This window comes from Perca fluviatilis, chromosome 12, assembly GCF_010015445.1.
Source record: "Perca fluviatilis chromosome 12, GENO_Pfluv_1.0, whole genome shotgun sequence".
NCBI classification, from domain to species: Eukaryota; Metazoa; Chordata; class Actinopteri; order Perciformes; family Percidae; genus Perca; species Perca fluviatilis.
In genome coordinates this window covers 12961644-13023660 of record NC_053123.1, presented here as the reverse complement: position 1 = coordinate 13023660, position 62017 = coordinate 12961644, and the positions used below count along the sequence as shown (strand labels likewise).

At 39.3% G+C, this 62017-nt stretch overlaps 1 protein-coding gene across 4 annotated transcripts; it reads left to right on the top strand.

Moving 5' to 3' along the window:
• Positions 1 to 30366: 30366 nt before the first annotated feature.
• On the top strand, positions 30367 to 60934 carry htr1fa (5-hydroxytryptamine (serotonin) receptor 1Fa). 4 transcript variants are annotated; one of them, XM_039817070.1, is made up of 4 exons: positions 30367 to 30467; positions 56966 to 57087; positions 57820 to 57922; positions 58357 to 60934. In XM_039817070.1, the coding sequence occupies exon 4, from the start codon at positions 58358 to 58360 to the stop codon at positions 59576 to 59578; it is 1221 nt and encodes a 406-aa protein (XP_039673004.1). In that variant the 5' UTR covers positions 30367 to 30467; positions 56966 to 57087; positions 57820 to 57922; position 58357; the 3' UTR covers positions 59579 to 60934. The 4 variants fall into 4 exon arrangements, with proteins under 4 accessions (XP_039673004.1, XP_039673007.1, XP_039673006.1 ...); XM_039817072.1 differs by lacking the exon at positions 30367 to 30467 and adding an exon at positions 31373 to 31425; XM_039817073.1 differs by lacking the exon at positions 56966 to 57087.
• The last annotated feature ends 1083 nt before the right edge of the window (positions 60935 to 62017 follow it).

The following is a 62017-nucleotide window of genomic DNA, read 5'->3' as shown; positions in this document are numbered from 1 at the left end:
ACATACAAATGGTTGCAGAAATTGTAGAAGAGTTTATTAACTTTTATGACACAACAACCAACAGCAAACACAAGGGAGCTCCTCTTACATACACATTTGGGAAACCACATAAAATACACAATTACCAAGGCAATAAGTGGAGAAAACACAGAGAAAAAGAAACAATTGAAAAGGTTGCATATTTTATTGTAATACAAATTCACATTTATACCCTAGGCATTTTTCATTTATAGTAATTATTTTTCAAACCAAAAACTAATGCAAGTTTATTGATATTTAAGCCTATTTTCAAGATTGTGATTTTGCTGCTATAGCTGTCATGTGATGTAATTCAGGGGCCACTGCACTTTTCAACCAACAACAATCCTAGAATAAATGTTTTCTAAACTACAGGACTGAATATTTTTATATTAACAATGGATTAAATGATTAAATGTGTGTAATATGAAAGATGTCGCTGATAGTGGTGGACCCAAAGTAAACTGTTGCCCACTCTGCAGTTCCCAGACATGGGGGACTCGCGTCATATGACTTGACTTGAGTTAGACTCAAGTCACAGATTTTAGGACTTGAGACTTGCTCGATAAACATTCATAAAAGACTCGACTTGACTTTGACTTGGTGTTCATGACTTGAGACTTGACTTAGAGTTGAGTCAAATGACTTGAAATGACTTGACTTTCTGTTTATTTCCGATATTGAGGAGGAGTTCACTTTGCGATTTTAGAAAAAACATATACATATGAGAAAATCTGATTAGGTGATCTGATTGGGTGCTGTTGCATGCGCGGCCGGGAACCCGTTGGTAATATTACCAAGTGCGGTAAACAAGACTGGCCGTTACGGCTAGTAACTTAACGTCATCCCTCTGCACCGAAAATAATACAATTTGGCTATAAGGATTACACATCTGACCAGGCGAAGAAGAAACAAACGGCAGTTTGCAAGGTCTGCAGTACAAACATTTTCGTCACAACCACCACCACGTTGAGTTTCATCAGACACTTCAAATCCCACAAGGAAAGGTAAATTATGAAGTCAGCCTAATCTTTTTAGCTAACGCTACCATAGCATACTTCTGATTGGACTAAAATATGTTAAATGGCAACGTGAAACATGTTCTGGTCTAAGTATTATCCTGATTTGTGTGCTAGCAAAAACTTTGACAATGGCAACGGCAAAGTAAAGTAAGCCGCTCTCTCTCTTTCCCTCCTTCCCTCTGAAACACATCCCTATACCATAAGTTACAGTAGTAGTAACAGCGGTCAGTAAGTAAACTGTCAGCCATCCAGACAGGACATTTTTAGCTTCATATATTAGACTAACGTATAAATATATAATATAAATACAAAATAGCATCAGCTGATTGGCTTTGAATTGCAGCTCCTGTTTTGCTATCACACCTCTGTGCAGGCACTTCCCTGATGTCTCATTGGATTTGACAAATTGACTAATAAAATGCTTTACCGTGGTGAAATAAGACTATGCCAACATGTAACTGAGTCTCCATTGCAACAACAGATAGCACAGCAGCAGATCACTTGTCAATTAAAACATCTCATGGAGATAGGCTTGTGGATCTGAAGGAGAGTCTCTATATGCTAAACACCTGCTGGACACCTGGATGTAAAACAAGGGGAAACTAACACAGTGCAGTACAATGCAGCCAAGACACAAACCAGTACCCTGAGGCTGTTTTCACATGTTTCACAATGGTCTGAGCTGCACTTTCCTCTGGCTTAGTAAGATCATAATTGATAAAAATGAAAATTAAAAAACTTTTAAATTCATAGTAAAGAATCAATATATTAATATTAAAATTGCCTACATCACATCATGTGTAGGTAGCCTTAAGCCGCCTACACATGATCAAGTTGAAAAAGTTTGACTTTTGAACTCTTCATTATTCAGTCTGACATCATGTTCATGTTGGGGCTAATATGAGCACACCAATTTTAAGTCAACGAAGAAGCTGCATTCGTGGTTGCTAGAAGGAGTTGTCCATATGTAGACTGGGTAAACCCAGCCCGATCTGCCGGCGGTTTGATTTCGCCCTGCAGCTCAGGCTGGAAACCTGTACGTTTATCTATCGGAATCAATCACAAACTGGGTTATCCACCTGGCGCTCTATTGGTGGGTTTAACACGATGACGATAGAGAAGCGAAGGCAAGCAGCTTCTTGTTTACATTCAACATGGCAGCCACCAAAGCGCAGCAACCCGTTGATGCCGCTGACACTGCTGTTTTAAAAGATTTCAAAGGCAAGTTTTCTCTGAAAACGGAACAGAAACTTGCCCTGGAACAATTCTTACAAAAGAATTATGTATTTGCCTTACTACCGACCGGCTTTTTTTTGTCACCCAGTTTGTTGGTCTGATTGGTTGAAGGACTATCCAATTGCGTACAGAGTCATTTGAACTATGCCCGTTGATCACGCCTCTTGTGCAGAGAAAATACAGAGCATATTCCGCAGACTAATGTTCAATTAATGTGGTATTACTATAAGCTAGCACCTCCACTTTTGATAAATCATTTCAAACAAGCATCTGGTTGTCAGTCAATTTGAAAGTTGTTACAGGTTCAAAGCCTGTGTTTTGTTTACATTTAGATGACTAATTTGTGATTGTGCATTTTAAATTACCTTTAAAACATTCACATATTTCCTGCAACAAATTATGAGACTGGTGTCAATACTTGCTAGAAAAATTATATCACGTAAGAGGCAATTCCACTAACAAAAGTATGGTCCTGCTGCAAATTGCATGAAAATAATCTAACATTTTAAGCACGTCAATAAATATATGTATCCACTCAAATGAACTGACTAAGGATTGTGGTATTGTTTCTAGCTTATCTGTGGCCCCGACAAGGAGCAGAAACACTTTGAGAGCACTTGATTTACAAAATGAGAATAATCTCATGGCTAGGAGCGCTGGAGACTTTGAAGTGTAAATGAGGACTGAGAGAGGAAGAGGAAAGTCAGACAAAATTGGAAGAGCTAAGGAGCAAGGATAGCTGATGTAACGTTGAGTGGAAGCTAGTCATCAAAAGGTAGGAATAGGAGAAAATAATGAGAGCGATGAACTGCTGAAAGTGGAAGAAGGAATGTCATAAGCAGATTGTAGAAAATACATTCTATTATCTTCTACCATTTTCATGGCAAAAAGAGAATATCACCAGAACTTTACTTATGTTTCCTCAGAAACTATTTAAAAGTAGCAATAATATCACGTTTAATTATCCTCTCCAATCAGTGACGTTCACAGGTACAGGTTAATGTTGCCCGGGTAACAGCCCGTTTGCCCTTATTGGCTGAGCTACCCCTCTAGAGAAAAAAACCTAAATAAACGTCTTTACTTTTTTTGCTGTTGTGGCAGTCCATCATTAGTAAAGTTGAGTTTTCTGACAGAAACAATATGTGGTGCAGGCACGAAATATAGGCTACTTCTAATTAAAATACATTAGATTGAAATTTGTGCTGAGCGTCACGAAAAAAACTGTTTTAAAATAATGTTGATTTTATAAGTAATTATAGCTGCTCCGCAGCGATGGTCGGGGCCAAGCATTTTAAGATGGAAAAAGAAAAAGCTATGAATGGAGAAGAGGAAGAGGAGAACAATTGCAAATAGATAAGCATTCTTTCAGCAGAAGTGCCAAACATTCCTCCTCATCACGTTAATTATGCCCAAGGAACAGGCCTACTGTTTAAGTGAAGGTTGATGAGTGGTGTGTAGGGGATTGAAACTCTGAACACCAGTATCAACCTTGTTGAGCTAGAGCTCCTTTAAGAAACCTGTGTCTCTAATCCCCACAGCATAAAGCCAGAGTACAGTGGCATGTTAACCTAGGACACAAACTAATGAGCTTAGTTTATTTTATGAGCTTATTTCAATGATGCTCAGAAACATCAAAAACATGCAGGGAAGGTGTACAAAGCACAATGGCTGAAAAGGTATAAGATAATCACATTGTAGCTCCTGGAGCTTGAACTCACAACTCTCAGGTATAAAGGAAAATGCTCATCTCAGCGCAGTATTGGCCAAATGATGACACTTTTAGCTTCTATGGGTAAGTCGGTCAGAAATGTATTCATCTTGAGAAAAATTCTGAGAATGTGTGTACTTTGTCTAGTAAGGTCTGTAATTTATTTTAAATCAATCCAGGTCAATAGAATTTCAATGCAAATGCAGGTTTTAAAATGCTGTCAAAAATGAATGAATCACTAGTAAATTCTTAGAATTTGTTCTTTGTCTAGACAACATAAAGATGCGGGTTTCTGAATGTATTCTGCCTTCAGTCTCCGGGTGAGCTGGTTAAAATTGGCAGGGCTGTCTACGTCATTGGACGGAACATTTGGTTTGTGCTAACCACTTTAGCTAATACCACATCAGCTAGCTGTTTCTCCAACTTCGGTCAGTACAAGGCAGGATTAGCCGGGAGACTTCTTCTAAACAAGAGCGCATTTCCAACTTTGCGTGGAATACCCGTAGACGAGGGACATGTAAGTAGTCCTATACAATTTATTTTGTAGATTAGGGTGAACTCGTGTGTGTTGTAGCAGTGTTTTGCCATTGAGAACGAGGTGGCTAACCGCTAGCAGCACTAGCTTCTAGCTAGTAGTCCTTACCTAGCTACTGCGCATGTGCAACTTCCAACAAAGATGGCATAGAAGTGTGATGCCTCACTCTGTAGCTTAAACAGAGAGCTCAACACACAGGGTGAAAAGAGGAGCTGCGGCAATGTGCAGTACAACAAAAATATGGTGTTTTTGGAAAATTAAACCATGTAAACCTATTCTGGTACAACTTCAAAATACAATTATGAACCTGAAAATTAGCATAATATGGGCACTTTAAAGTAATTAAAAGTGTTAAACCCCTTAACATATACAGAATAACATCACATGTAGCTACACTTTGTGTCATGTGACCTTTAACACAGAAAGAGAGATGATTAATATTAAAGAGACTGTCCTTCCCCGAGAAACTTTCCCAGAGGTCATTTGTGCAATTATGACTTATATTTATGTTTATATAGACAAACTGGCTGCACTAGTGGGTGATGAGAGATGTGGTTCTTAATTTCCGACAGCAACCTCTACAGGGTGTCCAGTCAGAACACAAACACCAGGCTTGTCAAGGTCGTTCAAAGATTTATTACACATTAAGTCTTTACACCCACAACACAGAACAGAGATGATCAGGTGAATGAAAGCTTGGGAGCTTGGGTGTGGTTCTGAAATTAACAAAAAGACAATTCAATGTCTTATCTTATACATGCAATTAGCATAGGTAACATTACATCCTGACCTGCTAAGCTAATACACTGCCTGAGGCTAAGCAGCATGGCTAACAATGGAACAATGAGAAAGCTACCATAGTAACAATTAGCATGTCCGAGCATTAGCATAGCAACATTAGCACAAACAATTTAGCACACGTTTGTCAATGAGCCCCATAAACTTAAAGTGGTGCCTCTAGTAAACAAGTGTAACGTTACAGCTAGAAACATACATTGAGTAACTGGTATCAACTCACCATTAGATGCACGCACACCAAATAACTATACAAGGGGGTAAGCTTCGCTTCAGAACTCGAACCTCCTATTGCGCCATTTTGATGCTAAAAAGAGATCACCTCCTGTTAGCATCCCACTGACTAGCATTCATTTTGACGTCACTTGACAGTTAATAACTTTACATCTGAAGCGTTTAAAGACTCTATTTGTCCATTGTTTATTTCTAAAGAAACACGACAATGTATAAAAGGCTCCATTACCTTGTACCTCACGTTATGGCTCCATAGCAGACGTTTTTATAAAAATCGATTGTGTCACATACACAGTAGAGGAATTACCGTATAGTACAGGAGAAGCTCGCAGGCAGTTTCGACTTACATGAGCTGTTTAGGTTTAATTACTAATGTTAACTAGCATTTTAGTTAGCAATAATTAGCCTGTGCCCATGTTATCTCCTAACATATACCTACGCTCTCCATCTCTGCAAGATTGGGAATGATTGAGATTTCTCTTGGCACAGCTACCAGAAGACTTACAACTTTCAGACAGGTTGCTCACGTCACATTTACGTCGTCTCTCTCAGTTGGAGGCTGCGCAGTAACTCTCAGCGCTCACCGGAAAAGTGCTTCTAATATCCTTCACTGGTCTCCGTCCAGAGCAACGGGATCTGTTGGTCCAGTTTATATACTGTCTATGACCTATTCACAGAAATGGAATAACATTGCCTGACTAAAATACAAGAACAAGAAACAAAATAAACAGAACTGGCTAAACACACAGCACAGTACATGTTCAGTTGTCTTAGTGTGTTTTTTGCAGCGCAAAATACAGTATACTGTAAAAGTTACGTCATTCTAATTCTAATCATTCTATTTAAGATGAGGCCCTACCACAAGGCTCCCGACAAGAGAGTGAGGAAGAGCATGCCAAGCATCATTCAACAAATCAGACAGCTACATAATGACAGCTACACCACTAAAACATTAGAGAGTTACTATAAAAGTGGAAACTGCTCCATCTTCTACACTATAAAGGTATGTGCTGAGCTTACACATACCTTTATAGTGTGATGAAGGAGAAAGATATATCTTGCACACAGCAATAACAAGGCTTTTATTATTTAAACACTCAACAAAATGAGAAAAAAATAATTTTAAGACATTCTATCAATTGTATTTGCTAGATGGTGTTAGAATATTCAACCTCTTCACAATATTTTGTGAAGAGGTTTTTAGAGTTCATGAAGCCGACCTTGTTGCCTCCATTTCCGACCTGGATTATGAGAGGCCATCTGGTTTTAAAGTGATTAGACATTATAGAGGGAGTGTGAGATATTGCCTGAAAAAAGGTCTTCTCTGATCGGGGATGCAAGGCAACAATGGTCAACTTTTTTTGCAAGCGCGGGATTTGTGACACAGAGTATCCTGTCTCTCTTAGTTACCTGTTATAGTTACGCTGTTATAGTCCTAGACTGCCGGGGGACTTCCTTCCTTTGACACACTGAGCTGCTCTCTCCTCTCCCTTTCTATTACTGTTTCTATTACTGTTACTATTACTATTACTATTTGTGTGCAGCCCGTCCCAGAAATGCTTGTTACTAATCCTAGCTTCTGGGGAGTTTACTCCCCGGAGTCCTTATGCTTTTTTTTCCCCCAGCGTATTTCCTTGGAGAACGTTGGCACCAAGATCCTGGTTGCAGCTGTCGCCGTGGTCCTGCTGCACTCCCTGCTGAGCTCAGCGATGCCCTGCAATGTCATGCTGCGTCCTGCTGAACCCTGCAGCTTCCCGCTACCACCAGTCACTGTTCCATTATTAATGTGACTACTATCGCCACTGTTCATCACACCCCCAACCGGCTCGCGCACACCCACCTACCAAGAGCCTGGGTCTGTCCGAGGTTTCTTCCCAAGAGGGAGTTTTTCCTCGCCACTGTCGCCACTGCTTGCTCTTGGGGAGTTTGGAATTTAACTGATATTGTATTGGCGTTGTAAATTATAGAGTGTGGTCTAGACCTACTCTATCTGTAAAGTGTCTCGAGATAACTTATGTTATGATTTGATACTATAAATAAAATTGAATTGAATTGAATAGTATGTATTTAAGTTTGCAGAAGATTAAAAACACAGGTGTTCAAATCCAACAATAGCGACTTGTCTCTGTTGACCTGAGAATGGGGAAAAAGCCGAGGTAACGTTTTTTCATGCAGTGTGTTACAAATCGTTAGGAGCCGGCTGGAGCCAGAAGATCTGGACCGGATCCAAACTGATGACAGCACCACCAGGGACGGGCAGAATTGAATAAATAAGATAGAATTTTAACTTAGTGGGACCAGATGCTGATGAAATCTTTGTAGGTGAAGGATAGGACCTGTATTTGATCCGTACGCTCTTGTATTTTGCAATATCATTCTTCACTAAAGCTTGTTATTAACTTTAACTGGACGAATCCTGAGTCTTATTTCGGATCCTGAGTCTTATTTCTCTGATCTACCAGTAAAGCAACACTATTCAGAGTGTAGTGACCATAGAATTGGAGTCAGATTAAGTCTGGCCTTTTTAGGGCCAGACCGGTCATCGGTCACATTTTTAGTTAAAAATCCTACAATGGTGAGCCAAATAACTATGCCCAGAGCAGTGCAGAGTCAGAGTATGCTGAAGAACACAGACCGAATCAGGAATTGAGGAGAAAGAGACCATATCATTGTTATTGATAGCCCCTCTAAATGTCTGTGCCCGTCCCTGTCTCCAATAAGTATTGAGTTGAAAGCAAACAACACAATAGCTGAACATCGAAGACACTGCTAAAAGCTACGTTACTATAAGACTATATTTGGTACTCTAATTGCTTAATTGACATGTCTCTTTTGTGATCCCACCTCCATATCCTCCACCACCTATTTATTACCTCAGTAAACATTTGAGAACATATGAGTGTATGCTCTCAATGGCTAGTTTCAAGTCTTCAACACCGCATGATGTTAATTTTGTAAATTATGGTCCCATTTATTTTCAAATAGAGGAGAAAGCAGGAGATGCTTTAGGGCGTGGCTACACGCCGACCTGTCAATCAGGCTTAGCAATGCTTATCCATGGCACCGTGTAGCCTACCATAAAATAGCGGTTAACTTGTTTTGGGGTGTTGTCCAGGTTTTCGTCATAAACTTTGACTCTTTATCAGGATGTTTTCCCTTCATCAAAGTTAATTGGAACATTTTGGTTGCCTAAAAATGTCTTGTTCCGTGGTTTATGGAAACTAGCTAGCATAAGCTGGTAACTTAAGGGAACATTTGCTGATTTTCGGTGTACTGCCATACATGCAGATGAATGGCAGCAGCACCCAGAGGTCCACGTTAACCCACCGGTAAAACTCCGCCAGGTGACTCGCTTCAGCCAGTTAAAAATCCTTCCCAGCTGCATCCTGTCGTCCAAAAATCGTCATGTCCGGTTTCAAAAAAACAAAATGGCGAAACTAAAGGCTTCACAATTGTAGTCCAAAAAACCAACGGGTGACGTCACTGATGCTACGTCCATTGTTTTTACTTTCCACCACTGGATGTAACCCATGTGATGTAATTCTGCCTGGGCTATCACGTCCCCTGTAGCAACCACTAGTATGTGGATGAAAACTATTGTATTTCCACAGGTCTTGCTGGTACAATGCTGAAATGTGTCAGCAAGGAAAGGAAATGACCAAACTAGCTGTCAAGGTCAGCAACAGTTGCACATTCTCCATCAGATCTGCTAGATGTGGTTGGTCTGCTGTCATGCTGTGACAGTGTCAATCATTCACCTTGTCATCATCTTTAAAGTAAATAGATGCAGACAGGGATCAAGATGAATTAAGACTTTCTTTATTTGGTGCTGCTGTAAAATGCCTCGAGCTATCTTGTGCTAAAAAAATGTAATACTGCCTAACAGTTTTCTTTACAAAACATTTAGTTCAGCTTGATTCACACTGACACTGAAAATACAGTGTTTCCTGCAATGTGTTCCTGCTGAGATCTGCTGAGCACTTGAGAGCAAATCACAAATTGTAATCTCTTTGGTGCATTACCTCTTTCTGAATTCAGTCAACGGAAAAAAAATCCCTGGCTATTTATTTGGTCTAACATTATTGGTACCCCTCAGCCCGGGGGGCTGTAAGCTGCAGACAAAGGTTTGGCATGTCAAGGGTAAGTATTTAACTGAGTTTTTTAAATACTTTCAAATTACATATTGATATGTTTGACTACTATGTACTTACCATGAAATAGTATTATCATTAGTACAATTAGCATCTAGTAGATAGAGAATGGTAGAAATGGAAGTCGGTCATAAGAAGTAGAGTCATTCAGTATCTCCTGAGAATTAATCACACATGTAAATTCACTTACCGTTTCATTTATGTTTTCAGTCTTTAAATGGGTTATATATTGCAGTAACTTTTGAGATTTCTTTTCATTTCCTTTTTAGCCATGCTGGCAGCATTACTCTAGGGATGGCATGTCAGTCAGTCCACCGCTTTGGTCCTGAGTCAGACCCAAATATCTCGACAATTAAAAATAAAAAAATATTGGATGGATTGACATGAATGACTTTTTTTTTTTTTTTTTACAAACATTCACTGTCACAAAAGGATGAATCCTTATAACTTTGGTGATCCTCTGACTTTTCATCCAGCGCTATCATCAGGTCAAAAATTCACTTAGTCAAATATTTTGGTTTATAACCAAATACCTGCTAAACTCACGGCATTACCATCAGACAAAGCAGTTGTGTTTAGTGCTAATTAGCAAATGCTAATATGCTGATATATCATGATCATGGCAATCAATACACCTGCTTAAAATTAGCATGTTGGTAGCCTATCGTAATTATGTGCATGTTAGCATGCTAATATTTGCATTGATCTCAAAGCAATGCTGTGCCAAGTACAGCCTCACAGAGCTGCTGGCATGACTGAAGACAGTCTTGTAACAGCCATTTGAATTATATCAAATTCTTTTGATCTATTTGAACTCAGCAGTTTTTATTGTTAAACTTAACGCTGCTTTTTGTATATTTTTTTTTAATTTAAATTAAATGTGCCTGATTCTGTTATTAATTGCTGCAACTTCTCAAATTTTCCATGTTGGCCAAGACAGTTTCATATTCTCTTAATACTGTATATGATCAACACATTTATTTTTACATTCAGGCCTAACAGATGTGTTAAATGCATTTATTTCCTCATAAAACATTCATGGAGCAAATGTTTTTGAATAGCCTATTTTGAAACCTGTATTATTTACATCTGTGTTTCCTACAATAGCTGCCAGTGTTCTTCTCAACTGCTGCTGCGTTGGCACATTTGCCACCTATTACCACCGGGAACTGTCAATCAGCAGAACAGTGTTAAATGGCAGCAGGAATGTGCATGTGTGTCCTTGTGCATGCACATGATGCAAACCTGGTACCTTAAATCTCACAATTACCAAAGCAAATGTGGTACAACTAAAGAAAAACAAACTCTTACTCCTACTGTTTTGACCTCTTGCTGGTGTCATAAAACTGAAAATGATCACAGTTGGTGTTAGAAATAGAGTCAGTTGGTGTTGAGCTCCAGCAGTGCAGATACAGTACACAGGAACCTGCATCTATTCCCGGCCCAGCTTGATGATGAACACAGACGTTCACACAACAACACACATTGACAGTGGTGTCTGTTGCAGTTACTGAAACACAACGTGAGAATGAAGAAAATAAACACGCTTTTCCACTATGGTGGACACATTTCAAGTGCATCAGCGCCTCCTCCTTTTGGCATCTGTCTACGCACGATCAACAGCTTCCACTATCTGCGTGAGTCCATCTGTAAGAATCCTGGATCACTAGAACATCTCATTCACATTTGGGACAGAAAATCCACAGACAATCCTGATTATCCCACAGAGAAACCTACATCTTTCCACACTGTCTGACTATCTCACAGACAACTGCATCTTGTTGTTTTAACACTTCATTTAGGCTGTTTCTGTATTACTTAGCCACATTGTGATTTTTGACTTCATCTTTAAATGTTTATAGATATTCTTCAATATATTTGGTAGCGTATCTTTGGAAACTTTATCTTTAAACAGAAGTGAGATGCCTCACTCGGTAGCTAAAACAGAAAGCTCAACACACAAGGGGAAAAGAGGAGCTGCAGCAACGTGCAGTACAACAAAAATATGGTGTTTTTTGAAAATTAAACCATGTAAACCTATTCAGGTACAACCTGTATACACAATTATGAACCTACAAATGACCATAATATGAGAACTGTAAGTTAATCTTGTGTTACCATCTGTCTGATGATTACTTTATCAGGTGGGTGCCTTCCTTCACTGCTGTTACAGGAAAACAGGCCAAGAATAAGTTCTGGTACCCCACAAAGCCCAACCCTTCACACATGCTACATTATATTATATAAGTATACCTGCACAATTCACACACACACACACACACACACACACACACACACACACACACACACACACACACACACACACACACACAAATCTTTTCTACAAGTTATGATGTTAAGATATTGTCAATAGTGTGTTGTTGTGGTTGTAGAAGGCCAATAGAGAAATAAAGATATGTAAGTCATATTGGTGTCATTATGTAGATATAACACGATCAGTATTTATTTTATGTCTGGTATTTTAAATACTTAAATTAAAAATGGTATCTGGTATATTTATTAAAACATGATATTGTAAAATATGGTCTGGAGAACACATATTGCAGCAGGTCTAAGGTTCTCTCTCTCTCTCATATGCCAACCATATATTCACGTTTCTCAAGACAAGTCAATTTATATTTGATTACGAACCAATTCTACGGCTGATATTATGATGACTGATGTATGCTCATTACAGAATGAATTAACCAGGTTTGAAATGTATCTGTACAACCAACCATACTTTGAATTCACATGACAACTCTCTGATTGCTGGGGAAATGAGAATTTTGAGGCCTAAAAATTAGGTCATGAGCCGGAAAAGATGGAAACGATTCAAGTGTTAATACGTAGTCTTGAAGCCAGTGTCTTCTGGGAGATTCTGATGTGTATGTGACACTGAAGTGTGAATAGCACAGTTTTCCATACATAATCAATATGAAATAGTGTGTACTGTAACTTCTGTTTCATAATGCATAACTTCAGTTTTGTTGTCATGAAGTATATTTGCATAACTTCAGTTTTATTGTCATGAAGTATATTTGCATATTCTGGATTTCACGTGTCTTTTCTTTAAAGCTAGAGCTAGCGATTGTTTTTGTTGGCTGCTTCAGAAGTTTTAATCTCGACCATGAATCCCCAAACTCCCTGAGTAAACTGGTGGTGCATGAGGCTACAAATCCATGACAGCAAGCTTCCAAAGGATTTACACAAGCATCATAGCCTCAGCCCCAACTGCTCGTTCTTTGCATCTTTAGTCCTCTTAGTCCATATGTCTCATCTGCTCCATCATACAGTGTCACAGTTAGTTAGAAATAGTAATCATCCATAGAGTATTGGATCAAAATACCACATCAGGTCAGGGTGGTGCTGACTTTCTCTGACAGGAAGCTGCTCCGTGCCTGATTAAATTTGTTTTCAAGCAGTAGATTCAACAACTCATCCAATGTGGGAAAACAAAATAAAGGGTGGTGTTGAATATCAGTGCAACATAGACCAGACTGTACAAGACCCACTAAGACCTCCACCAAATACACTCTGTAATTGTATTAAAACAGATGTCTTAGATGACACAGGCCATTTACTGTACTTCATAAAACAGTGAGGTAATACAAAAGTCTTCACTTGACCTCATTCCCAAAGGTGCAGTCACAATAAGCAACACGAGTCAACAAGTCAACCGCTTGTCTGCCATAGAGCTGAAGAACCTTGTTTCTTAACAAGATTGCTTTGGTGACAAGTGTTAACAGCTACAATGTCATGCTTCTTCTTTTTTGCTCATGTGCATTGAGTTTTTGACTTCAGCTTCTCATGTGCAAAATGGACAAAAGGTCTGATATACTGTAGCCATTTAAAGCGTCTCAGGTCTCTAGAACATTTATTTGAAAGGCTAAAAGCAAATGTCTCAGAAACTTGTACAGTATGCATTCAAATGCAACGCCATGTGGTGATTTTTTAGAACTTCATAAATGGGGTTTCCAAGGTTACTTTTGAGAAAGCAGAGAGAGGGTATACGCATAGTTTTGATCGCTGACTGTGTCTGTCTGCCTTTTGGTGCTGAGCAGGTGTGTACAGTGGGGTTTTAGAGCTTTTTTCACTGAAAACAGCTTTTTGCTGCAGCTGGAAAAGACAACGTCACATTATGAGAACAGGAAAGTTGCAGGCCGGAGGGCCAAACAATGAGCAGAAACTCATGAAGCTCCACAAAGCAGAGGGGAGCTGCAGATTGGGATGATAATTCTCAATAGGTTCATCACTGTAACTGCTCCAAATTACACAAAGTCAAGGAAATCATTATTTGAGCCAATATTGCTAAATCTATCAAAACACCCATAAACATTTTGATCAAAGACAAGTTTTGGGTGACTTAGCCTGACACTTGAAAATGTTCAGCTTGAGGCAACTGTTGGTATTTGATTTAGTTTGCCTGGAATATTTCTCTCTCATTTCTAATGAGCTCAGCAGAGTGTTGGAGCTATCAACGAGCCACCGCAGCTATTATCCATGCTCACTGCTGCAACACACAGCGTGTTTGGCCAATTAGAGGAAGTGCTTTCTGTGTAGAAATGAACACCATTCTGTTTTTGTTTTTTTGTCTCCAACTGCCTCTCTTGGAAAAACAGACAAATAACACACACACACACGTACACCTTTACCTGCCCTATTATGGTGCAATGATGATACGTAAAGAAATGTATTCTAATTTTAAAATGCTACAGTATCTTTAGTGTTTTCTTTGTGTGCAAGAGTGGGATGCCATGTGTAAAAAGCTCAATTAACTCTTCCACTGATGGAAATTTGTATGTGAAGCTTTTTTTCCCCTCAGCATCACCCTGACACCATGAAATACCACCCTGCATCTCCACCTCTAACTTGACATTTAGAGCAACCGCAGACTCAAGAGTGTATATGTGTATTTGTTAATGAACGACTGATAAGATCTGATAAAAAAGAGCTTGAATCAAACAACTTCCCCTCCGCATGCACGCACGCACGCACGCACTCACACACACACACACACACACACACACACACACACACACACACACACACACACACACACACACACACACACACACACACACACACAAACTACTTACAACTACAACTACTACTACTGCAACTAGGAAACGTTTGACCTGGGGAGGTGCCCAACTTGACCATGGATGCATTTAAGATAGATAGCCATTTTTTGATTAAAAAGAGTAATGATGCTCAGTTGATTTTCCCTGCATAAATTAAAAGTAAAAGAAAAATTCCATTTCTCGGAGAAAGTTACTCCTTTAGGATTTGAAGCTTTTTTTCCCCTGTAATTGCTAGTTGTTTCATTCCCTTTCTGGGTAATAGGCACTGTGGAAATGAATACAGGTCCTATTGGGATGGGACTGGAGCACGAAGTCGCTCAGGCAGAGATAATCCTGCACCAGCGTGAATAAAGAAATAGACACTCTCAGTTTTGGGCACACGCAGATAATAAGAGCTCAGTATATCCCCAGACATCTTACAGTGTTGCAATGATTTTTTTCATCGCCTGTCCCTTCTGGGTTCTTAACCCTCCAACTATGAACAGGTATTAAAGACAGTATTCAAGGTGCAGTAGCAAGTGTATAAAGCAGCATTCACTTGTGTGTGAATGCTGCTTTTTTACATTGTATGCACTTCCTCAGAAGCATTTGTTTGCTCTCCCATGAAAAGGCTGTCATGTCTGTTTCTTGTGAGGAGGTAACTGGCAACATGTGGTTCTCCCTCACAGGACACACAGTCTGACAGGGATTGAAGAGTATTCTCCCACTAAAGCAAGATAGATAACATCCTGCATGAGCATAAATTCTGACTAGTCTGGATCAACAGAAGTACATTTCTAGTATAATTGCCTGATATCCCACACCTGGCTCACGCTCACAATTTTAACTGGACCCTTAATCTGTTTTCTTTTCTTAACATATTGTGCACAACCTCAAATGACATTTTCACTTGTTACTGCAGTCAAATTGTGTCATTTTCAGTTGGACAAAGTAGGACATTTTATTCACATCTTCAGGTATTCTTTCACATCCTCGGCTGTTTTAACATGAGGTTCTCACTCACTCGGCAAGACACGTACTTCATTTCCAGGTGCTTCCTCAAAACTCCAGTGGATAACAGTGGTTAACAGCAGATATCTGCTACAATATATAATGCTGACACAAACCTAGACCTTAGACCATCACTGAAGACAAGGTAAAACTCCTCCAAAGCCTCCATTTGAAGGCAAAAGGGAAGAAACCTTGGTAGGGCATACTCAAAGCGAGATCCGCCTCAAGGACGATCTGTTGATGGGTTCCGAGAGTGGGCTGGTGGCTGATTGTCTCTGCTGTTGTATAATGGAGGACAACACTGGATGAGGGATTCAGTTGACTGCCTACAGAGTAGGAAGTGACTTGGTGTACAGGGAAGGTGTGATTTGTCAGAGTTGCTGTCAACACCTCATGGATGTGATGCACCCATGAGGTGTTAGATGGCTCTGTGAAGAAGATATGTTAACTGTATGTAAACATCACTTCATCACCCATCATAAGTGTAATCACTTTCAGCATCTCTTTCAACATCACCTAGAGGGAGATCATTCCATTACCATTTGAACCTTACGCTGTCCTCCTTATCGTTGTTGTCTTCGCGTGCCCTCTTCCTGGATCCTCCAGGCAGAGGGTCATCCACGACATCTGCAGCGGACTGGTTGACCCTCACGTCAACCTCAGCAACAACTTCCGACTGGTTCTGTGTGCTGTAATATTATCTAAACAAACAAAGTCCTGTCACAAGCATCTGGAGCTTCTTTCTTCCTCACCATCATCATCATCATCATCATCATCGTCATCATCCTCCTCAAAGGAACAGTTGACAGCACCGATGATTGGCTCACAGAGGTAATGTCATGTAAATAAATAAGTAAGCATGAAGATACTCTTCCTGATTGAACTTACGCTATGCTTAATTTCATTACAACATCTGTGTAAATACCTAGCTTATAGTGTAAAAGGAATGCCTGCATGCTTCCACAATCAAATTACATAGATATTTTTTTTTATTGCAGAACATTGCTTGGAAACAGTGAGTGGCTGATAATAATAATATATAATTCATTATTAGAGCATTGGCTACTTGCCAGCTGGTTGCAACAAGGTTTTAAAATTTGTGCATTCAGAACTTGATTAATTCTCTTCCTTGGCCTTAGGCTATACTTGCAAGTAACATGAGTTCTTCAAAAAAACAAATATTTCACAAACCTAGCAGCAATCCATCAATAATTTTGCATGTGATAAAAGCCTAGTGCAGCTGCTACTTCTGATTTGGCCGATCAGGGGAACTGGAGCAGTGCTTCTGGATGTCCACTAAATGACCATAGAACAGCTGAATGGCTGGCTCATTATAAAGAAGGGTTCCTCCAGGGTCTTGGCTAGCGTAAGGCATCCAAATTGAACTTAAAATAATCTTGAGCTATAATTAAAAAAACTGTAAATAAAGATGACATTGACATTAAACTTGAGCAAACAAATATAACTCCAAGAAATCCTACAAATAAATCCTATATGTGGTTAATGATGTGTCATTTCCATGCTTAATGGCATTGTGAAAGGTTATGCCAGAAGTGCAAAGAACCATTTTAGTAAAGAGTGTACATCAGAGAGGAAGGCTACTTCAAACAAAGCAAACAGATGATGTGTCAGCCCCAGTCTGCTCCTCAAAAGGCATTATCTGTGCCTCCATTATTTGATAGCATATCATCTAAATGAAAGTGGACAGCGAAAATGATTTTGGTACAATTTTGCCATGATCCAGCCTCTGTTTACAGATCAGTGCGGGCAGGTGAAGGTACAAGATGTGCAGAGGCCTCTTTAGAGAATCAAAACCATGCTGGGTTAATGTCATTTGATCCCATCAGTAAACAGAGCACTGATTGACACAAGACTGATGTGATGAAGGGCAAACCATTTATATTTTCTTCAAGCATTCATTTGTTTAATCACACCTGAAGTTGAATTGTTTGGAAAATACACAAATTTGCTCTTGGCAAAAGTTAAATGGAGTTGCCTAGCAACCTTAGGACAATGACAAAATTTCTGGAAGACACTGCGCCTGGCCAAGAAATATTCTGGCACACAACTCCATGTAAACACTACAAATTGTTGTTTTTACACTTTATTTTTGTACTGGTTAAACAACGTAATTGTTAACTAATGGTGGTTAATTAGAGGTGCTAGAAGGCTGATTTTTTACCTTTGGAGAGCTGGCTAGCTGTTTTTCCCCTGTTACCAGGGTTAGCTTAGCCGGCTAATGGCTATAACACCATATTTAATAGACGGAGTTGAGAGTGGTATCATTTTTCTCATCTAACTCTCAGCAAGACAGCAAATAAGTATATTTCCCAAGATGTCTAACAATCCCCCTACTAGCACATCCTGACAGTGCATTCAGTTCAACAGCTGCTTTCTCATCATTTCTGTTATGCATTAAAGCAGAGTATCCCCTCCATCCATCAGCATGCAGTCACTTTACTGCCCTTCCCAATCACACACCTTTTGAAGCAGGTTGCTTCTTTATGTTAGCAACAAAGAAACATGTTTTTTGAAAAAAATTATGTTGGAAAAATTGTCCCATAGCAAGTTTTCCTAACATTGACGGATCAGTAATGGTAAAGCCAAATTTGTCAGTACCTAGTTGTTTTGGAATCATCATTTAACTACATTTTTAAATTGTGTTGTTCTGAATTGCATGAATGAACAGACATGGGGGCAGAAAGAAGAGTTTCTGGAGGAAAATAAAAGAAACTGGTGTTCCTGGTCATGTTTGAAAATCCGTCTGTTTGAGCGGTCACACAAAGCTGCTACCTGTTGCCAAATGCCAGTTAGGGAAAGCTATTGACTGCTTTTGGCCAGAAGATACAGAATGAAAGCTGCAAATTCACTTCATACATTTGTGTGATATATCTGCTACAGAGAGAGACTTTGCCCAAAAGCCAATTGAAGTTTGGTCAAGACCACAAGGACATGGAGCTGGTGGTAATAAAAACCACTCGAGCCAGATTTAGAAACGCAGATTGCCAGGTGGTGCTATATGGTTTTAAGTCTTGAAAAATAATTATTTCTCCTGCAGACGAATACAGCCATCTTTCTCAGGGACTATTGTCTCCAATCAATGCTGTGTGTCCCTGTGCCCATAATACAATGGCAATGATGGAAGATGCCCTTGTTCCTCCATTCAGTAAGTATGTGAGTGTCTGTTGGCATTGATGGCAGTTCATTAGAATGGACTAGTATTATCTGTATCTGTCTCTGGTTTTTAGCACACTAGTGAAAGTGACAGCTATTCAAAGAATGACTCATCTCCTCACAACTGAACTGGACGCGTATTTGTGGTTGTGTACAAGTGGGCTTTTGTGTGTATGTGTTTGCATGTGAGTGGTCTTTTTAGTGTGTGGCAGCAACCTCTATTATCCTTTTTGTGAACCCACACGTGGCACTTTCCGTCACTGCCTTCCTGTTGTTTGGCTGGACTGAGGGAGCACTGAGTGAAAGCCAGAGCCACTGCAATCTGTGGTAATGTGTCGACTGGCATGGACTTTTATAGGGTCTGACTGAAGTGCTTTTAGACACCTGACACCCATGTCAAATTTTAAACTGATGCTGCCAGGATTTTTGTGCTGACACACAATATATTTTGACTATTTCTATTTTAAAAACTCTGAAACACAAGGATGTATGAGCAGTGTTAAAAAAAGGCCTCGTAAACAGCTTTTGGACCATCAAAGGACACTTAAACATGCCAGGGAAAGCCAGACTAATGAAGGCAGACGCTTCCATGGGTTTTGCAGCTCCATAAGGCATAGTGACACAGGTTTCATTTAAACCTCCCACACAGTTAGTTAGTAAGAACAAAATGCAAACAGTTACTTAGATATACATTATTTGAAGTTATCAGGATGTATTTGAGAAGTACCGTATCTGTTCAGACAAAGGCTGGACAGACCGCCAACATGTGTGATGAATGCAAAGTGAGTCTTGGCAGTGTCACTGAACAAAATAGCTTTGCTTACCTTCAGACCACTTGGAGAGTGGGATGTTGGCTTACCTTGGAGCTTTTCCCAGCTAAGTATTACGTATAAAAAAGGTTTTAAGCCATGCTAGTAACATCTATTAGATGATTTGCCATGAAATTTGGAACAGACATTCATGTTCCCCTCAGGATGAATTGAACTTCAGCGATCCCTTTACCTAGCGCCCTTATCATCCAGCGCCATCATCAGGTCCAAATTTTCATTTTCCCAATACGGTTGACAAACTACCTGCTATAATTAATTGCGTTATCATCAACCTCAACTGTACTTGTGCATGCCAACAGCATAATATGGTAAACATGGAAAACATTATATCTGCTTAACATTAGCATGTCAGCATGCTCAAAGCACCACTGTGCCCAAGTACAGCCTCACAGTGGCTGTAGACTACAGCATTAGTCTTGTTACAATGTTTAAATAAATGCAGAACATCCATGCCCTCCATGTCTATGACAATGCTTACACTCAGCAAACTATAATTACAAGTCTGAGCAAAAGAGAGAAAATAAGGGATGTTTTTACCCAAACTATAAAAAACTATAAAAAAAACACTCTCTTTATCAAGCTACAACACTGTAGAAAATGTGGCATGTGTCAATGCCTGCACAGTATAATGCGATCAAAATGCAATTGACCTGCACTATAAAGCTAATAATATTCGATTTTTGTTGAGGCTGAGCCAGTTGGTGTGATTCAGCTTGTTGGTAATTTTTGAAGCTGTGGTTTGTGGTGGTGGTGGTGTTGTATAAGGAGATCTTGAGAATGAAAGCTGTTCATGCAAATATTTAATATCAGAGCAGCAAAGCAAACAGCAAGAGTTGCAATACAACATCATCTCTGAATTAGATTTAAAGATGTTCACCAGTGAACAGTGATCAAAACAAGTGCTTTTTATGTTTGCAAAATCATGATTTATTTGTGTGTGAATCTGCCTCTACATCTTCCCCACCAATTCTTTCAAAGCCTGAGGCAGAAATGTGGGGAACTGGCTTCATTTCAAATGTGAAAAAATCATTTCAGAAGACATTTCTTTGTGGTTTTCTGTGCGTTTCTGTGTACACCCCTGTGTGTGTGTGTGTGTGTGTGTGTCTGGGAATATTTCAATTTGTGTGTGTGTGTGTGTGTGTGTGTGTGTGTGTGTGTGTGTGTGTGTGTGTGTGTGTGTGTGTGTGTGTGTGTGTGTGTATATGTGTGTGTATGTGTGTGTGTGTGTGTGTGTGTCTGAATGTCTCTGAATCCTATCCAAAATTATTTATTTACCATGCTGTAAAGGGCTTTTTTTCTCTTACCATTTCAGGGACATGCTGCTGTCATGTAAAACCTTGCCACACCAATTTTTAAGTAATTTCAACTACTTACATAACTTATCAATACTGTTATAATTGTTTGGGTTAGCTAAAAAAGAATGCAGCTTTATCTTTAGATGGCCCATTTGTAAAACTACAGCAGCAATCACTTTACTTGCCTGTAGATGCCACACATCTTCATTTTTGCCCAGTTTATTTTGGGTAAATCCCCAAAACAACGTCTACAAAATGTCTGTTGACCTGCAGTTAAAAAGTCCCCAATGAATGCACTATTTCCAAAAGACTTTCACACAGGAGACTTTGTGTCCCGTCACCTTCTCTGTCACGTGTCATGTGCGTACTCACAGAAGTGAAGTATGTCACAAATGTACTGATATTAATCCAAACCACAATCTTTTATTAAACTTAATTAAGTCATTTTGTTGCCTAAACCTAACCAAACTGCGACCGTTTTTGATAGCTTTAAAACCGTGATCGTTGCGTTTAGGTATGAAGTTGGAATTTCCTGCCACCGCGAGGGCACTCTAATTTAAAAAACACACATGTGGGTCGTATTAAAGGGTAGGAACAAATGACCCATGTGGTCGTATGGTTTGGAGTACTTGTGGCTAAATCCCGTTAACTTTAGTATAGGTAGCGCTAGGGTTGGGCGATATGGAGAAAATCAGATAGCATGATATTCTTGACCAAATACCTCGATATCGATATTACGGCGATATTCTAGGGTTGACAATTGGTGCTCTAACAAAATATCTTCACACTTAGATTTTAGATAAATAATCATCAGTAATGTGGACATAATGTCTAATGCAATTAAATTAAATTAAATTAAATTCAATTCAATTCAATTCAATTCAATTCAATTCAATTCAATTCAATTCAATTTTATTTATAGTATTGAATCATAACACGAGTTATCTCAAGACACTTTACAGATAGAGTAGGTCTAGACCACACTCTATAATTTACAAAGCCCCAACAATTACAGTAATTCCCTCAAGAGCAAGCAGTGCGACAGTGGCAAGGAAAAACTCCCTCTTGGGAATAAACCTCGGACAGACCCAGGCTCTTGGTAGGCAGTGTCTGACGGTGCCGGTTGGGGATGCGATGAACAGTGGCAGTAATAGTCACATTAATAATGGAACAGGAACTTCAAATGGTAGTCGTAGTAGTTCATGTCATATCAGTGCGCTGCAGGGCGTTACAGGATGTAGAGTGGCCCAGCAGAGCATGGATGGACGTAGCAGGAAGCAGCAGGGTTCAGCAGGACGCAGCATGACATTGCAGGGCACCGCAGAGCTTAGTAGGGAGTGCAGCAGGACCACAGTGACAGCTGCAACCAGGATCTTGGTTCCAATGTTCTCCAAGGAAATACGCTGGGTGAAAAGGACTCCGGGGAGTAAACTCCCCAGAAGCTAGGATTAATAACGAGCATTTCTGGGACGGGATGCACACAAATGGTAATAGAAAGGGAGAGGAGAGAGCAGCTCAGTGTGTCAAAGGAAGGAAGTCCCCCGGCAGTCTAGAACTATAACAGCGTAACTAAGAGAGACAGGTCATAAGGAGAGGTGGCCTGTTCGGGCTTGAAACTCTCCCCTGCCAGATCGGGCTGTGCTGGCCTGCCTCCCTCTACTTTTGTTATATTATTAATCTAAAGACTATAAAGAGAAGCATGTGGGCCTGGTTAGGCGGAGGCTGCAACTCCTCACTCCCTAACTATAAGCTTTATCAAATAGGAGAGTTTTAAGTTCATTCTTAAATGCGGTGCCAGTTTCTGCCCCCCGAACCCAGATTGGGAGCTGGTTCCATAGGAGAGGAGCCTGATATCTGAAGGCTCTGGCTCCCATTCTACTTCTAGAGACTCTAGGTACCACAAGTAACTCTGCATTCTGGGAGCGCAGTGCTCTAGTGGGACAATAAAGTATTAGCAGCTCTTCTTGATATGGTGGTGCTTGACCATTTAGAGCTTTGTAGGTCAGGAGAAGGATTTTAAATCCAATCCTGGATTTTACAGGAAGCCAATGCAGAGAAGCTAATACAGGTGAAATGTGATCTCTTTTTTTAGTTCTTGTGAGAACACGCGCTGCAGCATTCTGGATCAGCTGGAGAGTCTTAAGGGACTTATTTGAGCAACCTCTCAGTAGGGAATTACAATAGTCCAGCCTGGAAGTAACGAATGCATGGATTAGTTTTTCAGCATCGTTTTGAGACAGGATATTCCTAATTTTGGCAATGTTACGAAGATGAAAAAAGGCTGTTCTTGAGGTTTGTTTTAGATGGGCGTTAAAGGATATATCCTGATCAAAAATAACCCCTAGATTTCTGACAGTAGTGCTGGAGGCCAGGGCTATACCATCCAGAGTAGCTATGTCTTTAGATAATGAGGTTCGGAGGTGTTTAGGGCCCAGCACAATAACTTCCGTTTTGTTAGAGTTTAACATCAGAAAATTATAGGTCATCCAGGATTTTATATCTTTAATGCATGCTTGAAGTTTAGCTAGCTGACTGGTTTCGTCTGGTTTGATTGACAAGTATAATTGGGTGTCATCCACTCAATTAACAGTGAAAGTTAATTGAGTGTTTCCTAATAATATTACCAAGAGGAAGCATATATAAGGAGAATAGAATTGGTCCAAGCACTGAGCCTTGTGGAACACCATGGCTAACTTTAGCATACTTGGAGGATTTATCATTAACATTAACAAATTGAGATTGATCAGAGAAATAGGACTTAAACCAGCTTAGAGCGATTCCTTTAACGTCAACTAAATGTTCCAATCTCTGTAACAGGATTGTATGGTCAATAGTGTCAAACGCAGCACTAAGATCTAGTAAAACAAGTATGGAGACAAGTCCTTTGTCTGCAGCAGTAAGAAGGTCGTTAGTAATTTTCACCAGTGCCGTCTCTGTGCTATGATTCTTTCTAAATCCTTATTGAAAGTCATCAAATAAACTATTGCTATGTGGAAAATCACATAACTGATTAGCAACTACCTTCTCAAGGATCTTGGATAGAAAGGGAAGGTTAGATGTAGGTCTATAGTTTGCTAAGACCTCAGGATCGAGAGTGTGTTTTTTCAGAAGAGGTTTTATCACAGCTATTTTAAATGACTGCGGTACATAACCTGTTAATAAGGACATATTGATCATATCTAGTAATGAGCACTGAAACACACAGGTAATGCTTCTTTGAGTAGTCTCGTTGGGATGGGGTCTAAAAGACAGGTAGATGGCTTAGCTGAGGATATCTTTAACATTAATTGTTGAAGGTCTATAGGATAAAAGCAGTCTAAGTATATGTCGGGAATAGTCGTTCTTTCTAGCGGTCCTGCGTTTAAAGGTAAACCGTTAGAAGTTGAGGGCAAAAGGTGATAGATTTTATCTCTAATTGTTATAATTTTATCATTAAGTGGGGAAAAGGCAAATAATAGAACAGTTTGAAAGTCTGGTAAGTTCAGAAAAGTACATCACTTTACTGTAATGCAGCCTTTAAAACCAGTACACTTGTGTCATATATCTCATATCACGATATTGATATAATATCGATATATTGCCCAGCCCTAGGTAGGGCATCAATGATTGCCAGGGAACAACATAATGGTGGTGCAAGTTGTTCTGTTTTGAAAGCCCCAACAAAAGAAGATAGTGCAGAGCATTGTGTCTTTTGTCGCAGCCTTCAGAATGCATCATGTGTCGTTGTTGCCTTGGCCAGCTCTACCACTGCCTGCTTTACCGCAAACCAGAGGGCTGGAATTCATTGAGGAATGATTATGTCGTGATAGCATTGAAAAATCCGTGCCACCCATCTGTTTCTCTTAATGACTAATAGCTGATAATGGAGAGCACAGTTCTCTCATGTTCTACAAGTGTGGCCCAACGTTGCCTTGCACAGTCTACCTTCACTACTGTTCCCACACTCTGGATAGAACATTTGGTTCAAATTATTTGTGTTGCGCTTGATTTGCAATTGTGTAGGTGGTAAAATAGCTGGTTTGTTTTGGAACTAATGGATTGAAGTTCAGAAAAATGATATCTGAATGCTCTTTTACCAAGTGATCCTTCATCCCCTAAAAACTCCAATTTATTGCTCTTGTGGAGGAATCTCAGGTGAAGTCACTGAAGCCACACAGTAGTAGTTTACAATTAGTGTGTCTACAAAAGAAAGAATTGAAATAATGCTAAATTCAGATCATCATTTTCTTTTAAATCTACATGTGGATCAGATCTGACACAAGGCACACGCTCGCAGAAACACTCCAATGATTCATATGAGCCCTAGAGCTGTGTTGTGACACAGAGGCTGGCATCACTGCAGGGGTGTCATCACAACTTCAGCATCTTTTACTGATCTGATACTATGCATCCACCTGACTCCAACTTTGCATCAAAAACCTACAAAGCCAGAGGAATGAAAAAGATATCAATACCGACATAAATTGAGTGTTGCCAAACACCTATAGAGTGTCTTCCCTTAATTCTCTCAAGCTTTTGTTAGAGGTTGTTTAAAATCTACACATGTGAGAAGTCTGACATTGTGACTAAGTGATTACAATTCACAGTAACAAGTTCCTGAGTTCAAATGTTCACCCTGATTCCTTGTGTGTGCAGATGTACTGTATGTTCTCTGTGCAAGTTTGTTCTCCTGTTGTCTAAAGATATGCAAGTCATAGTTGTGAAACATGAGCATAAGTCATGCTAGCATTCATTTCAGGAATATATCCCAGGATGCGGAATGGAGAATTTGTGTACTATATAAAATTATTAGATGCTTATGTTTTAAGATTGTGGGTTTCCAAACTCCACAGTGTGATTAATGCAAAGTGCTGGTCTCTCCATTGGAAAGGTGAGTAGATACGGATGTGTTTTACTTACATACAGTACAGAAAGGCTTTTTGCTATCTATTATAAAAGTGGGTCGTTTCTCATTCCAGCTTAATTACCTAAAATCTTCTTAATAATTTCTATTGTGCTACATAGCTTTGCAGCTTGAGACAATTCCTCTGTTTTTTGTCTCCCCGTTTCAACAAGACAAGACAAACACATTGTATAATGGCAACAAAAACAGCACTGAATAAAACATAAGATTTTCAGTGAGAAGGCCATACTGATGTAATCCCTTGTTATTCCGAGGTGTCTATTCTATCCCAGCTAAATGAACAGCAGACAACACACCAGTTCCATAGTCTTGCAGAATAGAGAGTTTGTGTGGCAATTCTGCTGACCTTGTTGCATAACTTGCATGAAAGCATAGAGGAGTGAGTAAAATATGTACTGTATTGGAAGCCTTGGCTTTTATTCGCTGCTTTCTACCTTATTACAATGTATATTTTGTTTAAGGAAACACATGGAATGGTCTTTTGTTTTAGATGCAATGTTGTTAATAAGTGAGACAGAAGTAAACTTGGGTTTTTTGTGGAGTTCAAGACGGTGACAAGCACACACGCATGACTAAACTGTGATCATAGTTCATTAATTCGGCTGTTTCATCTTCAAAAGTGACAAGATAAGAAAAAAATTGTTCATTGCTAATTAGCAACAACAAGGGTGACTGTCAATCCTCTATTAACAGATCCTAATTATGTCTCTTTGTATCACAGAATGAACATTGGTGTGAGTGGGAAGGTTTAGTATTTCAAAACAATGAAGCAATAAAGATGGGAAGATAATTAGAAGCAGTTTGAAGGTATTAGGCAAATACTTTTGGTTCTCTGCCGTGAAGGATGGAAGTACAGTTTTTTGAGGTGACAGGAAAATTAGTAAAACTAAAACTCATGAATATTATCGTGGATTAAAACCCCTCAAAGCTGAAGCCTGGGTAGCTCACCTGGTAGAGCGCTGGCCCATTTACAGAGGCTTAGTCCTCGACGCAGTGGCCATGGGTTCAGTTCTGAACTGCGCCGCTTTGATGAATGTCATTCCCCCTCTCTCTCCCCTTCCTTGTCTAAGCTGTCCTGTCAAACATAAACCCTAACATGCCACTCACAAAAGAAAAATACCCTCAAGCAGCTCAGAACATTCTCCATCACTGTCTGTACAAAACCTCTCTCTTTACATTTGATGAGCTCATGAAACAATATATTATTGTTTACTTTTGACAACTGCACGTCCAAGACAGGGTGCAGACCCATACTGTATACATTTTACATCACATTTTGTTACGTTTGATCATTTTATTAGTTATTACATCATTTATAAAACAGCTTGACAACCCCCTGCAATCTTGGACTTCATCAGCCAGCAGGGAGAGACGTGCAGGTATACATCCTTGCGGGAAAGTTATAGCGAGCAACTTTTTGAATATCTGCGTGTGTCAGATAATATACTGGAAAGAGAAAAAATAAAATTGTAAAATGAAACTTCACAAAAGAATGTAAATTCAATGCTTCCTTCAGTTTGTCTCCATGTCATTATTATACTGAACGTTTTTATAACGGACCAACCATGTTCCTATACTATCTAAATGTTTGTACTATTAGATTATTATATCTACCTGTATGTTGAATCATGGAGAATGCTAGCCTCGTGAGACCGTCCTGATCTCGCGAGCTCCAGTTTTCCACTCGCAGATCAGTCTGGCATCTTGAGATAGAGAAAATTTGGAGCCGTTAGCCAAACGACCGGGCCAATCAGCGTTGGTTTTGAGGTGGGTTAGGTGGTGATAGACAGATGGTTTATCCAATCAGCTAACCAGTATTTTCAGACAGCGGTAGCCCCAATTCTGTTAGCCACTCGCTAATGCTTTTTTTCTCTTGGATCCTTCTTTTGGAATATGGTCCAGGAACCTGAAAGGGTGCCTTTTATTCCTAAATTTTCGTTACTCAAACGGCAAATATCCTTTACCGACATGTTGCTTGCTTGCAGGAGCTAACGAGCTATGCTTTGCCTGCAGCAGCAGGGGCGGGCTTGTGGTTGTATTTTCATACGCTTCGTGGATCTGATTGGTTGATTTGGCCCGTCTATCACCAACATAGGTGATAGACAGATGGTTCATCCAATCAGCTAACCAGTATTTTCGCCCCTTCCCAAAAGTTCTCCAACGGAAAGTTCCCAGATGGATATGCCGAGCAAATGCGAAGCAATCCATCTGGCGGAGTCAGGTTAGGTGAATGCAACATTATGATCTAAATACTCCTGTTGAGGTTGTGGGTGTCCTGATGAAAATGCCTGTGCTGTCTAACTTGGTTGGTTGAAGACATTTGCACTGTTTGAATATGCATAAAGTTATGGATTGCAGCTTTTTATTAATGTTGTTATTTTAATAGATATAAGAGACAACTACAACATTTGGTTAAAATGAGGGAAAGACTGCTGTTTAAACAATAGTTACATTTCCTTCCTCTCTCCACATTTACTCTCTCTCTCTCTCTCTGTGCTACCCTTGTGCACCTTTAATAGCATATGCTACGCTATTTAATCGCAATGTAACATTTTCGCAATAATCGCAATATATATATATATATATATATATATATATATATATATATATATAAAGAAGAATAAGGAGTCACAGCATATATCCATTAACTTCCGTATATATTATTAGATTTACCATTTTTAGCATTTATTTTCTTTTGGTTATGTTTGAAATACTACATTTATTGGAATCAAACCTTGCTTGAAATAGTTGCTTCCCCAGCAAACACAAAATGTACTAGTAAGAGTATGAGTAAGAAGACAGCATATTTTTGAAGGATTACTTCCTGGTAGAGTCCATACATCTGAAAGCTTTTAAATGCACTTCAAACACAGGAGAGGAGCAATAATGATACATGATGATGAAGTTACAGTTTTTAGAATTTTCTAGCTGTGGCTGCATTATTATAAACATATTTCATTTGTGAGTGAGCACTTGCTTCCCAAACAATATAAGCATGAATATGAATCGTTTATTGTCTGCTGGGTTCTTTTGGCCTCTCTCTTGTCAATCCGCAGTGCACATCAGCCCACACATCACACCCAACTGTCCACATTTTTATCTCCACAGCATGCTAAAAAAAAAACAATCTACATCCTAACATTGAATCAAGGGAATCTGAACATCAACATAGTGTCTACACATTTGCATAACACCCAGCTCAATAAACAGCAGAGAGCTGCAGCGCTCAGAGGGAGGTGAGTTGAGAGATTGATGGAAAATGCAACACAACACCTCCAACTCAAAGACAGGAGCCAGCTCATTTTATAACAAGTCCCTAATTATGACCATCATCCGTACCCCTAATGTAACCAAAATTACATCAACTGGCTCCTTTTGCATTAAGGATTTTCTGGTGCCTTCATTGTTTCAACTCTTTAATTAATCTTTCCATTGCCTCTGGATGAAACCTGCACAGATTTCACACTTGCTCTGTTAAATAAGGGAATGTGTTACTGTGATACTGTGAACTAACTTGCTAATGTGAGCAAGGTGCACATTTCACACATTGTGTATTGCTATTAAATTCACACATCCTCTTCTATAGGGCATTTTTATGTACCCCGCTCATGTTCGCCAAAAATATAGGTCCAAAAACAACTTGAATCCGGCCTGACCTGCTAAACATGTACATCACACGAGGACATTAAGGGGTTTGTCAATAGATTATGTCAGATTGAGTGGAACAAAGGTTTGGAGTAATTCCCCTCTTCTTGGTTACATGAAAAAGTGGCTTAATTTATCCTCAGGAATTCTTCTGAATTCTCTATTGCTTAAATATAACAAATGTTGACTTATCCTTTTCATATTAAATACTCGAAAGATTGATCACAAAGATGTATTATATTAGGAATCATGAAAATATAAGAACTTTTAGAAAAGGAAGGACATCACTTGTTGGGGATAGTAACATAAGGGGCTAAAACGATTAGTTTTCAATAGTTTTCAAAGTCAAAAACTACATTCATATTTGTGTATGACTACACAGATATTAAACTGCACTACATATCCTCTATTTGACATCTCTTTTTAGCCCAGTTCCACCATATGGAATCCCAAATTAACCTTCATGAATAATATAGTGTGAGATTAAAATACGGTCACAATGAACCACTGACACACATGCGACCTTTATGAAGTAGCCTATCACCGAAAATGATATATTGACTGCTAGAGAAAGCGCTTGTCTCCTTATTAGCCTTGGCTGCTAGAGGTCTGTTATTACTCTTATCTTGTCTTCACACCACCTCCTCACTGACGCACCTCTCTCTGAGCTCTAGCGATCGCCAATAAGCGCGCTCCCGTCTGCGCGCTCGCCCCCCACCTTTCAGTCGACACTGTAAACGGGTGTCGGCGTGAACGTCGCTGAGCTGTGAATGGACATTAGGGAATGTAATGTTCCTCTGCCACTGCCTGGTTTCTTCTATCATTTATTCTCTGCAACGGAAGCCGGGTAAGTTAATATTTTGCAGGTTGCACATTTGTTGACAGTAAGGCTGTCATGCAGTTTCTGAATTCATGAACCGAAATTGGAAAGTAGTTTATAGACGGGCGCTTTATGTGTACGTGCACATGAGGTGTAATTGATATGACATGCATTTCCAGTTGTCATCTTAATTGGCTTTTAAACATTGCACTCATCAACGTTGTAAACCTAAGCAGAGCACCTACGCTGCCTCCACCTTTGTGCTGAGTATAACTATTTTACTGCGTGTAATAAGATAAAGTCTGGGCATGATGATCCTATAGACATAGTAGCCTATAATGCATCTATGCATCTGTATCTTTCTAGAATTGTTTGTCAATGTGTCCAATCCAATTACAGTTTTTTCTCGATTACTGTTTGATAATCAGAAGGTGATTTAATTATGTAAGAGAGAAAACAATAGCCTATAGCTGGTGGTAGTACAGAGTGATTTGTATCGACTGACTTGCCAGGATCTTTAGCAGACCTGAATCATTAAGAGGGAGTCATGATGAGGAGATTCCTCTTCTTCTGGAGGGTTAATCTCAAAGCAAAGCCTCTACAGTGGCTGCATGTGTTTGTGAATGCTCAGTAGCCTATGTCCACGTACTGTATCTGCTCAAAATGAACTTCACATCCAGTGTAGACTTTATTAAAAGTAAGCAACGTGCCCCCCTAAGACCCATTGGAATTTACCTGGGAATCTGTTCTGCTGCAATGCAATGGTTATTTAAACCAACAGTGGGTCCACTTCCGGGACTTTTCTGGACCAAACCCACAAAATGATATGTAGTGTGTTTAAGAAGGATAGTGTGTGCAGTAGAAATAGAATGTAAAAGGGAGAACATTGCATGTGTGTGTGTGTGTGTGTGTGTGTTGCAGCATATGTGTAGGATACAGTCAGACTGGGTTGGTGTGATGGAGAGACAGTGAGGGAATCACAGGGGTGAGTGACTCGCAGGCTTTTCCATGTACCATGTACATTCCCAGGAAAGTTAATAGAAATTTCGGGTCTGTGGCAGGCTGCAAACTCTGGTCTTTTGCATGGCAGTTGGACACTGTACACGCCCATCCACCATCCTAGCTCTAAAAAAAGGAAACACCACTTCCTGCGTTATCACTGCACACTGATATTGGATGTAAATATGGACATATACTGGGCAGGCCCATGCATGCCCACAGCAAAAATGTATGCAAATGTATGTACAGTAAAGCTAGGAATTCCACTGCAGTGAAGGACATATTATTGAGGACACTTTCATTTAATTACTTGAAATATTGAAGAAGGGCTCCACAGTGAGCTCTTTTTGGCCAAGGAGTCGCATTTACTCATGGTACTTAATTTAATGGGGGAGTTATCTCTGAAAGAAAAATAATAGACACGAGTAATGGGTAGCAGTGTGAAACCAAGGACACATCGTGGCTTCTGATGATATGAGGACATGAGCAAGCATTTACTGCAGTTCATCCTGTAGCACCAGGCTTTTTTATGGGGATCTACCAATCCTTATTTTCCTCTACTGATAGTGATGATGATACTTGTCTAGTGACCGATACCAACAGATCTGATACCAATGGTCTTTTTTTTTCCAGTTGAGTGGAACTGGATCATTCTTTAATGTTTTTTTTAGAGTGTAGCTCCACACAACAGGCGTCTGTATTGGTGCCAATACCAATACATTATTTATGTTCAAGACGTGGAGACCAGAGTACTACCTGTAACTATTATGAAAAATGCACCTTGTTTGCCTTATTCTTATTTCGATTCAAATGTCCTTGTACTCCTTCCTTGTTTCTTCTCTTACTTGCTTTCCCTTAGGGATCACACAACCTTAATATCTCTTAAGATGGCACATTTGATGTCAGCCAATTGCAATGAAATATTAGTAGCCATTTTATAGAGGGGACATTTGCAAGCTTACATCTTACGTAACTTAACTGCAATAGCTTTACAGATGTACTAATCTTTATTTACATATTCCTTAAACATGTTAGAAAGTGCTTTACAAGGAAAAACAACGCAATAAAAAGCAAGCAATAAAAATAGAGGCAAAAGCAAAGAAAAGCAATAACAACAATCTCATGAAACACTAGGAGTCCAGTGTTTAGTTGGTTTCATGTTTTCTGTTGGTTTTCCATTTCCTGTTTTGTTTTGTAGTCTCTCTGTTCTCTTATGTGTTGTCTTGTTTTACTTCCTGTCTTTTGGTTTTCCCGCCTTTGTGATTGGTTGCTTCGCCCTGATGTCTTTCACCTGTTCCCTAGCCGCATAACCTGTATCACGACGGTGGTTAACAACTAGTTCAATCAACCCAGGGTTTCCCAATCCAGCGCGCGCGCGTTCACATAAAAGAGGCGGTGTTTGCGCACCACAACCAATCGCAAACATTTACCAGAGCCGCATGTTTTATATAAGAAGAGCAAATTATAATTCTACATAAATATGATGAACACAGACTCGGTTTTACAGGGAAAATGCAATAAAGTCACTGCTTCCTAAAACAGGAAGGAAAGCTGGCAAAAAAAAAAATTGCCGATCAAGCTGTAAAAGCGTAAATTAGCCTACTCTTATCAATATCACTTCCCCATCAGTCAGGACCAAGATCTGACCATAATTACACTTGTGCTTTCCATAAACTGTCGTTGCTTTAGCCTATTATTGCAGTTGCAATCCTGGCAGTGGGAAGCGATCGTGAGAGCAAATAAAACATATAAAAACCTAATTCAAGCCGATGTGCGCATTGGCGACACACGGCTCAAGAAGCCGAGAAATAGCCAATATGTAATTCCCTCCCATTAAAATATATATATGCTATTTCATAAAAATACCCATCAGGGAATGTTAACGGGGTTGTCGGTCTCTAAATGTTTTAACTTTTATGAGCGCACACCTCTTTCTCCCCCCCTCTCTCTCTCTCTCCCTCTCTCTCTGCGCACCGAGCTCCGCCTGATCTTCTAAGAACGATGACGCCGTTATCAATCAAGTATTGATTGGTCAGTATGCGGTGCTTTAACACCGGTTGATCTCTGATCTCCAACTTAACCTGCTCCCTACCAGGTTAGGCGTTCAGCATGAGTTACCACGGCGATTGAACCCGATAACAAGTGATTCACCTTCGTGATACAGAAAATCCTGGGTTGAACCTGAAGTTAGCTCGCTAACGCCAAATCCTGCTTCGTAGTACAGGCCTCTAGTGTCACCTGTCCCTTGTTTGCTTGTTAACTCTTGTATTTAGTATCTGTGTTTCCCTTGTCTGTTGTCAGGTCATTGTGTTGTTTTCGGTGTGAGTGTGTAGTCTACCCCATTGGTCTCGGTGTTTCTAGTATTTTACCCCGTTTGTCTCGGTGTTCCTGGTATTTTTGTGATTTTCCTGTTTTTGGGATTCTGCCTGTCCCTGTTTTGGGGATTCTGCCTGTTCCTGTTTTTGTATTTTGCCTTCTATTTTCAGGACTCTTTTTGTATGGATTGTTGTTTATTAAATCCTCAAGCTCAACACTGCCTGTCTTTAGCAAAAGCATATGGGGCTGTGACAGTAAAAACAGAAGCAAACATTCACAAAAGTTCTCCACTCTAATTCTCTACTAATTCGACTAACGGTCGTCCAGGTGAAAAAAGAAAAAGCATCCTTGCAACTTTATTTACACCTGCATATGACATCATTTCATTGATCCCAGGTAGCTGAAAAATGTGACTTTGAGAAATCCTGAGAGGTGATTTTAGTTTCGTAACCTTATGTTAACATGCTATTTACCAATGTATGCTAAAGTAACAAGAAACAAATGATGCCTCTACTGAATCTCCTGCTAACTGGGTGTTGTGGCATTGTGCTATGAATATTTCACAAACTTTGACTAGTGAATTATAACCTGTGACAGCCAACTGGCAAACAAAATATTTAGCTGAGCCAAGTTGAAGGCGTAGAGGACATGGTTGCTTATTTTTACAATGATGTTGAACACTGAAAGTGTTTCCCCTCTTATTTTGTTTAGCCTGCTGGATCTAAGTGGTGAACTAAAAGTTAATTGATCTGAAATAACACTAAGAGGTTTATAATATATGGCTGGTACATGGACAACCTACACAGCTCCATATTTTTAATTAGGCCCACTGTTTCTGTTTTTATTCTGCTGGTTTTGCTCATATTTGCACCACCGATAACATATAACAATATCACAGAATGCAACCAAGCTTAAATAACAGGGCCTTACCTTCTTTCACTGGAAGGGAATATTTAATACTTCTAATAATTCTGTTTGTCCTTTCTTGTGACAGAGCTGTCTTTAGCGTTTAATATAATTTCATTAGGACAAAGGAAGTTTGTGCGGATGGCATGCTCTTATGGTCCAACCACGTAAATTAGATTGATGAGATGGATACATTTTTTGTAAAAACCTTGGCTTGTGTAAGCTCTTGGTGCCTTTCTATTTTCCCCTGGCTCTAACAAAGCCCAGACAGATAGGCTATCTGATGTAAAGCTTTTCACTGACAGTGGGGCGGGCCTCAATCAAAATCTGTCTGGATACATCTTACCTTTTCATGTCAGACAATGAAAATAGGTCTTTCTGAACTCCGTCTTTCCCTTATGTGTCTGCCATAACCGCCTATTGTGAACGTTACAACATACATGCTTCTTAGCTACCTTTAAAGGCTCATAGCATTCAAGAATCAATGTTTAATTAATTGTCACCAATCCATGACGGATGAGAACTCAAATTCTTCTGCCAACGTTAGCTGCCAGAATTATGCAAATGCTTGACAGCTCTCATTGTTTTTTTCATGGATCTTTGAAGAGGGGTCTTTAAAACAAAGACAGCATAGAGCGAACATACCGGTACTACCTTAGGGAATTTTGTTTGTGTGTCTGACAGATGGAGAGAGTGCCTATTTGCCTGCTGTTCTCTTGTTAGCAGAAAGGAATTGTTGCATTATACAGTAACTGACTTTGTAACTTTGACAAACTTGTTGACCTTAAGAGACCATCCATCAACTAGCTACATCTAAAAGAGTGGCCCCAGTCTGGTCTTTTCCTGTGGCTTCTTACAGGAAATTGACTCTTAATGGAACAAGAGTGAAAGCCTAAAGCCCCACTAGCAGCGCCTAGAGGCTGCAGTGTCCATTATATTTCACAAACAAGAGTGTTGGATGAAGCAACATTCTGTACTTACATTTTTGCTCCTCTTACAGCCTTACCAGTTGTAGGGCTAAGATACAAAGCTTGTCTTGAGGGTGCAATGGAGGAAGTACCATTTAGTTATTTACATCCATCCATCCATCCACTTAACCGTCTGTCCATCCGTCATCCATTATTTACCTGCTCATCCTGTTGAGGGTTACTGAATCTTCATAGCCTCACTAGCATCACAGCAAGCTTGTTAGTTTTTTTAATCGCTCCTTGTCAACTCGTAAGGTCAAACATTTCCAGTCAACAAATCAAATTTGTGGTACCACTGAGCACCACAAGGATGCGCAGAGTGGAGAGCGGAGCTGCCGTGGAGACGCAGGAACACTACGTCTCCTCTGCAGCTTGTTCAAGTCACAGTGAGTCAGCGCTATGCTGATAAAGCAGTCACAAGTGTGGTTAAACTTTTCAAAACTACACGCAGACGTTTGTTGCAATACTGTATAAGATGGCATGCCGAAAGCAGTGGCGGTGTGGTTACACCTCCTCTGAGACACTGGTGACAGACTGACAGGCTGGAGGTTGTAGGGATGGGTTTGGGAGGGAGAAGGGAGGTAGGAAAAGGTTTTTGTGTATTTTGTGTGGTGTGAAAATGCTCTAAATTAATAACAAAATATTCCCAGTAGTTTGGACTTATTTTTACAACTGTAATTACATTTTTGTAGCCTGACAAGCCAGACCTACATCAACATGTTGGGTCTGGGAACTCACCATTGACGGAGCTCAATCCAAGGCGCGGGATAAACGGTTGTCTTTCAAATTCCCTCTGCAAGTAAGAGGATAGCGCTACAACCAGGCAGAGCAACGAAGAAGGTAGCGCAGCTAGTTGATAGATTAAACTTTAAATTACTATGGCCGCTAGAGGGCTTTGTCACTTTTGTCACTTTGTCACAGGTTAACAGACAGTATGTGGTTTTGGGGCACCTGCTGAAATTCTTGGAAGTTCTTATTCCAGTTTATTAACAGGATGATTTTCTTTAAAGATAACGTTATATCTATTCATCTCTTTATCAGCAAATCCTGGGACATTAATGTGTCTGTGTATCATACAGCTAATGTCTCATTCAATAGCAGGCCATTGATTTCTAACACCCGGTGATTAACAACATGTCAAAGCTGCTAGCAAGAACAAACTGTGGAGTTTGTATCTTCCATATTTACATCGTAATAAAGTAAAACGTAATTGCTTTCCCATCTGTCAACTTCTGATATACAGTATTTATTAAAAATAGATCATAACCAAAACCAAACAACAAGCGCAAAGCACAAAATAGCTTGTGGATGCAATTTTCTGTCCTTCTGTGGGGAAGGACAGACAGACTAACTAACTAACACCACCATCCTTAAAGCTGAGTTGCTAGGATGGCAAAAAGGAAGAAAATCTATTTATCAGAATGGAATTAGCAGCAGGGCAATACATCATTCACTCTTCCTACATACAGAATATGCTTTTATTTAAAATTAGCTATCAAAATGGGATCCAGACAAAGGACTCATCTCAGATCGTCTGCCATTATCACAAACTTGACATCTGTGAAAGATGGTGGTTGAAACTCCACCTCTTTGCTTTTATTATTGAACACAAAACTGTCTGTACTCATTCCCCCCTCACAGATATTAGCTTGATGTTTCAAAGAGATGAAAAGGTAGATTTGTCCTTTGTGTGACTTTGATTACTTTTCTGTTGGTGCTGACTTTTTGAGCAAGCAGTGCCATTCTCACAACCACAAAACATTGAACGCTTATTTGCTGAATGTGTGGGATAAGTCAAAGATCAAAGCTAATATGTTACGTTATTGCTTGGTGAATTTGGGATCCAGGCAGAACACAGGGGCACATTGTAGCAAGTCAAGCTTTGAATGATAGATACTGTAAGCAATGCACACAAAGGCGGGCTACGAACAACTTCCAGTTTTTCCTCCCATTTCACATTAGTCTTAGCTGGGGACAAGCACAGAAATGATGTGTCAATTCACCAGGGGCCTCATGTATAAACGTTGCGTACGCACGAAAAGCTTGCGTATGCTGGTTTTCACGGACACTTTGTGATGTATAAAAAATGTACTTGACGTGAGAATGTGCGGGCCGTCACGCAAACTGTTGAGCAGTCGTGAGAATGTGCTTGCCATCCGCAAAGTCTTTTCTGGCTCTGTAACGTAGCGAAAATCACTAAACATTACAAAATAAAGTTTCCACTGCAGTTACTGGCATACGTCTGTAATGTTGTATATGAAAAAAAAAAAATTATATCCGCTGATACTCCATAAAAGTTTGATCATTTATGTGAATAATGTTTTCACATCTTTCAACTGTTTAATTCGCAGGCTACTTGATCTCTGTTAAACATGAGGACGGAAAATGATTGATAAATCCACCAAGAAAATACTTTCAGTCATCCTCTGTATTTCCCATAGATGAAATATCTTTTTTGTGGAAAATTACACGGAAAATGCAGTAGTGTCTGTGAGTCTTTTGTTGCTGAGGCTCAGACATCCATGGCGCACAGGAGGCGGGACGCACGGATCCATCTCCCCGGAACAAACACTGCGGTCAAGCCAGCCTCCACTTCAAAATGAGCGGTCAAACTAGCCACCCCTATATTTCGCGGTGCGCGTATACACTTGCTATTACGGTGAAACTAAAAAGAGGGAATTTTCTGACGAAGGCAATTTCCCATTCATTTATTCTGTCTGCTTGTCTGTCTATCTGCCTGCCTGTCTGTCTGTCTGTCAGAAAGAAAGAAGGAAAGAAAGAAAGATTTTAGCACACCTCACAACCTCTGTGACAACTGCATGATATGCTGAATTCCAAAATAAGAGCCCCCCCAAAACTCAAATATTATGTTTTGTCTACACATTAAGAAAATCATGAAAATAAAAGTCCTAGCTTCCACAGACCAATTTCACCTCAGCTGGAGAGGACTCCTTCTCAATGTGTGATCTACAATGTTTCAGGACATTCTGATGTTGTTTTCCAAAATAAGAGCCCCCAAAACTCATATATAGCCTGTTTTGTCTACACATTCAGAAAGTTATAAAAATAAAAGTCCTAGCTTCCACAGACCAATTTCACCTCAGATGGAGAGGACTCCTTCTCAATGTGTGATCTACAATGTTTCAGGACATTCTGATGTTGTTTTCCAAAATAAGAGCCCCCCAAAACTCATATATTAGCTGTTTTGTCTACACATTAAGAAAATCATGCAAAAATAAAAGTCCTAGCTTCCACAAAACCACTTTCACATCAGATGGAGAGGACACCTTCTCAATGTGTGATCTACAATGTTTCAGGACATTCTGATGTTGTTTTCCAAAAAGAGTAAGGCCCCCAAAGCTCAAATATTAGCTGTTTTGTCCACACATTAAGAAAATCTTAAAAAAAAAGTCCTAGCTTCCACTGACCAATTTCACCTCAGATGGAGAGGACACCTTCTCAAGGTGTGATCTACAATGTTTCGGGACATTCTATGTACAGTTCAAAAAAAAAGCCTGTCAAAATCTTGAATATGAGACAAATTAGATATTCAATATTCGATTCAATTTAAAAGTAAACACCCTGTTATCAAACAATAAATCCACTTCAGGGTTATATTATACGACCCCGGTAGTGTGACTCATTAAGTATCAAGACATTCTGATGTATAGTTTTTCAAAATAAAAGCCTGTCAAATTCTCAAATATGAGGCATATATTTGAGCCTCGTACAAATGGTCAAAAAGGGCTTTAGTTTTTTGAGATACCCCTACTGGAGGTAGAATTAAACCCAACAATGTTTTTCCTCATCCCTAGGGTCTCCCATATATGAAATTGATTCTTGACGAAAAGATATTTTACTGCTAAGATTGTTAAATTAACAGATATTGTTACACAACCCAAAACCAAAGAAGGACTAAAATATAGCCTGTCCATGGGAGTTAAGGCATCTAAACTAATGCAGATCAATCACACAGGCTCCGAGGAGCTTTGAAACTTAGCATGTTTGTAGTCAGGAAGTTGCTTTACCTAGTAAATTCTGGAGAATATGTGAATATATGGAAGATAAATAAAGACATACCTAAAATAGGCAAACATGCAAAAAATTAATATCTATGCAGAATGTTTTCATTTACTTTGTGGTTACTTTGCCAGGGATTATAATAGAAACACATATGATTTCTTGTTGGAAAAGTAAGGGTGTTGGCTTAATCCAGCAATACCAAATGTGTAAATATAGCATGACAAATCAGGTTGTTCTTTCACTCAATGTATGATGTGTCTAAAATGAAAGAAGATGGAACACTGACATAATTTAGTCTCAAGTCCAAAGCCCATTATCAGTGGTATCATATGGCACCTTGTACTATATAGTCCATATGGAAACAAAGATTGAAATCAAAAGATAACACCTTACCATAGCACAAACAGGAGACCAGGATTCAGGATTGCAGTTTGACCTTAATGAGCCTTTTAATAAAACTATAATTTAACACAATACAAATTAAATGACTGTCTTAAACAAACAAATGGCAATCTAACAAAGAAACACTGTGAGGGGGAATGACCCCCCTCATCACTGAATCTCAAGCTAACTTTTCTAGCGCAGCAACCATTTGGAACATGAACTGCTTTTGGTAGTCATTCTGGGGGTTAGGCCATCTCCAGTGGCCACTTTGGGGAGGTCAGCCTCCCCATGATGTTACCACTGCAACACACCACTGCCACTCATCCACATTGTCATCAGTGACAAAGTAGGTCGGTCATATTGGATAACCTGGGAAAAGCGCAAGAGCAAGACTCTGTGCAGGTCAAGCCCACTGAAAGACACTGGCATTTGGTAGCATCGTTGCAGTTTCCGTCTTTACAGTATAGTAGTGGGTGATGTCTCTAACTTCTTTAGGTGCTGGTGTCTTCTGTAACATCACAGGTTCAATGCACCCATCTTCTTTGAGCCTCCATCCTCCAACTGGGTTCCAGAGAACAGGTTTGACCAGGTGGCTGTGACGCCACACTGCTGTTTGGTACAAGGCTCTCAGCACTTGTTGGCCCAGTACTGGCGATGTAGGTGCTGACAAAGCTACATACAGGGATATTCTTTAGCAAAACCTGTAACACTGTGCGTGATTTGAGGCTAGGACGGAGGTTCACCTTCCAGCAGGACAATGACCCCAAACACACCTCAATCCAATAGAAAATCTGTGGTCAGACTTAAAGATTGCTGTTCACAAGCTAAAACCATCCAACTTGAAGGAGCTGGAGCAGTTTTCCCAGGAGGAATGGGATGATGTAGATGTGGCAAGCTCATAGAGACTTATCCAAAGCGACTTAGAGCTGTGATTCCCGCAAAAGGTGGCTCTACGAAGTATTGACTTTAGGGGGGCGAATAGTTATGCACATTGACTTTTTCTGTTTTTTATTTCTAAAAAATAATTTTATGTATATTTTTCTCATTTCACTTCACCAACTTAGACTATTGTGTTTTGATTCATCACATAACATTCAGATAAAAACAACAACATTGAACTAAAGCCTCTAATGTAACAAAATAGGTAAAAAGCCAAGGGGGGTGAATACTTTTGCAAGGCACTGTACATGCAATACACCTTGCACAGTCACATTCTTGTCTAATTGTTGAATGTGACGATACAGATGTAATAGTTTTGCTGCTATACTATTCAAGCAAAGGGATGTTTGGATCCTCAGCAGTGTTTATGCACTCGGGACATGGCCTTAAGGAAAGATTTGTCCCTAGTTGATCGCTCAGAAGCTTGGAGCAGTGCTTTGTGATTGTTTACCTGCATGACACGTCCTCACAGGTTGTAACACCACAAGCAGTTTGTACAGAATTGGGAAGGCCACTGCCCTCACAAGACTGAAGACCCATCTTTGTAAGTTACAGGCAATTACTAAATGTGGACTCTCTGGTAGCCTGGAAGAGGCTTTGCCTGTGGCAAGAAGGTATGCCCTCCTTCTGTATGGCCAAAAGAAAAAGTTGGATGGACATCCAACCTGGATGTGCTGAGGTACAGATTAGCATCTACCAGAGATTCGTCAGCAGCAAATCTACCCCCAACAGAAGATGCTTTCCAGCATGTCTTCATGCTTTCCAGCTTTCCAGAATGTCTTGATACTTACTGGGTCACACTATGGGGTCGTGTACTATAACCCTCAAGTGGAATTATTCTTTGATAACAGGGCGTTTCCTTTTAAAGTGAATCCAACATCATGCAATTAGTCTCATATTTGACATTTTGACAGGCTTTTATTTTGAAACTACACATCAGAATGTCTTGATACTTAATGGGTCACACCAAGGGGTAGTGTACTATAACCCTCAAGTGGAAATAGTCTGTGATAACGGGCGTTCCTTTTAAATTGAATCCAAAATCATATGTTCTATGCCTCATATTTGAGACTTTGACAGGCTTTTATTTTGAAACTATACATCAGAATGTCTTGATACTTACTGGGTCACACTATGGGGTCGTGTACTATAACCCTCAAGTGGAATTATTCTTGATAACAGGGCACTTCCTTTTAAATTGAATCCAAAATCATATCTAATTTGTCTCATATTTCAGACTTTGAGAGGCTTTTTTTGAAACTGTACATCAGAATGTCTTGATACTTAATGGGTCACACCAAGGGGTCGTGTACTACAACCCTCAAGTGGAATTAGTCTGTGGTAACAGGGCGTTTCCTTTTGAAGTGAATCCAAAATCTTATCTAATTTGTCTCATATTTGACTTTGACAGGCTTTTATTTTGAAACTGTAAATCAGAATGTTCTGAAACATTGTAGATCACACCTTGAGAAGGTGTCCTCTCCATCTGATGTGAAATTGGTCTGTGGAAGCTAGGACTTTTATTTTTATGATTTTCTGAATGTGTAGACAAAACAGCGTATATATGAGTTTTGGGGGGCTCTTATTTTGGAAAACAACATCCGAATGTCCTGAAACATTGTAGTTGACACCTTGAGAAGGTGTCCTCTCCATCTGATGTGAAATTGGTCTGTGGAAGCTAGGACTTTTATTTTTATGATTTTCTGAATATGTAGACAAAACAGCATATATATGAGTTTTGGGGGGGCTCTTATTTTGGAAAACAACATCAGAATGTCCTGAAACATTGTAGATCACACCTTGAGAATGTGTCCTCTCCATCTGATGTGAAATTGGTCTGTGGAAGCTAGGACTTTTATTTTTATGATTTTCTGAATGTGTAGACAAAACAGCATATATATGAGTTTTGGGGGGCTCTTATTTTGGAAAACAACATCAGAATGTCCTGAAACATTGTAGATCACACCTTGAGAAGGTGTCCTATCCATCTGAGGTGAAATTGGTCTGTGGAAGCTAGGACTTTTATTTTTATAATTTTCTGAATGTGTAGACAAAACAGCGTATATATGAGTTTTGGGGGGGCTCTTATTTTGGAATTCAGCATATGCAATGACAGGTTGTGAGGTGTGCTAAAATCTTTCTTTCTCTCTTTCTGACAGACAGACAGACAGACAGGCAGGCAGACAGAATAAATGAATGGGAAATTGCCTTCGTCGGAAAATTCCCTGTTTTTAGTTTTGACGGTCTCACCGTAATAGCAAGTGTATACGCGCACCGCGAAATATAGGGGTGGCTAGTTTGACCGCTCATTTTGAAGTGGAGGCTGGCTTGACTGCAGTGAACAAACGCTGTGTCGGGGGGACTATATGTGATGCGTCATTAATCCCGTGGATGATTTGTAGGCTATAAAGTGAACAAGGTGTACCCGGTCCACCAAACAATGGGCCGTCTTGACTGTCTTAATTCTGCACATATTTCTGTTACTGTAGTCCTATTTACTATTTCATTATTTCATCCATGCGTGGCACAGCGGATCTGTGCGCACGTCACCTTCCGTGGAAACGCTGGACTCACCTCTCCCCCTCTGAGTCTGGTCTCCCTCGCGCTGGACTCAGTTTCACTGAGCTACTAACACTTAAATAAAATAAATGGCATTACATCAGTGAGTTCAAACTGCTTATTTGGCGTAATTTCGACTGACACTGAGATGTATGTTGTTCTGTAAGTTTTACTATTCTCTTGCTTTCCACTTTGACATTAAACTTTATTTTTTTATTATTCTGCCATGGTTCGGTGCATTCACCGCCCTGTCACCATTTGTCATTCTGGGCATTTTCTTTTATTGCTTATCCAAGATGACAAACCTCCAAAGAGAACATTTTTTTCTCGCCTCCACCTCCGCGATCAGCACCTCAACCTCAGTCAGTGAAGTTTTTTTTTTTTTTTTCGTCTGCAGCGAGATAACCCATTGTGATTGGACAAAGAATGACGTCTGGGGCGCATTTATAGTAATTTCCATATTCATTGATGGGAGGAGGCAAGGCGGGGTCAGTCACTCATTCATGTGCGCTCAATTTCACGTGGATTGTCATGTACAAAGGAAAGGTGCGCAGGACCTGGCGTACGACCGGTTTTGTATGTGAATATTTCTGTGCGTAGGTACTTTTCAAGTTTTGGCCGTACGCCATCTTCTGGTATGAAAGCTGCGCAGTCTTTTATACATGAGGCCTCAGGTCTTCATCAACCATTGAGGGTAAAACTGTTGAATACATTCCGAATGGTTAATAAATGAGCTTGATCTCATGTTGCAAAAGCGATGAGCCCAGTTTTAGTGCCTCAGCTGATTCGCACTAGGGCTGCACAATATATCGTTTTGTTATCATCATCGCAATATTAACTGGTGCAATACACATATAGCAAAAGGCTGAGACATTTTTTATCAGTAGAAAACGTCATTTTAAAATGTAACTGTCATTATTTTTTAGTGGTGCCTTTTATATTCAATCCAATAAATAAAAGAATGTTGGAAGTGATCGCCTTTCATTTGTTTTAAATTCAACAAGCAATTGTTGTATTTAAGTAGAACACTGAAAGCAGCAGAAAAGTACACGTTAATATCTGTTTATTTATCGCAGGTAATATCGTTATCGCGAAATTCAAAGTTATCGCATATTTTTTTCATATCGTGCAGCCCTAATTCGCACATGTAAAAGTGTTTTTAAAAAACTGGATTTGATTGTGCAGCACTTGTCCATTACTCATCCCATGAGGATTTGCAGTGACCTCAATGATGCATTCAAATTACTTTCAAAACTTTGTGTGTGTGCAGGAGGGTTGTTGATGCAGACAGGATAATGCGTGCGTGAATATTTTGTGTGACTGTGTGTCAATGTGTTTGTGTCAACTGTGAACTTTCTCACAATGTGCACCGCATCACTCTCTTCCTACTTAAAACTGATTTACTGCACAAGTGTGAATATCCTGTAATGTGTTCCCTGAGCTTTATAAGCCCACTTTTATTGCTCTCTTAAGCTGTACTGGAAAGGAGTCACACTCACACAGTACAGCCTAAGAAGTGTGAAGTCTGGAAATCCATTGTATCGATAGCAATCCTCTGGATGTTGTTCTGGTAGGGTTGTAATGGGAAGACAATTTTAATTGCACACATCTTTACTATCATCAACAGAAAATTCAAGGCACTCTTCATCAAGAGTTTGGTTAACTAATAAAGGTTTATTTAATAAAATAGAAGTGATTTGGGAAGTAGTTGCGACTTATGTGAGCATTTTCCGTATCTGTGAGCTTGCAATTAGGATATTTAATTTCTGAGGGTTTGGCTGGTCAAGGTTGGGTGAGGGTAGGTACAAGAAGCATCGTTGATCGTTGACTGACCTTCTCTTTATCTTATTATCAAGTAAACTCATCTAATATCATTGCCACAATAGAGGAATCTGTAACTGGTTTAACTTATGACTGTAGAGTGTAGTATTGTAAAATAATTGTCTTGTAAACTTCTTACATAAGGTTTTAAGTATGTGGGCCCAGAAGCAACTGTTACTGACAACCTTTAATTTGATACATATAAACGGTAGACTGAGGTAATGAAATGACAATATTTGCACGTTTGCAGTCACTCACTACTCCACACTATATGTTGACCACAACATGGGCTGATACAACACAGTAAAATGTCGTACATGCTCCTGCTATTCTTTTGTTTACTCATGTGTTGTTATAAAACATATCTATTACTTATCAGTTATCTGACAAAATATTTCAGCATTTTTTACAAAGATTTGTTTTTGTGCTAACTGCATACAATTGTCAAGCCTCCATGCTAGTTGGATATGTCCTCTATCAGGATAGGAGAACCTCCCTCGCACATTAAGAACTATAGTTTGTCCATTTGGAGTTGGCTGTCGTCCAGAAACGTTGTTCCTTACTGAGGTTGTTGAGAGCCTGTGTGTCCCACAGTGATAATGAAATTACAAAACAAAATATTTTTAGGTGGATTGTTTTGCATGACTGCATTAAAATCACAGCTGTTACTCCAGGTCACTACCGATTCAGTGACCAATTCAAGTCACTACCCCCTTCATTTGTTATTTTGGGCTTCTGTTTTGGGAAAATAAACAATCAAAATCCACCTTCTGAAATCAAATTAGACCCTAAGTAATTAGCTAATCCTAACTTTAAAAACAATTTAAAAAAGAAACCAAAACATCATGAAAATGAAATGAATCTGTGTGTAATCTAACGTAATGAATGAGCCACCCTGCTTGACCACATCTTTTCATCTATGTTAGGAACATTTTTAATGTATATTATCTGCCGGTGAGCAGAGTAAAGGCTGATGGACCTTCTGAAAAATTTGTTTTGAAAGCCCTTAATCTCAACACTTGATAACGTAATTCAATTGGAAGTTTGTAATATATTCAAGCCCGGCAGCTATGTTAGTCATTCTCACACATATTTAAATTATAAAGCTTCATGCTGCTGCACTCAAAGCCTTTTCTTTCACCTTGCAGGTTTTAATCACTGATCTGTTTCCAAAAGTGGAGAACATGCAGTTTGATTCAGCAGCATATCAGAAGAAAATTCAGTGTTGTAAATTACCTTTTTTAGAAGGTTTTATCATTTATTTCTATAAACATGTCACTAATACAAATAAAGCAAAAATCCCTTCCCATCTTATTCTCTCACACACATAGGTCCACCTTGAACAATCACATACAGAGAGTGAGCCAAGACAATTACTTATCTTATTTTATCACCCAGTTTCTATCCTGCATTAGTAGATACATTTTCCAACATCACTCTAACAAATGTTGTCCAGAATGAGAGCGTACCTGTATAACCTTGATCTGCAACAACTGCAAGGAGACTTACTGAATAGATTGGTCCGTTTCTGTGATGCAGTATAGTGAACAGTCCACCCACCATATTTGTGTGGCAAAGTTATGTTATTACATTGCAATGCTGTTGATGCATTCAGGGACAACACTTCTGAGACATCAAAGTTTGCTGTTGAACAGCAAACTTTTTAAATCAAGAAACGTCAATTCACATTATTCTTCTCATAGTGTTGATTTTAGTCGTATGAGGACATGCTATTAAAGGCCATTAAAAATTCCCTTTCCACATGAATTATGCATTTTTACATGGACCTCCCATTAGTTTAGCCATTTGCTTCATTGCCTCAACCCAGTCCATAATAAGGTGTTAGCTCCTGCTGGTTTAGGGAGGTACACTGATTATGACAGTATTTAGTCTAATTTTGTATGTATGTGTGTGTGTGTGTGTGTGTGTGTGTGTGTGTGTGTGTGTGTGTGTGTGTGTGTGTGTGTGTGTGTGTGTGTGTGTGTGTGTGGGTGCATGCGTGCGTGCGTGCGTCCGTGGTTGAGGTTATTTTTACATAAGGCACTTTTTAAATGAAGCAAAGATGTTTAGTATGTGCATATAAATTTCGTGATAATTCTGAATTTGATTAAACATATAGCCACACTGTATTCATCTGACTGAGAGAACGGCTGCTGTACAAATTCATGTTGATTTTGTAAAGAGTCATTGTTTATGTTTGAGAAATAATATGAGGTTAATGCTAACATATTGATTTATGCACTAACTTAAAGCTTCATTAATGAGTAGTATTGTGATATTAACTTCAATCAAATGACTGAGCGTAATGTGAAAGCATGCAGTCACTCACCTTTGCAGCTATTTGGAGCTTTTTAATTTTTTCATTCATTAATTGAGTCTCAGTCTCTGTTATCAAACCCCAGAGCAAATCTCTCTCTATATATTATAAATTAGCAAATTAATACACTACACATACAAATACATTATTTGGACATGCACAGATAATGCGCTCTGAAGAGATGCAAGAAATATCTAAATATTTGCAGTAATATTCATGCCACACCGACAGTTATACAGTGCTAGTAGCCAAAGCAGCTCGACTTTCCATGATGCAGACGTGACAATGTGTGCACTGTGGGAAAAAAACAAAAAAACTTGACTGAGGTTCCACAGGTGATATTTTGACCTCATCATCAGATCAGAGATATTGAAACCGTCTAAGAAGTGCATGCATGCTAAAGTCCAAGGATGCATTTTAGATTTTTGTTAATATTTTTCAAATTATTTTATTGAAATTACAAATAAAATATGGGCCACCTTATATTTGTGCCATTTTTTCCACTAACCGTCTGTTCTATTTTCACTATTAATTTCCACCCAGACCATCTACAGTTACACATCTTTTATTTACACTCAGTTTAGACATTGTCTTATTTTGAAGGTAGGGTTCAAATACATAGCATGATTGACAGTTCCATGATTAAAATATTATTTGTATTACAGGTATTATTTTGTTGTCAGCTAAATCTGTAGCAAACATTTCAAGCATCAGCAATGTAACTTTCAGAATGAAGAATGTTGTTCCCGCTAAATAGCCTGATCCAAAATAACTAGCTGTTAGCAAATTACGTGCATACTCTAACATTTCTTTGGCATGCAACTATGTCATGGCAGGTGTATTGCTCAGGACCCAAGGAAGCAAAGTGTTGAGTGTAAAGTTGTTTGAATGAGTGGCAACAACGGGGGCCAAGCAATCGGCTTGTTCCGAACAGGGAAAGGGCAGCGTTGCTTGCAGTTCTTTTCAGCTGTAAGATCTGATTAACCTGCTTCCTCTGTGTGCTGCCAGCCCACCACTGAACAGCAGAGGGAAAAGGTTATCCGCTAGCTGGTGAACATACATTTGAGCAGGTATTTGTCTTTAGAGCTGGAGGGACCAAAACAGAACTAAAAGAAAGAGTTTAGAGTACCTCAGTACTCAGAGAGAATACCTCAGTATTCAGGTAGCCAGAAAACAGCTCCAAATGAATTTGTTTTCTTTATACATGTTGCCTTTAGGGGCTATTATAGGAAAGCATAACCTGTCATTTCATTGTTACGCAGATGATTTGCAAATCTATTTGCCTATGAAAGCTAATGACAGTGTTGCACTAAATTCCCTGCTTAGTTGTATCGCTGATATTAAGTTGTGGCTTTCAGAAAACTTTCTTAAATTGAATGAAGATAAAACGGAGTGTATTATTTTCAGTGCTTCAGCCACGCAAGATGGTCCAGCTTTGAATCTGGGAGCTCTGGCATCCTACACTAGGTCATCTGTCAAAAACTTGGGGGTTACTTTTGATTGCAGCATGAAATTTGACAAGCAGATCAGTAATGTTGTTAGAATGAGCTTTTTCCAGCTTTGTCTCCTGGCTAAAGTTAAGCCTTTCCTGAACAGGCATGATTTACAAGAAGAAGTATCGCATTATGGGACTCGATTCGGTTGCTGTATATGCTTTAATTGGTCTGAATCAGACCTCCATCTCACGTCTTCAACTTGTACAAAATGCTGCTGCTCGCTTTTTAACAAATACATCTAGACGTGCACATATTACTCCCGTTCTCCACACTCTACATTGGCTCCCTGTGCGTTTTAGAATAGATTTTAAGATTTTGTTGTTTGCTTTTAAGGCCTTAAATGGTCTGGCCCCGGAGTATTTGTCTGAAATATTAACTTTGCGGGAGCACAACCAGTCATTGCGTTCTTCAAATCAGCGAGTTTTAGAAGTGCCTAGGTCAAGGTATAAACGTTGGGGTGATCAGGCTTTTGCAGTTGCTGCCCCGAGACTCTTGAACAAGTTACCCCCTGATATTCGCACTATCACAGATGTAGCTCTTTTTAGGTCCAAACTCAAATCGTATCTGTTCCGTCTGGCCTTTAATACGTAGCAGTGGTGTGACAATTTCATTCTTTTGTTTCTGTGTAACCTTTTCTGATTTTACTGTTTTCTATGTTCATTCTTTCTTTTGTAGGACGTGTGTTTCTGATGTTAAGCACTTTGGATACCTGCTGGTTTTTGTAAAGTGCTATATAAATAAATTTTGATTGATTGACTGATGAATGAAAAGGTAAGGATGTGTGTAGGCATATTTTGCCAACGCATTATCCGAAACAACTTAATTAGCTAATAATGTCTGGCTGCTGTGCTATCTGGCAGTGTGGGTTGATGTTTCTCAGTGTTAAGGGGCCATTTTTGGCTGGTGATATTTTTGATATTTTCTTCTCTTCAGGAGTTTTCTAATATTGCGTCTTCTCCAGGGGAATAGCAATTTGAATTAATTAAGACCACATTTCTACTTGAACATGATCCTAACAGCTGTAACATTTGGGTACACTGTAAACCCAGATTTAGTTGTAATTCAACTTTTTAGTGGTCACTACTTATTCTTTCATGTTTTGTTAAAAGCCATATTCATTACTAAATTCAATTCAATTCAATTTTATTTATAGTATCAAATCATAACAAGAGTTATCTCAAGACACTTTACAGATATGTAAGAGAGTAGGTCTTGACCACACTCTATAATTTACAAAGACCCAAATGACATTAGTTGTTTGTAATAATGGATGTTAAAAAAAACTATTATTATTCTAATGTTTAGTAAAATATTCTTGTCAACCATATGCAGTTCACAGATCATATTACAGTAAGCAGAGATAACTAAGGATGTTAAGTTTCTGGATGGGAGGGGCGGGGTCATTTGAACTTTTCTGCCTTGAGCTGTTTTAATAATGTTCTGTTAATGTTTTTGGGGCGCATTACTGTTATCTGGGTTTTAGTTTTGTATGGTTGCTTTAGTTTTCATGTTTATCTACATTTATTGTTGCACCATGATCGAGACCTGGGTGGGGACTCATGGGGTCTGGGCAGTGATAAGGTGTTTCATAGGGTGGGCGATACTGGGAATTTTGGTATTGATCCGATACCAAGTAAAGACAGGGCTAAAGTCATCGATACCGATACTGACACTTTTTACTTGTAACGTCACGATCATTGAATCATTTTGTGATTTTGCCTTTAGTTAGTTGATTATGATTATGATAAAACACACGACAAAGATCCTTTCTTCTTTGGGGTTCTCCCCCCTCCTCCTCCTTCCTCAACTTTTTTTGCAGCTCAGAGTTCTCTCTCGGGTGAACTGCTTTAATGTGTTTATGCAAATTGGTGGTGTTACCACAGTGGCGAATTACTTTTTTGCACACATCACATGGGGCAGTGTCCGTATCAGCTGGAGTGAATAAACTCCACACAGCGCTTCTCTTTCTTTCCGCCATCATCACGGGCTTCTCTCACTGTTCTGACTCTCCGCTCTCAGAGCAGGGACGGGGAGGGGGCAGAGAGAGAGAGAGTTTCACCTTAGACAAAGAAGAAGAACTTAGATGGTTTAAGGCAATGGGTTTCCACGCAAATTTCTAGTAAAGTCAACTAATTTGGGTTAACAGCATATCAGACTATTAATTATATCAAACTACACACCTGCTGTGTTAAATATAAAAAAAAAATCTTTGAAGTAAATAGCACATGTGTCCGGCTCCTGTTTCAGCCTTCTGACAAGTTATTATTATTTTATTTTTTTGAAAACTCACATTTGTATCTCCAAATTATATCCAATTTGGCAATTTAACACTATTCCCATGCATAATGTATTAAATCATGCCCACCTGATTTAATATATTTACTATCTGATTTATACCGTGTTTATCCTAATTTGCATTGTGTGTTAAGGGCAAACCTATTCCTATTACACTGACCTTGTCTGTCACAGTTGTATTGGAGATTATTTTAATGATTCAATGATTTGTAATGTTGAAGAGTGGAGAATTAACCGACTAGTATTATGTTTGTGTGATTATTTAGCTGTACCTTGATTTAAAGACCCGTATGTATTGCTGTCTGTGACAAAGTAAAAAAGTGTTAAAACCTGTAGGGGCTGTAAACCGTAAGTCAGCCTGTTAATGGCGGGGGGTTTTGATGCAGCGCTTTCCAATTTAAGAGCGCAGATCAAACATACCACCAGTCATGCTGGCTTCAAAGGGACTCCATCAGTTAAAAGGGAATGCCTGCTTCATGAGTCTGAAATAAACTGTTGATGACAGACACCAGTAACAATTACCCAACTCAGTACACTGCTTTTAGCATGTATTGCTATAGTCACACTAAACTTGTATTGTTAATATGGAGCCAAAATCCCTGCTCGCTTGATAAAGGCTTGAGCGGAAGCTTTTTATAATTATGGAGAATGTCTAATCAGAGTGATTTTTCACATTATCTAATTGCTGTACCACATGCTGTATGTGTGCTTGCCAGTGAAATCACCAAAAGTATGATATATGAATAATTGAGGCATTCTCACCATCATCTGTTGACAGATAACTGTAAATTCTACCATGTTTTCCATCTAAATGCAAGAGCTTTTAATCCTAACCCCTAACCCTTTGTGAAGCGCGCTTCTGATTCTGACCTGGACTCAACTTACAGTTTTTTAAAGATTATTTTTTGGTGAAATTCATGTCTTTCAGTCAAGTCAAGTTTATTTAAATAGCACGTTTAAAAACAACCGGAGTCAAACAAAGTGCTTTGCAAGTTAAAGTGAACGGCACAACAATCGCGAGTGAAATAACATTGACAAAAAAAATTATGTAAAAAAAATAAAACTCAAATAAGAAGTCTCTCCACGTTTGAAAGAATTCATCCTCCTCTGTAAATGTGCTTTTTACTTTCTCCTTTCTTACTCACGCATGATGTGACAGCAGCAGAGCACTGAGGCAAGATTTCTTTATACAAGCTGAATGATCATACAGTACGTCACCAACTTCCCAGAAGCATTTCACGTCTTTCACGGTGTACATATTTGTAATGGCTGTCCTGTATTTTGCTTCATTGAACTAAGTCAGTTTAAGCTAATGCATGGATGTACTGTATATAAATCAGCCTTAGCCAAAAGTACAAAATAAGGAAATTCAAATCTATACTGCATTCACATCCCATGTTGAGTGTAGGGGCACACATTAAGCAACTTCACAAGAAATAGACGTACAGACCCACAGATGCTAACAAGAACCATTAGATCCTTTTCAGCACTGTGGAATACTGAAAGATGATTAAACGTCTCAGTCAGGGGTGATCACTAGCTTACCCAGTGGAGTGTGCGCCTCATGTAGGCCTTGTCGTCCCCCCTCTCTCTCACCTTATGTCTTTAACTCTATCCTGTCAATTGAAGACCATGAAGGCCTGGGAAATAAGCTTTAAAAAAAAGGGTTCTTTCAACACAAACATTACTAAACATCCTCCACTGAAAAATGTATTTTACTTATTGTTATTTCATTTGGATGTTTCACTGTACAGAATGATTTATGTGCAGACTTTGACACTAGAAGGCTGTTTTCACTTTTACCTGATGAAGGGGGAAAGTTTCTCCTTATTATGAGTCTAAGACGTGTAAGCATAAAGCAAGATTTTTATGACATCACAACTAGTTTGGCCAATCAATCATGGTCCAATATCTCGTATAACTAGAAGCCTCCAGTGCACATACACTGATGATGATGATTTTGAGAATCTTTACAGTTAAATACCAAATATTTACACACAGCACACCACAAAGTGCGAAAGATGAGGTAAAAATTACCATTCAATGTGATGCACTGAGGTGTCGTAAAACCATATCGTTCAAAACTAGAAATCATTGAAAAAGAATGTTAAATATGAAAACATTCAAATGTGTGCAGCATGCATCATAAGATCTGAACAATGAACATATATTGTGATATCAACCCTTTTGTGAAATGCAGGACAGTGAGTACACACATTAGCACTTAGCACATATGTATTGTCTTTTAGTCACTTGTCATTATAATCCCAAATACTAGTCACTAGTACTTTTTTTTTTATTAATACTTGATGTGGAGCTAGATTTTGCTAGTGGTCTCATCTGTAAAAATGTGATTAAAAATGAATAGCAGTTGAATGGGTAAAAAATATTAGGGCAAGGTTTAAGTACTCAGCCCTCTAATGAGCCTTTTACTTATTCAAATCCTCCCATGCCATTAACATTCCCAAAAAATACACTTTATTATGTTACTTTATCATGGCCATGTTTTTATGTAGGGTGTTTTTCTGTACCAGAATGGTAGAATTCATATTTACCTTCACTTATGTATTCCATTTCTTTCCACTTTAGTTTCAGGAGAAAACAAAAACAGTATTTCATGTTCTTAGAGGGAGCCCTTTGCGGTATTACTACCTGCCAACTTTGTCATTTACCTCCAAAACCAAATTAAATACACAGCAGATGAAAAATGATAAAGAGACAGACTGGCAAATGAATGAGAGTTGCTGTGCCGTCAGGTGCTGCAGTAAGTCATCTATTTTTCATCTTTCCAGAGGCTGTCAGTCAGCTTTTTCACAACTCTCCTCCTTAACAACTACACTTGGCACCTTGATGCCCTGCTTAGGCCAAACTGTTTGCGTTTCAGAGATTGTACTCCATGTGACGGCTGCATCTTCCCTTTTCTTGTGAGAGAGAGAGAGAGAGACAGAGAGAGAGACAGAGAGAGAGACAGAGAGAGAGACAGAGAGAGAGAGAGATATTGAATGTCGGGGGGTTGACATTCTTTTCGGTGACTGCAAACCTAGAGTAAAGTTGAGGTTTGTATGTGTGTGCATACAGTATATATATATATATATATATATATATATATATATATATATATATATATATGTCTGTGTGAGTTTACAGTGTATCTAAGGGTGCTTGCTTATGTGTTTGAGCTGTAAGCGAGTTGAGAATGAAATAAACTAATCTTTATATCTTCATGTCTGAATGTGGAGGAAATATTTGACACGTTTCTGCTTTGTCAGCCTCCTCATTATCTGCACAACCTTAATCTGTTACTTGTAGACTGCAGGAGCATCATCATGCAGTATTTCTGTAGCTTGATATTACAGTCCCATAATAACCAACTCAAATTGATTTTGAAAATTATTATTATTTGAGTGCTGAATAAATCTGCTAATATTGTAAAATCTACTGAACACTATCAGGGTTTACTGGTTCTTATCTCTTATCACCCTCTCCATAATCAGTAGATCATTAATGAAGGAAATAATGTGCTGTAGCAACACCATACAAAACAAACTTGAAAGTTACAATGTCATTTAACCCTTGTATGTTGTTCATATTTTAGTTACACAGCCAATGTTCCCGGGTCTGGTGAACCCACCATATTATTAGGCTTTTAAATCAATACAGCCATAACAATTTATGTAAAAATATTAACAGATGTTTACTTTAGCTCAATTACCAATGATATATACATCATTTATGGTTCATATTTGCCATTTACCCCTGTGAGATCACATTTATGATCATATGATCATTTTCGGTTTTTGTAAGAAAACATGGAAATTCAATTATAAAAAAGGTTAAAAAAAAAAATTATTCATTATTGGTGCTTATTTCTTAGAACTTAATCAGAACAGGTGAAAGAGCATGAAATGTAACAATTTTGTAACTTTGTGTGGGAATAGCAGGTGCAGAAAGACCTAGTTTCATAGCACCTACAATTAAATACACTCGGGTCCAGTAGACCCGAACACCTCATATGTAATAGTTATGTGTAGGGGGGGTGTACCGTGTGCAGTCGTTGAAAATAAGTTATTTTTTTATGTTCTTCACAGAAAATGAGCCAAGACCAATGAGTTTGAGTTAGAAGAAATAATAAACAGCATAGCTTTTCTTTTAGCAAACATTGAAAATGGGTCCCACACACCTGAACAACACACAAGGGTTAAAAACAATGTGACCATCAGTCAGTGAATGAAGCTGTTTTCCCTGTTTTACTGAATTCATGCAAGGGCACTGGGTTTTGTTCTGAACAAAGCAGAGAGCCGACTCACTCTGCCTCGCTGGAGCTTATCTTAAGATGGCCTTGAACAGAAAGCCTGTGTTTTAGAACTTTCAGAGACAAAAGCAGATGATTTTCTTTGTTGCACCTTATGACAGGCTGACACTGTTAAACCATACTGTCAATCTCCGCATATAGCCTACATACATGCATGCTCATACACACCCCCCGCTGAGCCCATACTGTCTATTTAAATATATGTTTGTGCAGTTTTTTCAGATGCAATGCTCAGAATATGTCAGTGCAGTGACATAGAGCACAACAGATGTGCAGCAGTAATTATCATCTATCTATCTGAGCAAAGTGATCTGCATATCAAGTACTGTTTATTTCCAAATTCATTCGAGGGTACTGTAAATGGCAAGGCGTGTATAATTGCATCACACTCAGAGGAAGAGAATTTTGTTGTCTTTAAAGACTTAAATTACAGGTATGAAAAGCAAATACTCTCTATTGGTCCACAACAATTTATTCTAGAATGGCTATGACACCATTTACATTTTGAAAGTATTTTGCAGTGTAGCATAGTGAACTGTGCCCGATGCTTCTCAGCAAAGAGCTTAATTAAAGTGTTTGGTGAGACTTCACTTTAGGAAATAATTTTCTTGCACCAACCCTGAAAATCAATTTGAAAACCTTTGCTAACAGGCCAGAGCTGCTGTTTTTTTTTAACACCATGCTCTGGCACCGTTAACAGTGAGCTAGACAAGTGTGTCAGGAAAAATATAAAGTAAACATAATTTGTAGTTAAAGAAATATAATGTAAAAACAGTGCTATGGTTCTTCAATAATATAAAGGGTTGTGTCAGTATGCTTTATAAACACTTTGTTTCATACAATAAAACCAACACACTAAGCAAAGAGCACCTAGGTGACTCAGTCTGGCTAAGGGATGGCCACTGCCCACACCTTGAATGAAGAAGGGAGACAATACTCACATGCCTCTGCACTGCTACTACACATTTATACTGTATAATGTGCTCAATATTGTAACGATGATGAGAATGATATACCATATACAGGGTTAGCTATGGTCCAAGAGTAAATACACATTTGTGCCTTTATATAGAAGCCTTTTTGTCAAAAAGTGGTTTTGAAAGTGTTCCTGGTAAATTATACTAGCTGACACTGCCATCTGTTAAGGTTAAGTGAACTGAAATCTCTCATCTCATTCCGTTGTCATGTAGCCTTGGCACCCTGCTCACCCACCCATCTACCCCCTGGACCTACTCTGGGAATCAAACAGTCTCAGGAGAGACCCGACAGTCAGAGTTTGGCTGCTTCTGCTCCATCGCCACATTAAGTAAAAGTACTGTACTTCTTGTTGTTTCTATAGCAACAGTTCCCACTCTATGTCTTCAGGACACTGTGCAAGGCGGAGAGTAAATAGGAGAGCTGCAGTGATAATAATACTAACAATCGTAGTGGCTGTTGTTAAATTATTAATCGACCAATATATTCCCCATATACAAAGAGTGATATTTTTGGATTGAAGCAGCTAACAGTCTGATGTTGTATGGCTTCAAATATAAGCCTAAGTACGTTCATGGAAATAATTCCAAAAATGTTATCTGACAAAGTTTCGTATTCTTATTAAGTTTGAAAAGCCTCTGAAACAGCATTAAGACTGTGATGTTATGAACTCAGGGTACTAATATTATTATGCAAGCCAATGAGCTATGTAAGATTGACCCTAATCGGAAGAGCAGAAGTCACATTGGTGAATACTCAATTGATCATCTTAAAATAAGAGCCACAGATTCAGAAAGTGGTTCACATGAATTGGAGAGTTGATTGAAATTCAAAAAAACATGCAAACATTAGCTTTTGAGAAAGCATTCACGATTTGTTCATCTGCTGTGTAGGTGTACTCGTCCTTGGCTTGTTTTTTTACTGTATTGCTTCTAAATCTTTTTTCTCTCTTCAATCTTACATCCCTATTCTCCTCTCTCTTTCTCTCTGTCTCTATCTCTTTCTCACTCTCTCTTTCTCATTCTCTCTCTCTTTCTTTCTCCCTCTCTCTCTCTCTCTCTCTTTCCAGGTGTTAATGAGTGACAGAGGTTATGTGATGGCCGAACTAGCAGGCAGGATAGATCCTGCTACACACTGAACCAACTGGATGCAACACATTAGAGCCTAGACAGGTAGGACTGGATTGCTGGAATTGGACTTTTTAGAGTTTTTGGAAAACTTTTGTGGGCAAGTTAAAATAAAGATTTTCAACCATTTAATGGTGTAAGGCCTTGGGCACAGTCTTTAAAGTGCATAATCTTCAAAAGCACATTCTGAGTGAAAACTTTCTTTTTATCCACTTTGGCATGTTTTATGTATGAAGTGCAGAAAGAAGAATAGTACAATTCTTGCAATCATTTTATAGTGCTAAAATGCTGAATGACTGATTAAATTACATGCCATATTATAACCAAATGAAATAACAACAATATACGCAGCAGTCAAAAAATTACAGATGCAAAATGATTTGTCATCTACTGAAAAAGGATTTTTTGAAAATACTTTTTCCCTAAGCTCCCTGCTCCCTTATGTCTAATGTGCAATTACCTTTCCATTCTGCTTGCAGAATGGATTTTCCCAGTTACACTGAAGGGGTGTTTGCCACAAACAGCAGTGGTAATTACTCACTGGAGACCACTAAACTCCCTCCCAGTAAGATCCTACTTTCGCTGACCCTGTCTGTACTGGCTATCCTGACTACATTCTTCAACTGCCTGGTGATCACAGCTATTGCAGTCACGCGCAAGTTGCACCACCCAGCCAACTACCTCATCTGCTCATTAGCAGTAACCGACCTGCTGGTGGCTGTGCTGGTCATGCCCTTCAGTATTATGTACATCCAGAAAGAGACCTGGCACATGGGCCAGGTGGTGTGTACCATCTGGTTGAGTGTGGATATCACCTGTTGCACATGCTCCATCCTGCACCTTGCTGCAATCGCCATCGACCGTTACAGAGCCATTACTGATGCAGTGGAGTACTCCCGCAAACGCACGGGAGCCAGGGCTGGGGCGATGGTGGCAGTAGTGTGGCTGTTGTCCATCCTCATCTCACTACCTCCTCTAATCTGGCGGCACTACAGCGGGGATGCAGAGCAGGAAGACCAGTGCATCATGATGCACCATCACATTACCTTTACTTTGTACTCCACCCTTGGAGCGTTCTACATCCCCCTGCTGCTCATACTCATCCTCTACTACAAAATCTATCGGGCCGCTCAGACCCTGTATATGCGCAGGGAGGCCAGCCGGGCCAGCCGTCACTCATGCATGACTAATGGGAGCATGATCCCATCATCCTACCCTGCTGGAGATGGTGATGGCGATGGGGGACCTCGAAGTCCAGAGCCCATAAGCCCACCAGAAAAGTCTTTCTCTGAACCCTCAACTGAGGAGCCTCCACGTGAACGAGTGCGTGTATCGGTAAAGGCTTTCCATTGCAAGTCACGCCGGCATGAGTCACGTAGTGAGTCACGTAGTGATTCACGTAGTGAATCACGTCGGAGCCAGTTTTACCAAGGACCACGGATCTCAGGCTCACGAGAGCGCAAAGCGGCATCAACGTTGGGGTTGATAATAGGGGCCTTTGTCATCTGTTGGTTGCCATTTTTTGTCAAGGAGGTGATTGTTAACACCTGCAGTTCTTGTAGTACTTCGATGGAGATGGCTGACTTTCTGACATGGTTGGGCTACCTCAACTCGCTAATCAACCCCCTCATCTACACCATCTTTAATGAAGACTTTAAAAAAGCTTTCCAAAGACTTGTTAGGTGCAGTCATTACCTCTGATGGTTACAATTGTGCATGATCATACCCATAAACCACCACACGTACACATGTAACTGGCCGGAGGTCAGAGAGTACTGACTGTATACTGACTAAATGTGCCTGAGAGACAATAAGGATTTGGCTCCCATCTCCACCAAACACTCCAACAGCCTAAATGGCACCAGCTCAGCAATGAGCTTTGAAGCAAAGTTCCATGTTGAAATCCAAGCCCTGCTATTAATAGAACAGCCTGAGATTTCCTTGATGTTAATTGGCGTGTTTGAAAGGACACTGACATGTTGGTTTTTAGAAAATAGGCCATCGCTGACCTTTGAGGTTTGGGTTCTGAGCATTAGGATCAGCCCCATTAAAGGAGCTTGAAATAGCTGACCATTACAGCTATTCCATCTAATGACCTCCCTTCTATCTACTCCAAGCTGCAGGCTAACGTGTAAAATACCACAGCATACCAAGTTGTGATTTCCTGTGGCCATTATATTATAGAGGGTGATATTTATCTGATTGACTGTTGAAGTGATTGTTAACAAAAATTGTTGAATGTGATTTGTCTTCAGCAAAACACTCCAACAGATATGAATTATACATTTGTAGATTGTTAAAGCTTTTTGTCTGGTAATGGCAATGTACTGGCTTAATTCATTTGAGAATCCGAAAGCAGGAAGTTATTGCCTGCCATTCATAAATTTCACAACGCTGAACTCAACATACCATGATATAAATGTTTAGGATAAACAGCTAAGAATGCCTTCAAGGTGAATTAAATGTTTTATGATCTAGGACCAAATCATACTATTAATAAAACATTAACCATTTTAAAATAAGATTTACTTGGGGACCAATAAAAACATTTAGCTTGTTTCAACTTTACAACAAAAGGTTAACTTTTGGAGAGGTCTTAAGGTATTGGGGTTACATGTTCTATAAGATACTGCCACTTTAATTGATGTTTTGCACAACATTTTATGTTTCTTTAACTTATGTAGTGGAGTATTTATTTATGCATCTATCCTGGAGCCATTAAACACCCCATCCCATCTCACTCCCACGCAATAGCCAGCATTAGGTCAATGAATGTGAGAACCACCGGTGCAGAAATCCTCATTACATTGATCCCACTCAAGTACTTGGAATATAACTACTATTTCTTTATTGCCTCCAAGAGGGCACACGATATGTTGATGGAAATATTGTGGATGAGTCATGTGTGAGGGTGTACTGTACGCCTGAGAGATAATACACAGTTTGTTATACACACACATACATCAGTGACAGTATGACCAGTATTTGTAAACTGTTTCTTTCTTTGTCTCTCTCTGTCTCAATAATAAATAATAAACAGCCCACATATGAATGATCTTCCCTGTTCTTCTGAGTTAATGATCATTTTCTGAGTGAAGATTTGGTACAGAATGTGTATGGAGAGAATGATAGCAGGAACAACATCAATTACAACAAACTGATAATCTTTATGTTTGAATGAACATTGATAGGATATATTGCAACCCCATATTTCAATCTTCTGACTGTTAATGTGAAGAGACCAGTTATTTTCCGTATTCTGATGTGATGGTGCCCCCTTGTGGATAGCAGAAAGACTGCAGACATTCCAGTTGCATCCCTCTCTCTTTCTCTCTCTTACATCAAACAAATGAAAGTAATTCAAAAAAAGACATAATTGTGCTGGTCCTCTCTGTCACATAGACTGTTTCATGGAAAATATATTATTATACAAGAAATATTCTAAAATATGTACTCACATTGGACAAGAAACTGAATGCCTTAATTCACTGTAGCCTATATGTGATAGTGAACCTTTACCATTGTATCTAGCCCTCCCATCATAGCCACTAGCCTTCAATAACACAGACATTCTTTTTTCCCCCTCTGTCTTGTCAAACTTATTGTTATGGGGATCATGTTCAAATCCCATTTTCTATTTTAAAAATGGAAAGAGGAAAGAAAAATGTCTCTTTTATTCCCACCTTTTCTCGCCAGTTTGAAGTTCCCAGTTCCACACACCATTGTTGTGGAGCTGATGCAGGCAGGAAAGTGGTTCCTTTGATACACATATGGTGGGGCCAGCCGCTTCTGTTTTACCTGTCGGTCGGTAGATTTGCTAAGGTAGGCTGTAGAAGTCCACACTATGTCTCCTTAATTAAGGCACCCTGTGCAGGAAACCTGTACAACTGGTGGGTGTCACTAGCAACTAGGACGAAAACAGGGACTTCACACTCTTCTCTTCTCCGGAACACACCACTGGCAGAAATAGAGTCCTAGGTCCTGGTTTTTGCCCCTGCACCACCTATTATCCAAACTGAAGTTTGCAATTTGTTTCAAAAGTTTAAAAAATAAAACGTATAGGTAGAGGGTATATGTGCATGTACACACAAGCTTGTGGAGTGCTTTCACAAACCCACTGAGCCCACATCTGTTATGAAA

What these genes read in the sequence shown, in the direction of transcription:
- htr1fa (XM_039817073.1), top strand. Translation starts at nt 58,358, where the DNA reads ATGGATTTTCCCAGTTACACTGAAGGGGTGTTTGCCACAAACAGCAGT.